The sequence below is a fragment of the Aplidium turbinatum genome, chromosome 3 (assembly GCF_918807975.1).
Source record: "Aplidium turbinatum chromosome 3, kaAplTurb1.1, whole genome shotgun sequence".
Classification (NCBI taxonomy): domain Eukaryota; kingdom Metazoa; phylum Chordata; class Ascidiacea; order Aplousobranchia; family Polyclinidae; genus Aplidium; species Aplidium turbinatum.
In genome coordinates this window covers 42,654,775-42,726,863 of record NC_137474.1, presented here as the reverse complement: position 1 = coordinate 42,726,863, position 72,089 = coordinate 42,654,775, and the positions used below count along the sequence as shown (strand labels likewise).

The following is a 72,089-nucleotide window of genomic DNA, read 5'->3' as shown; positions in this document are numbered from 1 at the left end:
CATTTGATCTGTGAAAGTAATGCCTTTCAGCGAAAATGGAAACACATAATGTCATCCAGGCACTGTTTATTTTTATTGAAAATGAAGACATGCAGTCGTCATTGCATTGAAAAAAATTGACTTATCAAAATTCTTCGAAGACAAGAAATTCCAGTCACAAAAAAAATGTAACTTGTGCGAAATATTGTACAAAACAGACCGTATTGCAAGTGTAGTAAATTAGCATCGTCAAGTATAATGGTAATGAAATTGAACCGCACAGCTTTATAAGTAATATTTCGATCAATTTATAGATAGAAAAATACCCCGCTTTTGAATAAAACGGTGATGACCAAATACTGTGATTAAAATATCTAATCCCATAATCAACGATCACATGATAAGAACAAATCTTATGATAGCCCGCTATTTCATTATGAAAACCACTGGTAATAGCAAAATTGAGTTTGCTGTTAATCTATGGTTTCGTCCCAAAAATGTTGACATTGTATGGCGGAGTGACCCACGTAGAATAGGTACATCATCCAATTATCTAGACATGTGTGGTTTGACTAATAACATGGCTAGCTGCCACCCCTCCACAAAACTTTCGTCTCCCTTGGCTTGTGAAAAGGACAACTCGCGGTTCAAGTAACTAATGGTCATCGCATTGACCCGCGCAACGTCTAAAATGTAAGAAAATGCAGACACAGTCCATTTTGCTGACTTCGACTTGACGCTATAATATGCCATCTTCTGGTCGACGACATCAGTCCTACCCTTGGTAAAATCGTAGAGCTTGATTATTGCAGATTTTTCCTTTCCGTCATCTTTGGTTACTCCAAGGATTGGCTGCATAGTTGATAAGACCAGAACATTGCGTTTACCGGTAGATTTTGGTTTGACTGCGTACGACGTAACGGTAATGTGGTTTCTCGACTCCTCCCAGTAATTTTGGTACTGAAGGCTTCCCAATCAGTGAGAGATTTTAACTCGCTAACCCCTTTTCTATTGCTTTGCCATTTTCCAACTAAAGTTATGTTTTTGTTCCAAAGCCATTCTGCTTAATCAAGTGAAGTGTAAAAGAGATCAAGGGATATGTTTCGTCCTTGAAGCGAAGAAACTCTGTCCAAAATGTGTACCAACGTTTCCACATATTCCATAGTGGAAGTCAGATAGTGTGGTCCTGGTACACCTACTGGCTTACCCGCATAAGCTATGGCGGTATAGGTGAATGACATACGCGCACTATTTATGCTTCTTAGCAACAAATCATATTTAGCAGGCTTATATTTTGCCTGAAGCTTATTGCCTGAAGGACACACCAACGCGGGATGGAAACAAAGTCTCATCCAGTGAAAGGAAGTCTTCTGCATCATAATACGCATTCGAAACCATAATTTTGAACTGTGGTATAAGGTACACACGGGCCACTTGCGCTGAAACAAAATGACTTCATTTTGCAAGAAAAATAAATCCAATATAGGGTGTGAGAAGATTTTTTTCTTCAACTGTTCGTGTTTTGAGCAATTAAGAAGTTAAATTTAATAATACAATAATTGGAGGAAAGAGCAGACATTCGTTACAATTATTATTCAGACGCTACGGCTATACTATTCCTTGCTGGCAGAGTCAGCCATTTGCAATGATTCAACGTTAGCAGATGTTGAATCGTTGTTGAGTGACTGATTTTGATAGCCGAGGTGACTCAACTACTGTATCGCATTTTTCGCTCGATTTTGCCATTGTAAAAACATAGCTTCATTCTTACTTTTGACTGACGATGAAAACAGAAGTTTTCGAAACGTTTGAATAAAATGTTCGCTAATGTGTTAGCTTTGATATTCATAGTCCGAATTTCCTCTAAATCCTACGGTTATGCTCCGAAGTTTATTACTTTACTTCTGGCCTTTTCAATATCAAATTAATTGGGCCATAAAACATATTTTTTTCATATAGCCTAATGATGTAACCTGACTTGTAATATCGCCATGGTATTATGTGCATTTCTACATTACTCTTGTACGCAACGTTGGTCTTTAGCATACTAACATATCGTAGATGTCGTTTTATTTGGACAGTTGCTCATAGTACTCCCAGAGCTAAATATACTGCAAACGTGTTGCAGATAATCTATATCGCACCTTTAGAGGAATTCATCATTACGATTCTACATAATTCAAGAGTTTGCCGCAATAATCAGGAATGCTTTGTGTCTTATTCAAAGTATTCTTCATCTCATAAATAACAAAGTGCCATGAGACATCAAAATGACGTAGAATCGCGGTAAAGTTTATAAGTTTTGCGCAAAGAAATTAAAATGAGCCAGGATACTTTGTTTTCTGTCCGATATAAACTCATCTATATTTGTCTAAATAGGTTGAATGACAGTAAATTGGCATAATTTGACGGTTACAACCGATTACACAAATATGTGAAACGTAGGCTATAATGATTTTTAGCAATGATGGGACCGCTTGAAGTACCTCTCATTCTTCATTGTAAGGACGCTATGAACTCATAACGAAAATCAATGACCTAGAATTCATTACACCGTGGTGCTGACAAAACACGTTATGTATGTAGCATGACAGGTGTTATATTATATTGTATCGACGCTCTACGAAATGAATATAAGTGAATATACTTGCAAGAATCTAAGGTACGATAAGGCGTTGTGAAATCAATAATCGAGCAGTTTTGTTATGATTATGGGAATACAACATGCATCAAAAAGAATCAAATCAAAAATAATTGAATTTGGGCTTCAGCATCTTCTAAGAAACAAGCGTATTTATTACTTCGGCAATGTTGTCGAACAAGGGTAGAGCACATAAAAAGAAAAAATCGTGATGTTTGATTTGTAGTTTGTGCGATAGGCTACAATCAAAGTAAGCAACATATTGTTACAATAATGATCAAGCATTTTACGTTGATTCAACGTAGAAATGCATCGACGAAATATCAGGGACAGACTTTCTGTAACGGAAGAAAACTTGTTTATTCTATATGGAAAGCAGCGAAATGTGGAAAGCAGTCGCAATTCTAAGGGCATTGTTCGAACACACACAAGATTGTAATTAAAACCCCACAATCCTATTTTACGCTTTTGCGGCGAAGCAACGCCTCGGGGTAGGATTAGAACGAATGTCCTAAAACGATATATGGGATAATTGGATCACACAGCGGGAGAAAAACTTCCCACGACAATTAACTGCTGTAATGTAGGCAGTTTCATGAAAATGTCTAGCCACCTGGGACAAAATGCTTATTGTGAAGGGCAGGAAGGTAGAAAAAAGACCACAGTAGGTTTAAAAAATTCGCAAAGAATAAAAACTAAAAGTCAAGAAATTCCACATTTCTAGCATATTTCCTTCTGTGAAATATTTCACTACTAGAGTGGGGCGTCCTCATTTGACCCCGTGTCGTATTAAGATAGAGTTAATGAGAACTATTTCGCATTTTAATTCAATTTGACTGGTCGATGTCCACAACCCATGGCATCTTGTTTGAAACTTCGTTAATCGACAGTAATTCATATTTCGTGAACAAGCCGTTTATCAGCAAAGCTGTGCAATTTGCACTTCAAGAAGCTTTCTGCATTTCAAAGTTTTCAATTGGTTCAAAAGATTCATGTTTGTTTCCAATGCATATCGAAACCAAAATGCTACAATTTTGAAATAAAAGAAGACAAATGAAATAAACTTTTATTTCAAAACCTTTTGACATGAAATCAACTCAGATCGGACCTCATTGCGGCCAAGCCAAATTAGTTATGTTAAAATCCAGTGAATTGGGCCCAAAAACCGTGAAAACTGTAATCTAATAGGCTACTAGAAATTAGATAAAACACCTGTAAAAAACCGACCGGTCATTCACGGGTGGTAGACCTTGGTGGAGGGTAACCTGGCTTTGTTTTAAACAGCCTAACCAGGCCTATAAACAATAAAACTATAGCTTAAGACTGGCAAAAAAATTTGAAATTTAAAGCAGTTTATTTTGTGCTGTTGTGTTCAAGCACACACAATGCTAGTCTGTAATTGCTATATTACAACAAAATTACCTCATCTCTAATTGAAAAATATTGCTCCGGTGACAAAAAATAGGCGATAGTTTGTGTAAGAATGCCCAATAAGCATTAAAAGTACAAAAATGTAAATTTAAAGTTTAATTGGAAGGTTCTTACTTCAACGGTCACCTGTTCCTGCATTACGAAATCCACCAAAAGTTAAAGGTGTTGCGACCATCTCTTATTTTAAACTGATTGTTCTGTTTTGGCATCAAGCACGTTATAACGTCAGCGTTTTGTCGCTTCTACTTCTACCTTTTCCTAGACTTTTGCTATGTTTGACACATATCGATTTCGTTTTGATGGTTGGATATAAAAACAAACTGAACTGAACAAAAATCCACTGATTGGAGACGTCAGCACCCCTCTTTTTTAACTCACATTAGTATCACTATCAACCCCTTGATTTATGACACGTCCCTTCCTCTGGATACTTTTAACCCCAATTCCATCTCTTACACCCATGTTAATTCTTCTTCGACCTCTAAATTTACACAGACGGCTCGACTTACGAAGGCACCTCTAGCGGTTGCGCCGATCTTGTAGTCCCACAAAATGATGAAGTAATTTACGAGTGGCACGCCCCAACGTGCATCCACATCAACTTCCTCCAGCTGAAAAAAGCTGCCATCTCTTAACCCTATCTGTCATCATCTTTAACATCTTTTACGCCTTTAACTAGCAATCGTATGACAACTGATCGCCCGCACATACTATCTGCGACTCCAAATTACTGGTCAAAGCAGTAAATAACTCACACCCGGATGATGCATCTATCATTGTCATTCAACAAACGGTAGCCACGCTCTCCACCTACAAAAAAACTATAATCACTATCTCCCTTCTTGGCCACTGCAACCTGTTAGGAAATGAGCGGGCAGAATCGGGCAGATACAGAGCGGTGCAAAATGTTCAGTTGCCTGCGATGATTCAACCACAGCAACAACCGCAGCGGTTTAGCTAAAAAGCAGCTTTAATGAGAGGATTTACGAAATACTACATAAAAAAAAAAAATACTTTGCTTTGCGTGGACAGTCCGAGCACTTACATAACAAAGTAAGTCATACATCATACTGAAAAAGCATTGTTGTATGCAAAACGCAAATGATTTATGGAGGATGGAGTGTAATTACAACAAAGTTATGTACATAAAAAGAAACACATTGCGCCTGAAATTATACGTTTTAAGCAGAATTTGAGCGCTCAGAAAGGTTCTGGCTTGATTTATTTTCAACACAATAAAGGTTTGTCTGCTCATGTTGCGTCATCGTTGGGTGTCGTGTTGGTATCAACTCTCAGATATACAAAATGTCCAAAATTATATTTTCTATTGCTGCAAGGTAGAAATCCCTTTTGAAACTTGGACAACTAGTTGTTTTGGGATTTCTGAAGATGTTGCATAAAGAAGCAACTATCAGTTTCGGAGAAGAAATGCAAAAAATGATTACTCAAATCAGAAAAGGAAAATCTACCGTTAGAAGAGTCACTCATGCCGCGTCTAATGGTCATTAAAATACAAGCGAGAGTGGATTTCTTCAGATGCATTTTGTGCATTATCCCTGTTAAAATGCCAGCCTTTTAACCCTTAATTTCCGTCTTCATCCATTTGGACGCATATCCACATTCTTATTCAATTTGCAAATTTCATGATGTTTCTCCACGACGGAGGTAAAGAAGAAATCATGGCTGATCTTGCACCTTCATCATGCTGTGCTCAATGTTGGAGGAAATTGTTAGTTGCATCTACTACATGTTGCAATGCAGTAGTAGAAGCATTACATCTCCATTGAAATGAAAAGTTGTACAGAATGTTTGTAATTAAAAATAACAATATTAATAACCAACTTCTACTGAGAATGCTATTTTATTTGCTTTTTAGCACGAGACAGAAGTGAGTACAAATGCGTAAATAGACATTGACATCCTGCATATATTCCAGAAGAGATTGGCAGCAGCAAATAATCTTGCTGGTTTCAAGTCTCGGTGCTACCCGACATCAATTTAAAGCAATAATAATTTTATGTCAAATTGACGTACATTTTAATTAATGCAGACAAAAGTAAACAAATTGGTAATGCCAATGCTTTAGCTTTTACGCAACCAGATCATCAATTACGCAAACATCATCATATCGTTAAAATTGTATGTTATCTGTAAAAGTTAACAGAAAGCAATGATGTGTGCTCTAAAGAACATAAACAGCCTATCAACTTGTCAAGTGAATAAAGAAATAACAGTAACCTCTCAAGTACATGTAGCTCCACACAAAGGGAAATTTACATGACTTTAGACTCTTTTTTTTATTTGTTTAAAAATAATGTCTAAAAAGACATTTTGACTCTTTTATGTTTGTTTAAAAATAATGTGTAAAAAGACATTATTAAAAGTAACTACGGACAGTGGCCAGTGTTTCGATCTTCCGATCTCTTCAGCGTAGTAATTTATTTAATTTTAATGATGTAATTTATTGTCGCTCTATAACAGCTGAGGTCTTTTAGCGACAGGACTCATTTTTAATTTTGTATTGGGTTTACGATTTTACCACATTATCACCTGACTTACTCTCCCTGCCTTATGCAAGAAAGAACACAATCGGTACCGTTTTTAAAGTTTTCGGTTTGACCCGACCTGGAATCGATCTTAGATCTACCAGCACCAAAGCCGAAGGCGAAACCACTCTGCCACTGAGCTGGTTTGCGTTTTGTTACGTCGCTTTCAGTGTTTGCTGTTGTCGAAGTGTTTGAAATGCAATCGAGTAATCGGTCACACTTTTGCCGCCAGAGCATCGGTGTTTGCGTTGCCCTTCTGTTGTATGCCGCATTGCACCAATCAGTATTTGTTGTGCCTGAAAGTTCTAAGCAATGCCCTTGTAATCGAGATTGTGGCTGCCTTCCAGCGTTCTCTACCGGCGCACCCATCGTGTAGTATTACATTTGTAACTAATATCGTCATTGTATGACATTTTCTTTACACTGCCTAAGTTCTTTGAAGTTCACGTGTTTACGAATGGCGATATATTGATAAATGTCCTTTTTGGCGGCATAGCAGCTTTCTCCTGACGATTCATCAACTGCAATTGATTAACTGGAAAGTTTTTTGGTTCGAAACAATATAGAAAAAACACTTTGTTTTGGAAAATATTTTGGTAATTTCATACGCCCTTGCAAAACATGGCGGTTTCAAGCTTTTGTGACCTAACAATTTACTGAAATCATAGCCCCTTGGGATTTAGTTTATTGCGTGCAGAAACAACACTCCATAATTTTATCGAAAATATTGTTTTTGATTTATTTCTTTTTTATTGTAACTTGGAAACTTCAAAACAAGTAAAAATTTATCTTAATAAGCGCACTTGGGCCTGAAATATTATCAGAAAGTTTGTAGCCATATGTGGGGCAAGAGTTATGTTCATTTGTGAACTTGGTTTGTGACAAGCGTTTTGTCAGCCAGTTCAGACTTATTTACTATGTAGTAAGTCGAAATTTGTAGAATTCGGATAAGCAGCTTTAAAGAGATTGCTTCATGTGAGTACAAATTGATTGCTAGTTTGTAAATTTAGCTTTTGCTTTGTGTTAAACGTCCGACATATTTATCAGCTGTGTGCGCGCTGTGTCCACTTGGAAAAGGCTTACTTGATGACACAGTTTTATTGCGAATGATCTACCTATTTTCGACGTATCTTAACGCGTTATTTTCATTTGTTATAGCTGAATTGCAGAGATGTACGTATACGCCACAGACTTGCGGCGTATACTTTTTGTTTACGCTAACGCTTGCGGCCACATTTTTTTGGATAGTTTGCGCTTAAGGCTACGCCGTAAAGTTTTCGCGGTTTTTTAGCGCATAGCGTCAACGCATACTTTTCAATGTCTTTTTTTCGCTACAACACGCCAATACCTTCCAGCGCTGCAGTTGAAAGAATGTTTTCAATGGGCAAAGACATATTGGAACCAAAACACAGCAAAATGTCAGATGAACACTTTCAGATGCTTGTGTTTCTTCGTGAAAATTCAAAATAAAACTTGTTTGTTTCAAGTGGTTTATACCGTGTAAATGTTTGGCACCTAGCAAACAAAATTACTTTACGCTAGTGTATGTGCTGACGCTGACGCCGCCAACTTTTTTTACAAGTTGCGTTGACGCATACGGCGTATGGTTTTTCGAACGTTTGCGTTAACGCTGACGGCGTCAATATTTTTTGTATGCGCGTACATCACTGCTGAATTGTAACCGCATGGGAATCTTGTGTAAAGAATTTCACACTGTAGCTGTTGTCGAAATTCCACCGACTTACTTGGCAAAATTTGGTATGGACATTTTAATTATGTGAATTTTATTGCTGATTTAATGTTGTTCACGCAATCTGCTTCGTAAAGCGCTAAGATCGACGCATATTCACGATGGATGTAGCAATGTAAAAACTCACATTAATCATTATTGCCTTGTAGCAGGGGTCACCAAACTTTTTTCTCTGAGGGCCGGATTGCTGCGAGATCAACAGCTGCCGGCCGAATGCAAATTGCGAAAAGATATACAACTATTTAGAATCTCCATTGACTTCAATTGAGCACATATTAATAACAGTCAGCAGTGGAATAGCAAAGTTGTGATGAAAATCGAAAGGTTGCTGGAAAATTTATCCCCTGCTGTGATACACTACAGGGCATCGTGTTCTTGAAAAAACATTACATCTTTCCAAATTTGGCCTTGGCTGTCCCCATTTGTGGTGGCTTAATGATAAACAGCAATGTCAGTCCTTTACAAAAACTTTGGTAACTTTTTTCCTTAACAGTTGTAGTGCGGCTGTTATTTCCGCAGCACGTGGCGGCCGGATGAAATCAGTTTTCGGGCCGGTTCCGGCCCGCGGGCCGTAGTTTGGTGACCCCGCCTTGTAGTTTTAGGCAAAAACGTGATGTTGACAAAAACGTCAAGTGTCATTGCAATTTTGCTCCAATTCAATGAATCATTTACATCTATTTTTGACAACAGTCGGATTGCTCTTGCGGTCGAGCCTCGTGATATGGGATAATATCACAGTCATTTTGCAGCCTTGCTCTGCATTCAGTTGGAAACAGTATAAAAAGTTTAATGTTTGTGTAGGTATGTAGGCTACCGGTGGACCTTTGCTTTTTATCTGATGATATCTTTACTTTGACAATAATTTTGTGGTTTTGTTATTTTTGGATTAAGCTGTGCTGCATCTCACGTGACTGCTTGGACTTGCAATAAACTCATATATGAAGGATTACAGGCTCTGAACTCAGATCATCCCCACCACCACTGTGCAAGGGATGTCTCAGTCATATTAACGGGCAGCATAATTTTACAACACTAACAGGCGGCATAGGTACAATTGTACCTTCATGTATGTTGTATGTACATCAGCGTAGATATAATTTCTTTATGGTTTTTATTTGTTTGAACGTTTCAATATACTATTCACTATTCAGACATATTCTATTATGATTGTTGAAAGTTGCTATGTCTGCCGAGACCAGAAAAGGAAACAACGTAAAACTAGGAAAAGCTATGTGGTTTGCGTCCAACCTGTTTGCGAAGAACATTCACATGCAAAGACAATAAGTGACATTTGTGAAAATGTATAAAAAAGATTCCTAAAGCATCGTTGAAATTGTAAAAGTGTTTTGTATTTTTTTGTTTAACAAAAAAATTGTCCTTCAAATGTAAAAGTTAAGTATTTTTTTGCATGAAAATTCCACACAAAATATGGGAAGTACAATTGTATCTAAGCCACCTGCTAAGGGTGTAGAAACAACTTTACCTCCTATCTCGAGAACGTGCAGAGATTTTTTTTGTGAAATTCTGCCTAAGCATTCTAACTCAAAAATGTAGACATGCCAGATAATTTCAGGTGAATACACGGCTTGCAGTAAAAAAAAGTTGTCACAATTTAAAAACACAAAGTTACAATTGTACCTTTGCTGCCGGACAGAGGTTAAAGAAAATGCTCAATGTTAATGTAACGTTTTCATGGTTTGATCAATTTCAGTCCCAACTTTGGTTTTGTGCAAAACCTTTGACGTTTTTGAGAAAAAATAAAATAAACATCACAGATTGCAGCTTTGCTCGGTCTTTATTGAATCGATGTCTGTGAATGTTAAATCAACAAATTATATTGATTTAACAAATTTAACATACAAAGATATAATTTTTTGGATGCAAAACGAGTATTTTTTGTTCGTTTTTCTTTGATGAGGTCTGGGAGACTGACATAAAAAAAAACGAAGTGCTTTCGCAGTTATTATAGAAAAGTATGTAGCGATCAATTCATAGTCATTTAATTTTGAAAAGTGCATCAATTTAATCTTTTTACTTCTTACATTTAGCAACGTTAGGAAAGCGCACTGTAGTAGAGTCGTATGGTGTGCAACACCCTAAGATCAAAACAGTTGGTCTCTGTGCCTCTGTTTGCAGTTAGTGGGCTATTTAGTAAGCTAATCCTATTCGGCATTTTCTTTATAATCATAACAGAGATAGGCCTACGCTGCTGAAATCATGTAATTTTTACTCTGTGTGAACCTAGATGTTCTTGGGGGGTTGCTAATCTTTATGTTTTAACACTAGGACTGTCTAGGATTACCTGGTTTTTCCACAACCGATTTTTACTGGGTGTCCAATAGAATACCTTCAACTTTTCCCGATTTTTGATTTAGGCTACATTACTACTAGAACTAGATAATAATTTTAATTACTCAGCCTTTTCAAAAAACCTGCACAAATGTTATTTTTCATTTAACGTGGATTTATTCAACATTTACGTCAACAATAAACGCAGTAATGCATTTGACATAGGTTAAATTACTGTACTTTTGAATTATCTTCAGAGCAATTTTTACAACATACACAAATAAAGGTAGTAGCATTGTTGTAATGATACGTAAGGCATTGTTTGCATTTTCATGTTTTCTTTGCACATACATGCACCACGACTACATTATCGTAAATACAAGTTTGCACTTGATCAAGTAGGCATTCAATCAACCGCAAAAATAAATATGTGTCTTCCTGTTTTCCTCCCAGTTGTGTTCACAAACAATATGTGAGCGTTGATTGCAGCTAGACCGATCAAGATCTTTGAGAAAATTGATAAATTTCATAACTTGTTGTAAAAGTGAGGAGTGCTTGTGTTTCTAAAACTTGTTAAAGCTGTGAACTACTTCTCATTAAAATTCTGTTAAAATTCCAAAACATTTGTGTGCAGTAACGTTGACAGGGGGGTCTCTTTTGTTCCCGGCCCAGGAATAATTTTAGGGGCCCGTAACCTTTCTAGGAGGCCTGGAAACTTAAAGAAACCACCGTGTATTTTTTGGACATAGTGTGTTTTTCTTAGATGTATCTTGACTTGGGACCCAAAGATCTCATTGGTAACTGGCCCAAATCATCTTAAATGTGTCTTCATTTGGGACCCAAAGATCTCATTGGTCAAGGCCTAAATTATCTTTTCAATGACTCTGTTTGTGTGAATTGGATTTTAACCTCAAATGTTTTTTGCCTCAGGTGGAGGAGCTATTCTAACTTTCGATGCCACGGAAAAGGCGAACAACCATGGCTATTTGCGTACTCCAATGTTGATAGGCAATAGCAACTGCACGTGCGTCATGCAATTTCTATATCTTCTTCGTGGGCGATTCGTAAGTCACAATTGTAATTGAAATGAATAAAATCAGGCAGGTTCGAACAGTTGTATGATCATTTATTGATGAAGTTTTCAAATGGAAAAGATGAAAATTAACTGGTAAAATCGACCAAGCGCGGTACCGAAGTGATTACAAATAGGAAATTTCTACAGTAGCAAGGGCTGCTTATATTGATAGCAGAAAATATTGTAAAACTGCTTAGAAATCATACCTCGTCAAATATTGTGGGAAAATGGGTTGTAAAATTAGTAACAAAAGTTAGCTCAATAAATCTGAGTGAAAAAAACAATCTAAAGTGTAGAAGCTTAATCATTTCTTAGCAGTCGTTCCACAAACCGTACTGTCTCCATCTTTGGTATGGCAAATTGTATGATGGAGTAATTTGATTGTTTGAATGGGTAAATAGGAGAGTGCAGACTGTTAATGTTCTTCGTAAAAAACACACGCGGTCAGTTTATTCGTAATCGTTGCGTTTGATTTTCAAATTAAACTTTTTATTGTGTCATTGACTACGAGAGTTTCTTTCTAGGCCCCTAGATTGCAAGTTAATCTTGTCTATGAAGTGAAGCAATCGGATCCCCCTGCGTTTCGAGTGGAGCCACAATGGTCGTTGTTCGGTCGCCAAAGCGATGAATGGATGATCTCCTCCGTTCCTTTGAATCTTCAGTCTGTAGAACCCTTTCAAGTTGAAGTTCGTGCAAAAGAAGTCAGGGACGGGATTGGAGATGTTCACATTGACGACATTTTCTTTCACGAATGCGGTTGGTGTGATTGTTCAGCTTAATCTTGCTATAGCTCCCTGCTGAAACACCAAAACAAAAACACTTTGCATAATGAATTTTATTTGGTCGTCTTCAGGCTTGCAGGTACGCCTGTCCAGTTTTATGCACGGTAGTTGAAGATTTAAATTAAGTGGACGAAAAGGCAAGGAAGCCAATCTTTGTTTTCGTTTTCAGACGTGCCTAGTGTCCTACCAAAGACACAGACACATGCTCTTTAGCAGTGCCAAACCAGCGCTCTTTCTAACGCCAAACAAGGCTCTCACAGCTCTGCTCTAAACAAACTGGCTTTAATTTTTAATATAGCATATATCGATACAATGTAATATCGAAACAAAATTTTAACTTCTAGGATGGACAAACGTATAATTTACTTGCCAGTGTCATAAACATAAAAGAAATCCTGAAAAATTTGGAAGTTCATCATTGATGAGATGTGTCCGCGCCGATACATTTCATGTGTTCGCTGCGATAGCTCAGTTGATTAGCGCGTGACTTCGTGAACGAAGAAGCTTCAAGATCAAGCGGCGCTGGTTCGACTCTCGGGGTGTGCGCTTGAGCAACGCGTTTCAGGACTGCTCTCCATTCAGTGGCACCTAATGGATGGAATAACTCCCGGACAACAAGACTTAAACAATCGGAAAACTTCACTTTGTCAATCTCAATAACCGGCCCTGCGTCGCTAAACTACCAAGAATAACCTACCAAGGCTTTGTCAGTCCGAGGATAAAGATTCAATACCAACCATGTGGTGTCATTTACTAACTAAAATACATTGCTTAATCACAAGGATTCGTCACTATTTGGTCACGTCATCCTTAGTGGCAAAATCAACCTTTGTTTTTGACTACCAATTTTTAAAAAATCAACTTTTACTCCAGCCTTATTTCTATTCTACTGTATGCGACCAAAGTCAATACCTGCTCAGTTACTGATCACGCGATCCATCGTCTAGTACAGTGGTTCCCAACCTTTTTGTCTTGGTGACCCCCTTTAAAAATTTTCTTGGACAACGCGACCCCCACTTATATTCTTTCGTAAATGCAAGCAGTGCCGGTCTTACGGTTTTGCGGGCCCTGTGCGGAATATGTTTTGCGGGCCCCAAGCACAATGATCCAATTCAGTAACGTATTTAGAAACGGGAGGGGGGTGTTGACGGCGTGCTCGCCGAAGGAGACACCCAGCGGCGGGGGGTCTGGGGGGCCTCCCCCAGAAAATTTTGAAAAATTACTTTGAATTTGGTGCATTCTGAGAGCATGTTCAACAAAAATTTGGGTATGAATATTACTGTAAAATGGTGCTGTCCGGTGGCATAGCAAAAGGATAAGATCATGTTTTTTTGGGCATTTTTCAGAAATAAAGCTAAGTCTCTATGTTTTCTTGTTGCTAATTCCTGGCTGAGATATTTGAATGTTTGGTAACTAGCTCTTTTAATGTAGTTTCATTTAAAATTAGGCAAACTTTGTTTTAGAGACATAGGTTGATCGCTTTTTTGCCAGATTATTGCAGTTTTATTATTGATTAATTTCGTCCTTGGTTGATCAAAAAACGATCTTATTCCGGTAAGCCACTAACTTTTATGCTTTAAAGTTAACCCAAAGTTTAGAAAATGTAAACAGACGTCATACATCTCGATGAGTATCAGACAAAAAGCTTTAAGACAGTGAACTTACTTCATTTCTGATATATTCAAGTTTTGTATAACGAACCACTGTAATCAGCCATATATAAAAGATCAGTGCAATTTTTCACAGCTGTGGATATTGCAATGTTTCCATGGACTGTACGAGTTAGCTGCAGACTCCTATGGATACTAAACAGCTGCAGAGCATTATAGATCCTATACCATACTAATTTAGTGTTGATTAGAAAGCACAAAACACTGAAAGCACAATTTTCAATATCGTGACATCACACGCGCTCCATGGGGGGGGGGGGGGGGGGGGTGTAACTCCCAAACTCTCACTTGGCTACGCTACTGATCCAATTTGATTTAAGAAAATCGGTTTACTTTTACTTGGTTGCATAAATATGCATACAAAGCATGAATGAAAATACATCAAAAACACAATGCTCAACTTTCATAAAATGTGTGCATATTGTTTTATGGGAATATTTAAGCATGAAATATAACAGTGGTTCTCAACCTTGTTGTCTTGGTGGACCCCTTTTGGTGCCTTCGAAGCGGTCGCGGACCCCTAAAAATTCTACTTGAAATTTTGGTATATTGCGTCTCCTTATGGAATCATAATATTATGTTACATAAGTTTTGCAGCAAAATAGCCTACTTAGAAGAATTTGCTGAATTCGCAACGCACTTGACGATTGATGAGATGGGCTTATGTTATGAGCTATATGTTGACACATAGGATCAAACATCAATCAGTAATCTATATGCTGATTTAATGTTTTTTCTATAAATTTTATCAAAAGTTAATAGAATACTTGCGACCGTTACAAAGAATTTTTCCCTTTTTTTATTTGTAATCAATATTAATTCGTTATAATCGCAGTCATTGCAAAACTGTGAGTGGTTATTGACTGCTGACTAACTGTGAGTGGTGGTAGAAATGCAAACGTTAGTCAGTAGTCTAAATTAATCATATCAACAACCTGCTGTCTCAAAACAATTAAGTTGAACATAGCCTTATTAAAAGGTTTAAGTCATTTATATGATATTTTTAGTTCTAACCAAACCTTTGTGCCATGTCCTTTGTAATTTCAAACGACGCACCAGTGCGTTGCGACTTACAATTTGAGAACCACTGTAGGCTAGCACATAAACAAACCACAAACAATTTTTAAATTTCATAATTTATCAATCATGCTGAAAACTCGGAAACTTTCGCGGACCCCCTGAAATCGCTTCACGGACCCCTTGGGGTCCGCGGACCCCCGGTTGAGAACCACTGAAATATAACAATGCAAAAGAAACAACAGTTTGTACAGTTTGTGCAGTAGGCTACATTGTACACTTATTCATTGCTTGGATTTTTTTCACTGAATAGTAATATAATCCTGTGATTGATTGATGATATTTGAAGACACTGCTCTGGTTGCAACAATTGGGAGATATTACCCGAATTGCTGCCTCATAAGCAAGAAGAAGAAGATTGATGATATACCAATGTAATTTTTGTACCAGCAAAGGTTGTTGAACTCAATAATAGAGTACCATTAGTGATTTATCCATTAGCTATACCTAATCATTGTAAAAGTGAAGCAAAGAAAAAAAGGATTTAAAAAAAGAGTTGTTGAGCAATTATACAAAGCATTCTTCAATTTCTAAGTTTTTAAAATATACTAGTTGCAGTAAATGCAGTAATGACACCAGTGAATCTACTTCTTTGACAACATCTTAAATGATGTCACTACTGGTGGTAACAGATTAATTCCACTAAATGCTGAGGTCAGCTTTGTCTTATTCAAACTTCAGCTGCTTGCAATGATGTTAGATCAATAGCAGAAATGCTCGATTTCCTCTAAATGTGATGTGCTGGCTAATTTTTACCCAAATGACCTAAACGCCAAGTCTTTGCTCGAAGAGCTAGTGTGCGTACAAAATGTCTATTCAGTTAAATTTGGTGTTGATGATAAGAAATCCCAGATAAATATTTTCTCAAACGGCCCTGGCCATAGCATTTTTGCATGTATTTTACATCATTCACTATATAGCCCTAATGAACTACATGGCATGCTTAGTGTGCGCTATACCATAACCTTAAAATTGTTTTACAACATGTCTTTACTCTAAGCTACTAGATGTGGCATGCAAATAGCAAGTGCAGTGGTTTTCATTTTTTTATTATGTTATATAGGCCTATGATACTTCATATGTAACTTATTGAGATATACATCTCAATGTGCTTTTTTCCTTGGATTGAGTAGCTGTATTTATTTTTCAATATGTTTGTATAACATGAGGTATTTCACCGCAAAGTATTAAGATGCATGATTGCATGGTTTACGTACTTGATGCATGATGTCTTCAATAATAACACTAGGACCTACAATAACTAGGACCTACAATCACGCTTATTACATCACAGTGGACGCATACTGATGCAATAATGCTGTGCTACAAGCAATCCAAATGAAATGACTAGCGGACCGGTACCTCGTCCTACTTACATTCACTTTTGTTGTTGCATGAGCAACAGCTTCGCGACGCCCTATAAAATGCTCTGCGACCCCCAGGTTGGGAACCACTGGTCTCAGTGGCGTAGCCAAGGGGTTACAACCCCCCCCTTTGGCACGAGTGTGACGTCACGATATTGAGAATGATGCTTTCAGTCTAAAAAAAAATTGCCTAATTTTCAACAAAATTGCATTAAAAGAGCGAGTTTTGCCAATACCAAACATCTCAGCCAGGAATTAGCAACAAGAAAACATAGAGACTTAGCTTTATTTCCGAAAAATGCCGAAGAAAACATGATATTATCCTTTTGCTATGCCGCTGGACAGGACCATTTTACAGGAATATTCGTACCCACATTTTTGTTGAAAATGCTCTTAGAATGCACCAAATTCAAAGTAATTTTTCAAAATTTTCTGGGGGAGGCCCTCCAGACCCCCCGCCGCTGAATGGTCAAAACCCCCCCCTTTCGAAATTCCTGGCTACGCTACTGAATTATCTGTCTACCGTGTAGGACACGCTCCAATAACACAATTCTGAAAACGAGGCATTATCTCAGTTAACAAAATTTCTCCTCTTTAACGTCTAAACACGTTGCATCAATGTACCAAAGACGGGGTTTCTGAAGACACCAATCTAACAGTATTGATGTTTATTTAAGATTTTCGGCTCTACTCAACTTGAAGTTTGGTCGCCCTCAAAACAAACTGTTTTTGATGTGCGTTGCTCAAGGGCACATACTCCGAGAGTTGAACCAGAGCCTCTTGATCTTGCTATTTCTTTTCTTACAGTTGTTTGGAAATACAGTTGAAAAGTTACCAGTAAGCTGTTTTTCTTAACAAAATCTTTACAGTAGGCTAAATGTAAAGCAACTATACGGGTCGTTGACTTTAAAAGTATAACCATGAGCATGCGATCCAGGCCTGAAGCTAATAGCGCAATTCAGGTTATCATGACAAGATTCATTAAACTACTAAGGGTGCCTGTTGTTATTTGACGATAAGCAGAGATTATTTACGATAAACAAAAGCCCTTCTATTGTCAGAAGTAATAAAAGCCTTCGTATCCCCTTCTTTAGATATCCCTGTACTGAGTGCAACAAAATGTTTGTTTTACTGTATTGAACTAAGAACTGTATTGCAACAGTGCCAACCAAATATTACAGAACTGATTTTTGTGATTTATATCCATCGGTTTGCAAAATTGCCCAAAAACGTGTAGGCTACTGTGTGCAATGAAATGTTTGTTTTACAGGATAGACTGATCTAAGTAGGCCTACAGTATTCAGTGTCAGTTCACGACAAATAATGGTAAGTAGCGTTAGCGTGGCTACTATCGATCTTTCCTGAGAAGAAATACAAAAATTATTAATGGAGAAACTTTTGGGCAAATATTTATTTTTTAGTTTGTAGATATCTGCTTTTTATTTGAAAGAATGAGCTTTACTATTTTTACCTCTTTTAAACCTTTCAAGTATTTAAATAGCCACATGAATGTGTTGGCTTCTATGGTTCCTTATTGTACAGGACGTATTTTCATTTCACTTTTCTTCAACGAATAATATGGATGCTTCCATGACCCCCATATCATTCCTGTGTTGTCAATGGTTCCATCCCTCAAGTACTGTCCATTCAAATGTGAGACGTGGCAATTTCTATACCACCAACCGCCGAAGTATTCGATGGAACAATAGCGTAAGGGATTGTAATCGTTTTTCCGGTCTTTTGTGAAAAATCGGAAACCATTGTGATAATCCAATGCATCACCTGAGAATAAAGCGATGCAATGTTAATTAATCAATTTAATTCATATTCGATTACACTGGGCAACATCAAATTTATTCCTCAAATGAAAACAGGTTATATCACCTAGACTAACTTTGGGATGCTGATTCCAAATCTGCAATCAGAATTGGTCTATGGCGTCAGGATTTCAAGTTACAAAAATTCACGAAATTTGGATTTTGCATTGAGTGGCACTGTAGGCTATTAGGTAGGCTACTACAGTTCTAGGTATTGTGCAATTTTCTTTCCCAGCGAATTGTTGGTCAACAATGCATATGATGTAGGTCTACGGTTAATATTGACATTATTTTGTAAATGTAATGTTGTACCTTTTGACAATTAATGCATACTTAAGTGTTCTTAGACATGGCTATATAAGGAAGGGTTATTTAGGCTACTTGCGGAGTGGATTGTAGGCTGTAGGTCGATAAACCAACAAAGCATAATATGGGCTTTCACCAAGCATATGTGTTTTCTTTGTTTGTGGGACAGTCGAGACGATGCAATCACTATGACACAACCGAATGGACAATGAAGACTGACTACATTGTTGGAAGATATAATGTTAAGTGCCTGGATGGCTCCATTCGCGATTTGTGAGTGTGGCAAGGAGGAACAAATCGTAGACCACACCATCTGTAACTGCGCCATCTACCATGCGCCAAATAGTGCGCGTGGTCTGCGTGAACTGGATGACAAATCAATTCAATGGCTGCTCGACACCTGCCCAAACATCTAGACCGCGCCGCCGCCACTGCCCAAGGGTGGTAAAAGGCAGAGCCCCTCGACCCCTGGAGTGGCGAAGGTTCAAACGAAGAAGAAGATGTTAAGTGCCGACCCCTAATTGATCCCAGCAAAGTGTATTTGCCACCACTTCATATTAAACTCGGCCTGATCAAACAATTTGTGAAGGCAATGGATTTCAATGAAGATGGATTCCGACACATAAAAGAAAAGTTTGGTGCTATACTAAGTGACGCTAAACTGAGAGCTGGGATATTTGTTGGCCCCCAAATACGCGATTTGATCTGTGACCCAGTATTTCCATCCAAGCTTAATTCAGTTGAATTGGAAGCCTGGAATGCATTTGTACAGATTGTACAAAATTTTCTTGGGAACTACAGGGCAGAAAATTCTTCAGAACTAGTGGACAATTTTCTGGATTCATACCGCAAAATGGGCTGCAAAATTTCGCTTAAACTGCATTTTTTTCATTCACGCTGAAACTTTTCCCACCAAACCTGGGTGATGTGAGCGACCAGCACGGTGAAAGATTTCAGCAAGAAATCTCTGTGATAGAATCGCGGTCTAGCGGTCGATTTCACCCAAACATGATGGGGTATTACTGCTGCTGGCTTCTCCAGCGTCAAACTGACACTGAACATGCGCGAAAGAGCAAGTGCATAAAGGACTTTTGAGGGGATACAGTAATGTTATTTTTGTCTGGTTTTATCATCCTGAGCTGTGTTAAATTGTGTAGCCTAGTATGATAATGCTGTTATTTTCATTACCAATTACTGTGTTAATTACCCTTACCTGTAATGTTTTGTTCTGCAGAGCCAAAATGACAATTACGGGTTGTCGTGTGCATATACCATATCTCAAAAACGTGATGTGCCAGACAAAATCTAAGACCAGATTTGGATTCAGCATGGCCGCATTAGTCTAGATAAACTTGAAACAAGCAAGGAATAAAAAATAAGTTGTAAAATGTTGCCCAGTGTTATCACTCCAACAAATATAACACAGTTTGAGCTGTTATCAATACTTGTTGCTTTTTTTTTAGAAAAGTGTCAATTTATCAAAGCGCAAACGTATAAGATTAATTCAGTTGAGGTGCTTGCAAACTATGTCGTAGAAGATAAAGATTGCAATGCAATGTAGCTATAGAATTCGATTGAGTCTTTTGAAGATTTTCAAGCGAACCTTGAACAACCTGATCGATAGAATTCTGGCATTTACTGAAGTCCATCAGAGATCATAAAGAGGATTGGGTAAGGTGAGGACAGATGAGGTTGCAGCACCCAGACCCAAGAAAAACATAGGCTCAAAAACTTAAGAGAAACTGACGTGGTCTTAATAGAAAAACTATAGGGCTGGGACTTGGAAGCCCGGGAAATGTTGCCATTTTAACCTTATTCTTAAACTTTTTCGAGATTCGTTTTATTTAGATCTTTGGATTTCAAGCGTTCATTTATAAATGTCGAGAAGAAACGATTATTGTTAGTTGAGGTTTCATTTTTATTATGAAAAGATAATCGGCAAGTCACGTGATACAATTTTATATGGTAAACAAAGTCCTGTGGTAAAGCATAGAACAGGGTGAAAAACCGGAACTGAACCCAAACCATCGATGACAAAATAAAAAAGCAAACTAAAGTAACACCGTTCTAGGTACATGGCCTTCAACCACAGTTATTTACTAATGATGAGTAAGGTGACAAATAGCATTTTATATGGAACAAAACATGTAAACATGCAAGGTGTAGTGATATCCACCTTAAACTCTGAGCGTTGCGCGAAAAAAAAGTAAACAAAAAATATCTTTCAAAACAAAACTTCGTTACTAAACTTTCCATCAAACTTTCTTATGATTCTACTGATGATCAAATAGGATGCGCAGTGTGACAAAACATTTAAAATAAAGTAAACAATATCACACCAAATCAGAAAAATTAATTATTAATATATATATAAATCGATTTTTATGATTTGGTGTGATATTGTTTACTTTATTAAAAAATATTTGTATGTAAATTTAGATCGACGTTTCAAACACAAAAGTCCCAAACCTAACTGCACTCTTCAAATAAACTCACACACATACATACACAAACACACACACACACACACACACAAATCATCTAAAATTAAAAATTTTCCAAGTCTTGATAGTTCTCGAGCTTGACCCGCCACTTCCTAGTCCGCTTCAACATCAGCAAATGAAAGTTGAGACAGGTAGATAAACTTGAGGCAGTCAATAATCTTTATTTTATATACTCACAGATTACCATCTATGGCAGTGGGCCCTTCGGTCAGAATAAGTCTCTTGCCTCCCTGGTATAGGTATTTTCCATATAGCCTAAGTATGGTGTGCCTCCTGAGTTTTTGGGTGTGTGGACGGCTCCCGGAGCGGACGCACTAATGATAAGCCAGGTAACAATTCCTTTTTATATGGCCACCTTGAACCCTGAGCGTTTCGCAAAGAAAAGAAAAAAAAGCCCAGCCTCATGCGAGAAACACGGTGTCTATCGCTGTCAATTGTTGCTACCGAGAAACATATACTGTAGTTAAAGAGTTATTTCAAATCTTACAAAGTAAACTTATAGGCTAAATTTTTAGATGAGCATATTCATATTATAAGTTATACGTTTAAAGCACTACTTTCAATATTGGAGCACATCTGATTAAGATATGCTTTTTAAAAATATTGTAAACATTTGGATAATTTCTGCACAAATTTATCCCAACTCTCAGCAAACTCTCATTACACAATTGTTTCTTAAAGGCATACTAAATGAAATTTTCAAACGGGAATTAAGCATTAAAATGCGTAAACTGAACATTCAGGAATACATTTCAAAAAAAAATTACCTAAAAAAAATTTGTTTTCAATGGCGCTGGCAAGGCCCAAAGTTCAATGTTTCATTTATTTTCATTTTTTTCAAAATGACCAAAAAGTGCAAACACAGCTCGAGAATACGTCACAAAAGACAGCAATAACAAAAGCCACGTTACAACACCTGATGTTTTAACATCAGATGTTGTAACGTGGCTTACAGTTATAGTGGCTTAGTTATAGATTACAGTTATAGATGTTGTAACGTGGCTTACATCGATAGCTTACAGTCTGTAAGCTATCGATGTTTTAACATCAGATCTGAGGTTTTGAGCAAACTGTCTGATGTTTTGACGTTGAAATCTGATGTTTTTATGTACATACATACATAACCTACAGTTAAATCGCCGGCAGTAACAACTGTTGCGTGATCAGCTGATTGCTCGTCTTTTGTGACGTAGACTGTACAGTCGCACGCTTCGCTGCTCAGGCCCATTCTGGTTTTGAAAGCTCTGACAAAAGCACGCCCGCAATGGTGGTCAGACCGCAATGGGGCAAAATTTTATTGAAAATCGTTTTATGGTAGCAAGTTAAACACAAAGAACGTGGAAAATCGCCAAATCAGGTTTTTCCTTTAGTGTCTCTTTAACTGTTACAGTTTAAATAATGTCCGATTTCAGTGTGTTTTCCTAATTTATTATAGCCTACATCAAATTCAATATTAAAAGATAACTTTGATTACACTGGTTAACACAAGTTTTGGTGTAACAAAACTAAGAAGAGTTTTGAAGATTTTCGAGGGTGGGGAATCCAAAAATGAAGTCCGTTTTTGGTTATCAAGTTTTTTTCACTACAGCCATCCCTCGTTAAAAAGTGTGATAGCTCCAGTGAAAAAAAAAACAGATTTGATACGCAAAAACGCACTTCATTTTCAAACTCAGCGACCCAAGTTTACCCAAAATAGGCTACAATCTTTTTGTTCATGCACCAGGGAGTTGGTTTCAAATTGTTGACCAGTATTATTTGAGCAAGAAATCAAAAACAGATTCGATCTTTCTGAAATTTGTAAAACATGCTGAAAGTTCTTGCCAATATTTTTATCAAATCTCTAACATATTGAAAAGTTTAGAGGTGCGGTTGCGTTCCCTCCATCCCTGGCTCCTACGCCTATGCATCTTAATAATGCGCAGTGGCTTCTTCAAGCTCATGGGTCCAAAAGTACACATTGTTAACGCTACTGCCTTATCTATACAGACCTGCACCTCCTTTTCCTGTAAAACGTCGACTCCTTAAGATATAATTTGTGGATTCATTTCCGATGAAAAACATTCTGCGTTCATATATTAGTTTTACTTATAGAAGGTTATGGAACATTTCTATATATATCACATTCAATTCAAAGCAAGGATTGGCAATTTCAGCGGTCTGCTAGTGCGGTGCAAAATGAGATGAAGATTGTTCGGCCGACAGATTTCCAACTTTTTTTACTTTATTTGCTATAATATTATTTATTGTCAATGCACAGTCCATTCAAGACTGCTCAGCTGTTTGGAAATTCAAAAATTGGAATTGTCTTTCCACTTGTACATGCCAGTATATATAACAGTATCGTTAGGCCTATACACTTGAGAAATTTAATAAATTCGTTAGCTTTAGCAAATTTTTGTTCGCTCCCAAATATTGCTTAATCCCGTACTGCTATGCTTCACTGGTTTTCGGGAGGAGATTATGTTGCATGTGTGATTCACAATGTAGCCTACTGTGTGTTGTAGATTTACAGTTTTGGAAATAATTTCTCCTTCATTTGGCCATTTTGAGTTGGACACTTGGAGTTAAACGCTAAAAAGAATTAAACTGCTACATAATTGAACTTGGTAATTTATGCTTACATACCCATACTCAGCGTATGCTGTGTTTCCTTCCCAGTCCTCGATGTCAACTCTCAACATGTGATGTCCTGTGCTTAAAATCGAATGTAAATCTTTCAGCCCTGAAAAGTACAAAGAATTAACAGTCTGTAAGCTACCGCAAATATCTTCTGGGGGGTGGTTGTGCCAGCATCTGGACCATGCTTGACCAGATTAAACTAACGATGTTTGTACCATTGCCAACGTTGTCACTGAGAGTAATAAACACAAACTCTGCGAAGGGCTGCAAACTAAGAGTTTTTTAAAGCATCAAGTAGTTACCAAAATTTGTTCAAACTTTTCTTAATGTAAGAATAGACTTTCCAAATATCAACAAGTTATACCTTCTACTATTTTGGCCAGTGTAGGTTTTATCAAAGCGTCGAAAGCTGACGAAGATTGTCGCTTATTTTTCTATGTCGGTTTGTATTTTTAACAAAGAAAAATGTAGTAATGCCAAACTTGTGTAATTTAAGACTAAGAGGGTTCATTCAGCGCAAATCGATCAGCATTCGTTTGAGAACTATATGCTACAAGTATCATACATTATTGCATTATGGTTATATAAACGACAGCATGCATAGTTATACCAAGCCAAAACTCTCCTTTTTTTTGGCCAAACCCTTTGACATAGTCATTCCAATTTCGATCGAAATCAACTTCACCGGAAAATCGTTTTTGAAAAATCTAAACAATTAAAGAAAATTTACCGACAGTTATTTGGATATCTTTATTGTTTGGTGGAGTGGGCTGCAAGTGCACGTTGGACGAATACCAAATAAGGCGATGTACTTTTTCACAAATTGCTCACGGTGCCTGCTTGCACTTCTAGCGTGTTAATTTTCTATGATATGACGCAAAACATGTTTTTATAATGAACTTGCTTTTAAAAGAAATTTTTACATAATTATTTTAGCATTCCTAAAGGTCAATTCTAATACGTCTGACTCGTGAGCGACCTGATGGTATAAAATAAGATTAAGCGTCCATAACATTAGTAAAAGTCGTGACATCTAAACCTTTTAAGATCGCTTAATCAAGCCTGTTGAGTGCCTATCACGACAATTGTCGTTCGAGCCAATCGCTATCACTGTTGGCAACTCGCCAATATAAATCGATTTGTAAGCGGAGCCTTTCATGACGCATTAATGCTCCGTGCTTTTCACCTTTGTCTGGAAGTAGAGTTAGAATATCCAGATGAAGATTAGGAAGAAATTTTACTGTCTTATATCTGGATATAATTTTGTTGGTTAACCGGTAAACATAAAAGTAGCGCAACTAACGTGTTTTTACTTAGCTTACATTTTTGAATTGACTAAAGTTTAGAGATATTGAAATAGAATTAAAACATAATAAAATGAAAACCAACATCTTTTTAATCAAAAATAAAGAGCCTGAAATGTAGATACTAAACGCATGTTCAGCAAACAAACGTTTCGAAAACCAAACTAACTTCATCTTCAGTGCTATAAATGTCTGGAAATAAATGTCTATAAAGGCTAATGAATGCTATAAATGTCTGAAATAAAATGTCATTTATAGCACTGCAGATGAAGACAGTAGCATGTAGTCCAGGGTTACTCAACTATTGTTAACAAAGGTCCAGTTTGACAAGTTGAATATTTTCAGCGATCCGGTGAATACAAGTTATTTCCCACGCAACCACGAAAGTTAAATTATCTGTACCAAACCATTTTTTTAGGTAAAATGTAACTCGAATTGGATTTCTGAGAAAGCGTTGGGGAATCTGGATGTCGAAGCCCCCAGCAACTAGGATAATCACCGTAAAAATGGCTTCCTCCCAGTAGAAATCTGTTTACAGAAGCCCTGAAACGTGGCAATGAGGTTATTCTTCCAAAAGCTCAAGGTCCACCATCAACACCCAGAAGGTCCGGATTCGGACCGCGGTCCTCCAGTTAAGTAGCCCTGCTATAGTCTTTGAAACTTTGTTTGCTGAACATGAGTTTAGTTTCTACATTTTAGGCTCTTTATGTTTTGATTAAAATCTCTTTAGTTGCATAACACGTGGAATTGATGAACACTATTTAAATTATAATAACAAACCATCCAATTGCTGCCATTCCTTTGAAATTCACAGTAAACCTCCATTACTTGCCCATTTACAGAAATGTTGTAAGCACCGTCGGTTGTGAAGCCATCTTGGTAAAGATCATCGCAGTTATGGTTTCTCCTCGCTATTTCTGTAATGATTTTATGATGAAAAAGATGTTTATTTGAAAAATATAATGTTTTTTTTTTTAGTAAGTAACGTAATAGTAGTTGTATAGTTTTGTTATTTCTTAGCTAGATATGACGTTCGTTTTTCGACGTTTGCATTTTCAATCCGAGTGGATCTGCACCTATTCAACAATAGCCTATCCGGTAAAGTTTAATTCAGGATTTTCACAACCGGTTTAATTCTTTGGTTCTACTGTTTCATGGAGTCTGAAACAACCAGATCTGTGGAATCGGAGGGATTTTGTCGTGTTTAGAGTCGGAGTCGTTAAGAAAATGGCCAACTCCGACTCAGTTTGATACAAATGCTGAATAAAAATTTTCTGTGCAACCTTTTTTTCAAAATATTGTTTCTTGTTTTCCGCATTGTAAATAGTTCAGAAAACTTGTTACTTTTTTAATATCTTTTCAATTTTATTTTTCATTGCTGGCACAAATTTGTAGTGAACTTTAAAGTAACGGAAGGGAAAGTGGAAAAATAACTTAAACGTGATTTACCGATGCTTGAAAATTGTCACATTAAGAACAGGGAAGCAACTGACTCGATGACTGATTGATTGAATCTTTCGATTGATATAGTCTTTCGCTGCTTCCTGTATGTTGTGGTTTCTAGATTGCTATGGTGCTATTTTATTCATATTGTGTATAGTTGTAAGGTACCATTCTCGCAACAGACGAAATAAAAGTTTTCTTTCTCTCTCTCCAATGAAACCACTTGAAAGAAGAATCAGCAAAGTCTCATGTGAATCATCGCTAATGTTTCAATAATCAACTACTCACCTGTTTGGATTGCTTGATCTATCTTCTCAGATAAACGATTAAGTCTGGTACTGAAATTTCCGGTGTATTCTGGAACAGTGTCTAAGTTTATATTTGTATGTGACCTAATTCCTATCAGATAACCAAAAGTTTGGTTATCTAAAGTCAAGTAGGCCTACATGGGCCTAACTAAACACGAAATTCATCAAAAACATCTAAATAATTCATTTAGGCCTACAAATTATTAAAAAAACAAACATTGAAAAAAAAACTTCTTTCATATTTCAATGATTTATGAATAGCCTATTGCTGTTTGTGATGTTTAAAACTTTCGTTTTTCGCGTGATTGGTTATTTATAGGAATAGTTTTCATTTAATTGAGAAAAATAGACAAATTCGGCCACCACAACCTTTGAGTATGCAGTCTAGATAAACGTTTGCTTTCTCTGACCAAAATGATGAGTATTGAGCAGGAGCTTCACAATTTTTTTTCATAATTGTGACTGTCGAAGTTTTAATCTTTTATTCATTGATGCATTTTGTGGGTAAGCAGATATGGCAGTCTACAAGATTTCTACCTAAGAAAATTTGTGAATACCAATCGAAATGTTGATACAATTGTTCTGTAGTGACAAGTTTTTAGTGGTGTACGGCGTTGCATCACATTTTCGACAGCCAGGTGGCTAATTTTACAGAAATACAATTTTGAATAGACGTTTCAAAGGAGTGTTTCTTTTCGGTCATTACATACAGACGAACGGATCTGGGAATCTTATGTTACAATTTTCCCACGAAGAGATTATGGTTTACCGCTGTGACCAACAATATCAACTGAATGACGCAATAATTTTTAAATAACTAACAAGTCTGGTCATCAGGAATCATTATTATTTAGGCTACATGTAAAAACTTTCATTGCAAAACAATAAAAAAGCAAATTACCATCAACAAGTTGTTGAGCGATTTTCTTGATCTGTTCTTCTTTGGATTTATCGAGAGACTCAATACCACCATGTCGGCTGCCTGTATTAACTATTGTCACCGTGTCACCCTCGCATTTTGGTGGTCCAGATTCTTTATCAGGATTGTACGTTCTGCAAACAGTCACCCGATCTTCAGAACTTCCATAAATAGACATGCCAAGGGTAATAGCCAAAGCTACAGCAACGTTTTCAATAAAGCTGTTCATTGTCAAACGTTGAAACGTTTTGCAAAGTACTTTGCTTCGAAAGACAACAAGTCATGAAAATGATCAATTTTGTTGATTCTTGGCAAAATATATATCGGCAGAAGATCGGAAGCTGTTGTGGATCGGAAGCTGTGGAATTACGTCATCCAAGTGCATCTGTGAAAAACAAATGATGCGCTTCAGTTGCTGTAATGACGACATTCATGATTAAGATAAGTATTTACCGATGGCGAAGCGTTTTTAGAATGTAACCGGTTGCAACATTGGTGTGAACAAAAAGCATCTTTTTCAGTTGAAACGTATTGTCTGTTTTCTTACTTGTATGATTACCAGTCTAAGATGTGATCTATGTCTTCTTGTTCTTTTAGTCTTAGACTTGACATGGTTGCAAATAGTAGTAGTATAAAGTAGACTTGACTTGCAAGCAGATCCAAATGACACCAATCATTAGTGATTCACAAGTTCATGCAGGGAGGGGGTTCACAGGGCTTCTTCGTCATCGTGTATCACACGGCGTAGCCCGGACACGGGCCGTAGCCCGTATTTAACTGACAGAAGTGAAGTCGTCCATGTTTCATGACACTACAAACAAGTTTTGGTGCGAAGACGTTCCATTGTCTTGCCAACTGGGGCTGATGGTGCAGCTGAACAATCCGCAGAGTTATTTCTGCAATTTTCAAAATTCAGAAAGTTTTTCTCATCTGTAATATTACGTCATATTACGTAATATTACGTACAACGTGCAGCCATTAAGAGTTGAAGCTTTGTTAATGCTTTTGAGACTTGCGACCATCTTAGACTGATGTGACTCAATTCTTCAAAACATTCAAAGGCGAAATAATTCGAAAAATATTTTGCATTATCTCGAAAATCTTGCATTTTCTTAAAAAATATAGTAGGCTACAGGGAATTGATTTTCCGATGAATTACGAAATACACGAATCATCTTTATAAATTACCGTATAGCCTACGTGTTCCCTGAGCCGAGACCTTGCTTTGCTGAAGATGCTATGTTTTTTTGATATAGCCTACTGTAAGTAGCCTACCTGAAGAAAGATAAGGTAAAAAATTAAAAAGAAGCCATGAATTGGAATTTGTGTTTTCTGGTAAACCGATGCCGGATTGTATGCAGAAAAAATCCTTTGGACAGTAGGCTAGTGGCAGGTTAATGAAAAACGTTAAGAAAAAGAAAGTGTTGCATCTTAAAACTTTTAAAATTTTATTCATGTTTGTATTTTTAGTATCTAATTTCTTGTATTTTAAATCCATCTTGGTTGATTGTATTGTCTTATACTGCAGTTTAGAAGCAAGCTCTTGCCTCTTCTATATTGTTTTATTTTCAACATATTTGGATGATCTCTTAGCACAAATATTGTAAAAAGCTGCAACCTTCCTTTTGACGATAAAGTTATCTTTCGCAGGCGTTTAAATTTTTAAATTAAAACTTGTCTCATTTGGTGTTTGATCATTTACGTCACCAAATAGCTATCCACTTAGAAGAAGGAAAAATTAAAGCTGAATAAATCCAAAAATATAAACTAAAGCAATCAAAGTTAAAAACCAACTTTCTTTCACTGCACTGAAGAGATGCCTAAGATCGAAACAGTTGGTTTTTCCACAACCGATTTTTACAGCGGTGTCCAATAGAATACCTTCTACTTTTTGTTCTGATTTTTGATTTACATTACTACTAGATAATAATTTTAATCAATCAGCCTTTTCACAAAACTTGCACAAATGTCATTTTTCACTAAACGTGGATTTATTCAACATTTACGTCAACAATACATGCAGTGCTGCTTCATTTGACATTAGGTTAAATTGCTGCACTTTTGAATTATCTTCAAAGCAATTTTCAAAAGTTGAATTTTATAACATAAACAAATAAAGACAGCAGCATTGTTGCAATGATACGTAAAAAAATTTTTTGCATTTTTGCACATGCGCCACGACAACTGCACAGATGTCTGCAGTTATCATGCCTTCTTAAGGAAAGTAACTTCAGGTGACGACAACAATAATTGTACAATGTTGTGTTTCATAGACATCATGATGCGGGTTCGACCGTCTATTATCTATTACCTTGCCGCTTCTTATTGAAACGTCCGCAGATAACGAGAATAAGAAGAAGATGATCGAAAAGACACTGGAGGAGACCATGGCAGCGGTTACCAAGGCAACGGATGAGGTGAAGATGTTGACAGTGGAGCATGAGACCATAGTGGAGGTTGATGATGGATTCGTTTGTGTCTGAACTTATTGTCACAAACTATTAGCAAACTATCGGTGCCATTGTAGCGTCATCACACGCAGACGTCGCTTTGTTTCTGATTACGTCACTTTCGGAGTTAGTCGCCAATCCCGAGCAACGGATATCCGGAAAATTATACTCAAAGTTATTACAAAATATATATACACTGTATATTCCAGAGATATTTCTGCTATGATTGCAATTAATCTAAAGGTTGAACAAACAAGTTTATGTTCATGAACTTTTAGTAACGATTGCAACGGACATCAAGATTATATTTGAACAGCACAAGACAAAACCCGTGAAAGTTTTGTGAGCAATCATACTGTATATTAGGCATTGATGGTCCACCCCGGGACCGTCGGCCCGGCACAGTGTTTGGGAATAACTTTCATTGTTACCAGACAATCCAAGACTTGGAGAGGAAGTTGTTGGTCAACCCAGGCATGAACAACTCACCACTACTGCTTGCAATCATATGCAGATCAAGAAATAATTTACATTTATTTCTACTAAACTATCTTGTTGGTTTGTATTTTCATACAAACATCCATCGTTTAAACAGAAGGATCGATCATTTGAGCATCATCTCTATGCGCAAGCATTCAGCAGCAAGCAGTTGTTTGTATGCGCATGAAATAGTGAATATAGAAGCCTGTCATTGTACCCTCGTCTGAAACTGTTTTCTTTGTTAACTTTTCTAGGAGGAGCAGATGAACTTGAAAGCAAAGATCAAGGTGATTGATGAGGAGGAGGTTCAGATGCAGAGGAAGTTGAATGAGATCAAGATCACTCAAGGAACAATTAACAAGAGATATACCAACACGGAGCAGAACATCGCTGAACTCCTTTGAGCGAGTGACTTATAAATATTGAATGAAAATGTTTCTTGAATAAACATTTTTGAAACTTGCACCACTCGGGGCATTTTGGTCCAGCTTTCCTACATGGTCTTCTGACGAAGGATGAGGCTGGGTAGTATGATTTAAAATAATACAAAAACAGACCAACATTTCCTGTGCAATATAAACAGATTTATCTTTGGACTCGAATTATTAAGAGTATTAATATATCACAAACATTAGTAACAAAATTTTCAAAACTGAAACATTTTTATAGTTTCTATTGTAAAATAACAGCTATCGAAAAGATGTACATTAAGGAATAAGAGCCTACTATGCTGATTTGGGCGGATCTAGAGATGCCAACTCGAAAAAATTGTTGAAATTGCTGGCAGCAGGGTGATGGATTTCTTATCTCACCGGAAGTGCTCCAAGATGAGTTCAACGATAGGGTCAGAATAAGATGTTTGACGGAAGATCCCTACATGTGGACAGCGACAAAGATCAAAAATCTCAGTTAGCGAGATACTGTGATGGTGGAAAAAACTTTGGAGGCTCTACCACGTTTACGCTATCGGCTAGCTCTGTAAAAGCGACTGGTGAAGAGATCCACACTGGTGAAATTGGCAGTGATGTACGCGCATACAAAAAATATTGTATATTGTATAAACGCAAACGTTCGAAAAAACAAAAGCCGTATGCGTCAACGTAACTTATAAAAAAAGTTGGCGGCGTCAGCGTCAGCGCATACACTAGCGTAAACTCATTTTGTTTGCTAGGTGCCAAACATTCACACGGTATAAACCACTCGAAACAAACAAGTTTTATTTTGAATTTCCACGAAGAAACACAAGCATCTGAAAGTGTTCATCTGACGTTTTGCTGTGTTTTGGTTCCAATATGTCTATGCCCATTGAAAACATTCTTTCAACTGCAGCACTGGAAGGTATTGGCGTGTTGTAGCGAAAAAAATACATTAAAAAGTATACGTTGACGCTATGCGCTAAAAAACCGCGAAAACTTTACGGCGTAGCCTCAAGCAACAACTATCCAAAAGAATGTGGCCGTAAGCGTTAGCGTAAACAAAAGTTTACGCCGCAAGTATACGGTGTAGAATTTGCGGCGTATACGTACATCTCTGGAAATTGGTTTACATTTTGATGTGGCTAGATTAAATCCTTCTGGAAGTCTAGTGACGGAAAATGTAACTGATGAACGTGTGAGACTAAGAAAAGATTTAATGTTTGGAACATGGAACGTAAGAAGCTTAATACAACCTGGAAAATTAAAAGTAGGCCTAGTTAGTGATGAAATGAAACAACAAACATAAAAATACTTGGGCTCAGTGAAACAAGATTGAAATGGAAAGGTACTTTCAGAACAGCTGATAATAATTTGCTTAGGCTACTTACTTTGTTGGAAAGGAATACTTCGAACAGTCTTATGGGATATCTCCCACTAAATGATAAAGTTTTAATGATAAGAATCAAAGCAAAGCCGCCTTGCAACATCACAGTTATACAAATATATGCACCGACTATATCAACGTACAACAGGCGGGCAGACGGAGCCCGTCAGCCTTGGACGGCAGTTCGTTTAGTGGAAGGCAAACCCTGATTCAAAAACCTCCGCTGTCTTGCGGCTACATCCAGTCCTGGAAAAGGCTACGGGAGTCAACCCAGACAGAAAATCCGGAGTGGAGTACGTGAGGCGGTCGACTGTCAAACTCTGACATCCTTCCGGCAACTCCTGCAGCCAAACCGTCGCCGAGTGTCACGCTTTGCGTTCCCTCGGACCACGCCGGAGAGGCAGAGAAGGGGGTTCTGTTGTGTTTTTGGGCAGCGCAAGACCTCCATACAGACGCCCAGGCCAGCACTCTGGAGAGGCCACTCCAGGCGCCCCCATCCCTGGGTGCGAAAAACAAAAGAAGCTGCCGTAGGCTACCCACAGTGCTACCATCATCTGAAAAGATGGAAGGATGCCTACTACTACTATATCAGCACAAAATTCTGTTATCGAAGAATTTTATGATTCATTACAAGATAGGCTACAATGGACAAAATTCCAAACAGAGATATTTTGTAGTTATGGGAGACACAAATTCAAAAATAGGAAAAGTTAATTGTGCATTAAGTACATATGGAATCCATGGACTTGGTCAACAGAATGCACAAGGAAAACAACTAATAGAGTTTTGTGAAAACAACAAGCTTGTAGTAACAAACACAACATTTGCACAGAATCCTCGTCGACTGTATGCTTGGACATCACCCGATGGAAAAACACGAAATCAAATTGATTATACCATGATCTCACAAAAATGGAGAAGCAGCATTAAAAAAGTAAAAACCTATCCTGGAGCTCTCCCGTGATTTTGGTAGATCTAATATCCGCCATTTTGTCAAAAATGACTTTTTTGCATTTTTCTACGTTTAAAGACTTCATGCATCTCCTGACAAAAAATTGTGCTCCAATGTAGTATGGTTTACGAGATAATTGGTGTGTAAAACCTAACACATTCCAATCTGTACAAGAATAATTTTCTAAAACCTAACATATTCGTCTATCCAATCAAGTAACAGGAAATTGTCACGTGACCCGCAAAATTTCAGCAGAGTAGCCCAGGCTACTTCACATCTTACATCTCTTAGAGTTGCGTGAAGCGGATTTAAAAGCATTCGATAAAGTAGATTGGGTTGAAATGTTGTTAAGCACTAGGCTCCACTAGGTAAGCTTAATTATGCAGCTTAAAAATGTTCGTCCGAGCACACTAGCTTTTCATTAAATGCCGTATCATTTAGGTTACGTCTCGCCGAACAGTTTGACTTTTCGTAGCCTACCGGTACTGGTGAACTGATGGCTTAGTTGACTTTGCGGTAGCCTACACTAAATAGCTTAGCTTGCATAAGTTTATTAAAATTTTAAAGCAGAGGCTTGGGAGTACGCTACCCAGTGTGTTTGGTCATTTCTAATCAACCAAACCAGATGCTGTGTAGCCAATGTAGTAGGGCAGGGGTCACCAACTGGCGGCCCGCCACGCTGTATCGCTGCGGCCCGCGGAAAGTATCAGCGTACAAGTATAATCAAAAATACTTTTCTTGAGGAGTTAAAGAGCAGGAAGGCAAAAAATACTTTCCGGGAAGCATATTTTCGCTTTGCATACGATTCCACCGACCGACCAATCAGATTATAGTTCTAGGTGGGGGTTGCTTAAAGCTATTCCAACGCGATGTCCAGCCACACTGTCCCAGTGGTTGATTAAAATGTCTGTGAGCATAGGGTTGCTTATTTTAAGTTTGCAAATGTCATGTAAACACTAGTGTGCGTTTCATCGTTATTGTGTTCCACGAGCAGTGTTCTCTTTATGCAAGTTTTTGTTGGCAAAACAGATCGGTGTGCCAACTCAATTTATAATAAATTGGCAAAATATTATATATAAATTTAAAGACTTTTTCTGATTGTATTATGAAAACATTTAGCTTAGTTCTGCAAAATGTTTTTTTTTTAAGAAATATGGAACGCTTCACGATTTTGCGTGTCATCCTTGCGCAGGGACCATGCTAATCTTCTCTGTATCGTTCCAATTTTAGGATTGCCGAAGCATGTACTGCCGAAGCAAGTAATGCGAAATGTTGTTAATCAACAAATTCTTGCCACGCTGATAAGCATCGCAAGTGACAGTTGTCTATAATAAAAGAAAGACGGTTTTATAGACTCTCAAAAAAAGGATGAAAAACCAACTCATTGCATTTTTAGAGGGAAGACTCTTCATGAATTACGATAGAATTACCAAATTTTCGGTGATTTCCACAAGCGTTTGTTTCATGGTGCCTGGTTTCTTTCTCCTTGTTATTGGAGCCTATTTTTCGCTGATATGTTTGCCGGTCACTATTGTTGCCTATATTGCGATGTGTCAAACATTTCCTTGTTTACTGAAATTGTTAATTGCAAGATATCTTTTGTGAAGCGAAGTGACAACACCACTCTTGCTTGGCGATGAATATTCTAATGAAACCGCTCGCCTCGCTATAAGCGCGCAAAACAAGTGGCCTCGTGTATTAGGAATTGTTAAAAAAGTCAAAAGTGTTGTAAAAGGAGCTTGGCCTGGCAGGTAGCGTTGTTCGAATAATTTTGTTGCTGCGGTATTCTAACATAAATATGAACAACATGTAACGCTGGATACTGGGTACGAAATGCGTTCTTTTCTAGCATAGGCTAAGAGTCAACCTACCTAACATTTTATTAGTGCGGCCCGCCACAGCTCTCCTTAGTGGAATGACATGGTAACATGATCGTGCCTTCATTGCAGCCAAGAGTTCTTTTCTGGTACGACTTATTGTTATCAAACATATCATTTTTCTTAAAAATTTCCGTATTCTGAATAAAAGCGTAAAATCACTTGGAGACAGTGTACACATACAGTTGCAAAACTGCAATAATTTTTACCTAATGTTTATTTATGTACGACTAATGCAAGCAACACGACAGTAAAGCGGCAACAGAATTTGCAGTAATCGACAACATAGCACAAGGAGCGGCAAAAGGAAAACTTCACAAAACGTGCAGAAACTATCCATGGAATAACTAAAACGGTAACGACGCCTTGCGGTTCCACCTGCAGGCCTAACTAGAAGTTGGGTTATTTTAATAACACCATTATCCGGTCGACAAATAAATTTGATTATCTTCCTGAAATGTTATGACTGTGATTTAAAACCAACATATCACAGCAAGTAGCAAAAATTTCCTTGAAAAATCAAGGAGGCATCAACATAACGACTTGGTTCAATTATACTGTATGTTAATGCTTCTATTATATCTACTACGAGCAAAGTAATCCACAATTTATTTATTTCAGGGTACTGTACTCACACTAAACGTCAAAGTAAAAAATCTGCCAAGGCAGTTTAGTAGCCAATAATCTTATATTAGGCTTTACTATTCAAAATCATAAAATTATAGTGTGGTCAAAGCCAACATTTAGTTTATATCAAGCTTTTCCATACAAAAGCATAACATTAAATAAACCAATAAGGTGGTTAAAGCCAACACCCAGCTTATATTAGGTTTTACCATACAAAAGCATAACATTAAATAAACCAATAAGGTAATTAAAGCCAACACCGAGCTTATATTAGGTTTTACCATACAAAAGCATAACATTAAATAAGCCAATAAGGCGGATAAAGCCAACATCAAGATTATATTAGGTTTTACCATACAAACCTAATACATTTTTTATAGCCTAACTAGTTATCTGGCAAAACCAAATATACGCCATATTTTAATAAACAAACAAACACCTGGCTTAAATTTTATTTATAAAAATTTTGTTTGCTTGTCTGCTCCAGCCTTCCAAAAGTCAACTTCGAGTGTTTTACCTTGTTAATTTTACAGCTATAAACACAAAAAGTCGCTTATCTTGAAAACTTGAAAATGGCTGATATTAGGTTGTGACAAATCACGGGAGAGCTAGGGCTGAACGTTTTGCATTTCTACTGTGCAAAAGCGCACGTTTAATGTAAGTGGCGGAGTGTTGGCCATTTCTTGAAAATGCTCTGATCTGACTAATCAAGTCTGTTTCTACATTCATATGACTAGGCTTACACATCGCTTTCATTGTCCTGTGCAACTATCGACATTATCCATTGCTTAATGATTTCTCTTTAACAAAGATCCCATGAACTGATCAGTCTTCTGATGTGACTTGCCGTAACAGCAAAATGTGTTGTGCTGTAGAACTCTTTCCACAATGGATTGTTTACATAAAACACCGTAAAGTTTAGCTTCTTAAACACCTTAAAACATTTTCAACGCTTGAAGTTGACAAACGCACTGTAAGCAACCACTTGAAACGTTCATAAAAATACAAATAAACAATATGTATGGAAAATGATATTTTGTCATGATTTTCTGCACAACTAATTGCTCAGCCTTGTATTGATAGTCAGGTAAAATTTGCAAGAGTTTACTTTTACAACTTATAGCAATGTCGCTATATAACAACATCGTTGCACTGTATGCTGACAGTGGTAAAACAATTAGTTGCATCTGTTGTATTGGACGCTGTAAAGCCAGTGAGTCAAAGCGTTTGTATGCTCAATGTTCAGTGTATTTTGGACTAACCATTGAATAATAGGCTGCCTATTATTATGACAGCTTGATAAATCACGACGTGGACGCATCAATGACGCGTTTAGTGATTCAAGGTATAAATGACGTTAAATTTATGATTTAAATGTTACAATAGAAAAAATAACACAACTAGTCATTACCTGGAAAAATTATGGTCACTAAGTTTCAGTGGAGCATATTAATGTCCAACAGAGGTACATGACATTGAATATCGCAACATAGATATCGTGACATAATATGTGACGCGTACGTTGTTCTATGGCGTCACAATTTCAATATTGTAGAACCGAGAGTCGAACCGCCCCGTTAGCTCAGTTGGTTAGCGTATCACTTCTGGAACGAAGAAGCTTTAAGATCAAGCGGCGCTGGTTCGACTCTCGGGATGTGCGCTTGAGCAACGCACGTTAAGGACTGCTCTCCATTCAGCGGCATCTAATGGATGGAATAGTTCCCCGGCAACAAGACTTCATCAATCGGAAACTTCACTCTGTCAATCTCGGTGACCGGGCCTGCGTCAGTGATGCAAATCCTTTACAAGTATGCGAAACTGCCAGGATTAAGCTCTGCAAGAAGCTTTCCCAGTCCGAGGATAAAGATTCAATCAATCAATATTCTTTGATGGCATAACAAAAAAATGCATTCAATTAACTTACCCTTTATCCCTGGCTCACCCTTTGGACCTCTTTTGCCAGAAGAGCCAGCCAAACCCCTCTCAGTGACGTCATTGGAAGGGCAGGTCAGGGTAACTTGTTGTGAGCTTCTAGCGACTTTTGAAAATAAAATCGCGACCAACGCACAGAGAAAGAAAAAATTCATCTTGATTCTTAAAGTAATTGTCTTCGAAAATCTTATTATTTCTTTTGAAAAATAATAATAAAATAATAATAACTCCCCTTCCTCAAACGACAACCCAGTGCAAGGATATCAGTTTGAGTTTTTGTCGTATTGGAATCCATGATTAATCAAAAGTAATGCACAAAGTTTTAATGTGCCATGAAAATGCAACAAGAATAAGGTTTTGTCTGTAAAGTGGTCTATCGACTAGTGCTATCCAATAATTTAACAGGAGTGCGATTAAAAAGTGTTTGGAAAAAAAAACCTGATTTAGGTTAAACTTTTAACGCAAAAAAGTTCTTTACTCAAAAACTCAAAATTACTTTAAAAAAGCGAAATAATTTTATCAAATAAAGCAAAGCATTGATGTTTAACAGCCTTTGAATTAAAAGGTTAGCTACTTTCAACTTTACGGTCTTTTCTGAATCAATCGATTTTCCTACCTTCCACATTTGTTTCAAGGGCAAGTCAAAACGAATGTCGTTAGATTGCGAAACAAAAACTGTTGTTACTGCATTTGCGTTAAAACTGAATCTCTTCTTCGCTTTAAAACACATTTGTTTTATTTCGAGCAACCTTCCTAAATAGTGAAAGACAAAATTTTAATTCTTTTTTAGTTATGAAAAAGTGTATGCAAAAGCTTTCAAGCTTGATATTATATTGCTTTTAATAAAACAACTTCAAAACTGACATTATCACTTTTTTCTAAATTTTGAGAGACTAAGCAAGCTATTGCGAGCTTATTGAGAACTATCTAGCATTTTAATTCAATTTGACTGATCGATGTTCACAACCCATTGCATCTTGTTTGAAACTTCGTTAATCGACACTAATTCATGTTTCGTGACCAAGTCGTTTATCAGCAAAACCGTGCATTTGCACTTCAAGAAGCTTTCTGCATGTCAAAGTTCTCAGTTGGTTCAAAACATTTATGTTTGTTTTCAATACATGACAAAATCAAAGTGCTACGATTTTGAAATAAAAGAAGACAAATGAAATAAAATTTTATTTCAAAACCTTTTGATATGAAATCAACTCAGATCGGACTTCATTGCAGCTAAGCCAAGTTAGTAATGTTAAAATTCAGTAAAATGAGCCCAAAATCTGTGAAAACTGTGGGCTAATGCAAGAAATTAGATGAGGCACTTTTAAAAAACTGACCGGTCATTCACCGGTGGTAGACCTGGGTGGACAGTATACTCTGCTTTAACCTTTAACATACCAAGCCTAGCTCACCAACGTGGTTTACCAAGGTGGGGTCCTCCAAGGACTCCATCGTTTCTATTGCTTAAAGCATACAGATAGGCTATACACTGCAGGGGTTCTTAACCGGGGGTAAATTTACTCCCTAAGGGTAAATTTCACCTACCGAGGGGGTAAATTTACTGAATCATAAATTAAAGTGGAAGTCAAATGTAAAATGAAAGTCTTTTGCAAATGAATTATTTTGAAGTGAGTAAATAAGTTAAATAACCTGCAGTTATTATGTCGAAGAAGCGAACTTATTTAGAATCATATGTTGACTTTGGGTTCGACGTCATTACGACAGATGATGTTCAAAAACTTCAGTGTATCATTTGCTCGAATGTGCTTGGTAATGGTTCCATGAAGCTGTCAATTTTAAAAGCTCATTTTACTTCATGCCATTCCACACATGTGCATGATGACCTAGGGACTTTATATTACGGGACGCGAAACTCCGCTTATCCGCCAACACTAGAAGGGTCACTGCACAATTTAAGTATATACGCAGTCACATCGAACAGCACCATCACTTTTGAACATATGAATGTATTGTCACAAAAGAGTGGCAACAACGTTCTAATAAAGTGATAAGTGTATCAAAACGCTTATATGACATTTTTTTAATAAAATGACATAGGCCTATGCAATATGCATATGCCACAGGCTATATAAAGCTATGTTGCATACATTTCACATACCATAGCATTATAAACAGTATTCATATATCGAAACATGTCATGTACAAAAGTAAACAATTACACAATGTAAATATGGTTCTTCTATAACCAAGCAACCTCTTCTCAATATATAATGGTTGCTGACAGTTAGTTTTTTGAAGATAGTTTTTGAATTTTCCGTGATGAACTGGCAACCAAATCCTTTTTAATGTCTTCAAAACGTTTAAGTTCATTCTTTGCGAAACAGTTGAAAGCAGTTTCTACAATCATCTTAAAGTTTGCATGACCAGAATCACACTTTAAAGATACGATGCCAAGAAGGTGATCAAATTGAGACACTGACTCCGTGAGAGCGGAAACAAAAATATTACGTTGATTTCCAATAGTGAACAGTCTCCTTTTAATTTCCCACCCTAATAACACAGCATAATAATGGTGCATTGCAAGAGAAGTTACAATGAAACATAGTTCTGTTGGCTTGGATAAACCATCACGATCAGCTAAAGCAAGAAGCTTGCAATACTTATTGCTTTCTTCTACTAAAGTGTCGTCTTGATCGGCAATAAGAAGTTCCTTGCAAGTATTACATTTCCTACAACGAGAAATGCTTCTGCCAATATACCGGCCAGCAACATAGTATGCCACATTCATGTCAGATGTGGATAGGTCATCTAATGTCACAATCCTAAAAAAATCAACCAGCCAAGTTACTGACAATGCAACTTTTGTTGCTGTAATTGCTGGGAAGTTTGAGGATGACAATTTGGCTCCAGCTAGCAAAGCTTCTTGTTGAAGACATCATCATCTCGTATTTTATTACCTGAAACATTCAGTAAATGTAATATCTATACAAGAAGCTTAAACTAATTTCGGCATAAGCATAATCTTTGGGTAATGACAGTGCTTTATGAAGATAATGTGTTTTATTGGTAACATGCCAGAAAGGTAACATGGTAACATGCCAGAAAGCTTCAGTCTCTACATATAATTAAGAATAAACAAATATACTTCTTCATGTGTGCCTTTGCAGCAAAATGTTAGTATTTATGTGAAGTTGCTCTAACCTTTAAACAGATGTTTCACAGGTCATATCACAGTTATGTGTGTACACAAATTATTAAACATTTATAACGATTTAAATTGCTTTGAATCACTGACGCAGGCCGGTCACCGAGATCAACAGAGTGAAGTTTCCGATTAATGAAGTCTCATTGCCGGGGAATTATTCCATCCATTACATGCCGAATGGAGAGCAGTCGTTAATGTGCATTGCTCAAGCGCACACCCCGAGAGTCGAACCAGCGCAGCTTGATCTTGAAGCTTCTTCGTTCCAGAAGTCATGCGCTAACCAACTGAGCTAACGGGGCAGACGCTATTGGAGCTATTACTTTCAAAAGAGTCGTTGTGATGACATCAGGAATTTATTGACAAGTTTGTGCAATTGACTGTCACTTTATTAGCTCGAATCGCTTTCAGTTGACACTTGTAAGTACGTAATAATGCAACTTTAACTCTTCTGCGATGGAACACTGACATTGTTATTAGAGAAACTTTTAGGCTCATTTTTAGTTCGTAAATATTTCTTTTTCAAAAGTTTTGGCGTGTGGTTATATTTACAACCCCTTATAACCTTTCAAATACTGCGATAGTCTCATGACTGTGTTCGTCGCGAGTTCATTGTTGTACTGGACGTATTTTCATTTCGCTTTTCTTCAACGAATAAAATGAGTGTTTCCACCAATACCACGTCATTCCTGTGTAGCTTATGGTTCCATCCCTCAAGTACTTTCCATTCAAGTTTGCGTCGGCGCAACTTCCATACCACCAACCACCGAAGTATCTTCTAGAACAATGACGATAGGAAGCTCTATCGTTGTCGCAATCTTTTGTGGAAAACTGTCGATTAGTGTGAATGGACAAAGCATCACCTAAAAATAAAATGATATAATACGTACGATGGGCTAAATCAATTTAATTAGTTTTCGATATCACTGCAACACGCATACACAAAACGCAGTGCGACTGAAATATAGTAGCCTATACTTTTCGAGTTGGTATTCAATACTAAGGGTGCTGAGTCGTCAAGCGCAATAGTATAACGCTTTTCAATCACGATTCTTTCAATCTACATTGTAAAAGATGCAGATTGCATTGCAATGTAACTGTTGGAATTTTATTGAAGCTTTTGAACTTTTCCGTGAAATTAAACCAACGCAATCGACACAACTCTAGTTTTCACTGAAGTTTACCAGATGTGGTATATCGTCGAGTACCTCGTTTATAATTGTATACCAAATAATTTTTGTGTAGTAAACTTGCACCAACTTGCATTTCCACTGTAGCCTTCAATCCTTGAGATATAATTTGTGGATTCATTTCCAATTGAAAACATTCTGCGTTAACATACTGTATAAGCTTTATGTTAGAAACGCTGTAAAGAGTGTAGGCTGCAATTTATTTTGTATCATCAGCAACAACTACTGTAATTATATATTGTCAGCTAAACTTTCATTCTTCAAAGCATTTTTTTTCAAATTATGTTTGTGTAATAAAAACTTTTTGATCTTTTGCAGTTGAATAAAAAAATTGATATTTTTCAAAATAATACTTCTTTAGCTCATGAGTGCAGTAAAGATAAATTGTTATGTTTCACTTAAATGTGTTTAGTGCCTAGTTATCACCAGGTCCAGATATAAAGGGGAAAAGAGGGTGCAGGTGCTCCGGGCCGCGAAAAATTTTTTTCCACCAGATTTCTGTCTCATTTACATATTTTGGTAAAAGTTTGTATTAAAACCGTGTGAATGCAACACTTTCTCGTTGGCACGGTTGGTTCAGTGGTTGCATCCTCTGCCTACTGATCGGGTGAACGGGGGTTCGACGCCCGTCGTAGTCAAACTTTTTTTTCTTTAAATTAATTTTTGCGGTGCACAAGAGCTTTTCAAAAAAGTAGGGTTAGGGAAAGCTTATATTTTATTATCATTGCACAATTTCATTGGCAAATAGTTATTTCGCAATCTGAATCAACCAATCTCTCAAAACACTTTCGGAAAATCTTACTTTTAGAGTGACTAGAATCAATGAGACAAAAATCTCGTGGGGAAAAAAAATTTCGCCTCCGGGCCCCCCTATGTGGAAAAAATGTGATTTTGTGTTAGGCTATTATTATATTTTCTTTCAGCCTTTGAAGTTTCTGCAAAATGCTGTGCAGTGTAGTGCTGGATTAGCCTAATGCTATTGTAGACGCAGAGGTGGTTTTTCGCGACGTAGAAGCGAAAATTTTTTTTGCACGGGGGCCCCCATCAAAAAGTTCCCCGGGCCAGTGCTGTGTCAAGGGGGGGCAAGGAGGGCCCGGCCCCCGGGCCCACCATCTCAGGGGGCCCACAAGTAATAGACTTTTGCGCGTCAGTGTCGTGTTTTTTAGCTGCTAAAGTTTACTGCGTGTACTTCCATTGAGAAGATAATTTAGGTCCGATACCAATGAGATGCCGGGCCTGGGCCCTTGTACCAAAATATCTCAAAAATCCCCATATTATCTTGAATCAAAGTTAAAATAGGCTGCGACAACATTAGTAAAATCATTTGTATTTGAAACAAAACAGGTTGGTTGCAATTGAATACTTGAAATCAAGAAGGGCCCAATTCCCACAAAGGTGTGTTTAAAATAAATGTGTTGTAGTTATTTTGTGATGGAATTTCAGGGGGCCCACAGGTAATAGACTTTTGCGTTTCAGTAACAATGTGTTTTTTAGTTGTTAAAGTTTACTGCGTGTAGCCTACTTGTCCATTAAGAAGATAATTTAGGCCCGGTACCAATGAGATGCTGGGCCCTTATACCAAAACATCTCTAAAAACACCACATTATTTTAAAGAAAAGTTAAAATATGACAACATTAGTAAAATTACCTGTATTTGAAATAAAACAGGTTGGTTGCAATTGAATACTTGAAGTCAAGACGGGCCCAATTCCCACAAAGGTGTGTTTAAGATAAATGTGTTTTAATTATTTTGGTTGTTTATTTTTTCGTATTTTGTGGTAGAACTTTGGAATTGGCAACTGTTGAAATCACCATACTTTGTAAGCTACTGTTAAACCACGAAGTAGACAGCTCATTTTAAATTGATTTTCATAAATGGGAAAATTATGTAAGACATTTGCATAACTTTATTGCAATGCCTTGTCTAAATTTTGCAAAAGCATAGATTGAAACCTTTCTTTAGCATACCGGGTAAGGTGAAAGCGTTCATGTTTTGTAGGTTAGCTTCTCTTTAGCATAAACTTTAAGAGTGAGGTACGATTGATTTTGAAGTCTGCCAATAACTAAACAAGACACATAAAATACTTTTTGTAATACTGGACTAGCTGAAAGTTTGGTTGGTCTATTGATATCCCTTTTAACAATAAAGTATTTTTCTACATCTACTGGTATAACTTGCAAAGTAAAAGTCTTTTTTGAAGTGTCATAAGCTGTATTAAGGCTGTTGCACTTTTGGCTTAACGTTTTGGTTTTACAGGGTGTTTTGTTTTCTTAAGCTTAACTTCAAAGTGAATGTTACTGGTTTACAACTGGTACTCTGGTAGTCTAGTTCTAGAATGGTGTAACATTGCTATGTACCAAGATTTCATTCAGCATTTCATAAAGAAGATGTCTTGTTTGAACTAGCGACATTCTTGCTTTGAACATTTCAGATTTATAAACAAAACTCTCAAAGAGGAATTCTTTGAAATGGCTTGCCATGGAGGTTTGTCAAAACCAATCAAACTTTGCTTTGCCGTTATTGCCATTGAAGTACATTCGTTTACTATGATTAATTGATTACCAATGGTGCAGACGTGCTGCAAAAGTTTTGCAGATGTTCCAAACAAGGGAATGTTTTTCACAAAGCTCTTCGCATAGTTTTTTTTTTTTCAAAAGTTATGTTGAGCCAAATGTTAAACCTTGAATGTACCAGAAACCATGAAGCATTTAATGCTATCTTTACCCATGTCTTTAATTGCTGTGGTAAGAACCAGATAAAGTGATCAGCAGGCCACAAGCTGAAGAACAACCACCAAAAGTAAGGCAAACAATTCAAAAACTGACCTCAAAGGTCAGCAAGTAATAAGCGGACAGCAGACATTGAGTAGTGTAATAATCAATTCACCTGCCTTTAGATGTAGGCCATAAAAACGTTTGTCTTATTTGTAGCCTCTTCCATTTGTGCAGTCATATTTTGTTTACTGCTAAAAAATTGTGAACAGGAAACAAAATAGCATTTCTCATAGATTAATTAGCATTTCATTTTTAGCATTTACAATCCCGTAATTATAAATATCCCTGACTTTACAGAGGTAGCTATCGGCAAGTGTAACCAGCATACATTTAGATACCAATAAGTATTTTATGACAGTTGCCAGGATTTTGTTTGTGATTTCAAATCGTTGCTGCTTTATATTTCATTTCTTTCATTCAAAGCAAAGATGAAGGTATAACTTGATAGACCTGTGTTTACTATAAATTATATTTCTGCTGTGTTCTGTACACTGCTGGGTTGATGGTTGTTTATGAAGTTATAAAAGTTTAACTAGGTAGTAGTTATTGTGCAGTAAGCATTACAACATTTCATTAAGCACCAGTAACCTATGAAGGCTTTCTGAGTACTGCAAAGTTGTCAGTGAGTAATGAAGCTGTTAGACCTTACCTAGAAACCTCTTAACTAGTGTTGCACTGTAAGTATTGCTCCGTTTTGTTAAAGTTCATAGTAATTTTCTTATGTATGCTGTGATTCCTGTGAAGTAGTTGCAACATGTGATAAAGTTATTAAACTTCATCTACATAAGTCAGCATTCGTGCCCATGCACCATTCCAACAACAGCTGTTTTTAACATGACCAATGGTGTTTGCATATGAAAAAAATAGTTACATGTAGTAAAGTTAATTCAACAGTTAGATTACAGCAACTGCTGCTCATAATAATTGTGCTTCTTAAATTCAACAACCACAATGTTCCAAAAATAAAGCAATTAATAAAAAAAATTTTTTAGTGAAATATAGCATGATTAACAACAGGTTTCTAATAATAGTGTATCTTGTGTGAGTAGGCCTAGTTAATAAACCATGTACGCCATTCTGTGCTGTTACAAATTACCACTGTTCTGTTGTGAATTGAAAGTATATCACTAGATTGGTAACTACTGTTTTTATCATACTAAAGTTCCTGATTATGCACATTTGAGTTTTGAGTACACTTGAGTTTTCATGTTAGCATTTTGAATGGGTACTTGGGTAGCTTTTTGAAAGTATTGTAATGGTGAGTGGTTTAATCAATCAATCACTGGTTTATGTTTTTTCACAAAATATTACACCAAATGCACTGGTACAATAGTACATTACATAAAAGTGAGAGAGGAAGGAAGCGAAAGACCTTATGAGGTCACCAAGTCAGCCTCCACCCCAGTGATCCTACAAGACAAAACATAATTACCACTTGGTGAAAGTGTTAAAATGTTGTTTGTTAAAGTATTTGTGAATTCACTTTATTTTTTGCACTTCTAAACTGTTTTGTTATGTTATGGCTATACATTTAAAAATAATAGGTTAGTGAAATTTCAGATGCCAATTGTAATTTTTGGAAAAAATTGCTTTCAAATGTAACTAACCAATTTAAAATTCTCATAATTTTGTCAATTTTTAACCGATACAAAAAATTGTATGAACTCAATGTGATAAGCATGTCAAATTTTTATGCTTACTTCTACTGTGTGATATATACTGATATAAGATCTGGGTTGAATGACCCCTACGCTTCATGACCGTTGCCAGTATGTTTAGAAATCGTTTACACTTTTGGCTTTCATTGCAAGCAAAGGTGTAGCTATGACTTGATGGACCTGTGTTTGCTCTTATATACATTTGTATTGTTTTCTCAACTGGTGAGAAAGTCTAGTGAAGTGAACCACCTTTCCATATCAGTGCAGTGAACATACACACTATATTATCATAAGTCTGCTTGCCGATAAGGGGCCCAAAATTATTTTGGCCCCAGGGCCCACCAAGGGCTTAACACAGCACTGCCCCGGGCCCACCATCAGCTAAATCCGGCCCTGGTTATCACTGCACTGATGAGATCGTGATAATTGAAGCAAAGACTCTCTTTTCTATTTACAGGACACTTTGTTTTCGATTTTTTTTTACTACTTTAAAAAGATCAAGTTTCTGAATTAATCTTTCTGAACATTCATCCATTTTTGAGATTGCAATTAGACATTCAACAAAATCCCAATCCAAAAAAGTGAATGTTTAATTTTGCTTTTGTGGGGGTGTGCTTCAATAAGGAAGCTATGAAAACTTTGCTTTATTTAGTTGCAAATTGTAATTTTCACAATCCGTTGAAATGTACTTGACTAAATGCCTCTCTATATAAGATATTTAAGTTTTAAAGTCAACTCGAAGTAAATAAACAGTTTTAAGGTTATCTATAATAAAATGATGACTAAGAAAGTGCTAAAAGTTAATTCCTCGTTTAATAATGAAACGTTGCATTTTGAAAGAAAATACAAGGATTACAGAAATCTACCTGATTGTTATAATACGAAAATGAGTCGAAAGTGCGTTGTTTTCTTTTCTAAGTTTTTGTGTGGGTTCATGCATTGCAACAAAAAAAGCACCTTGGATGGAAATAATTTAATTGTGTTTCGCACAAGCCAGCATTAGGCTAATGATGTGATGACACGACATACAAGCTTCAAACACGTTTTTTGCAATTTTATAATTTTTAAAATCATTTAAGACTAGGTCATTGTCCTAACTAGCTACGTAATTTGCATGAACGAGAGCATAAAAATTTTCATTCATTTTCATTCAAATATGTTTTCTCTTTCTTCATTTCTATTGCAACTGATATGAAGACACAACTTCGACGTTTTGGAAACATTTTTCCTTTACATTCCTCCTTTTCAGCGCCTTGGGCAGTAACCATATGCAAGCTGTACCTCACCGCTATAATTTCCACTATCAAACAAAAATATTAGACCTTTGATTTAAGACTCTGTTTCATGTTTACTTGCCTGTACTCAGCGTATGCTGTGTTTCCTTCCCAGTCCTCCATGTCAACTCTCAACATGTGATGTCCTGTACTTAAAATCGAATGTAAATCTTTCAGACCTTGAATAAACAAACAATTAATTATCTTCATTGCAGGATGGATGAATGATCATTTATTTTTATTTGGATGCATGAGCACCTCAGCGCACGATGGCAGTTTCTCGCGCAGTGGCACCAAATGATGGCAGTATGTGAGCGATCTGTCTATTGTCACCCCAAGATACTTTGGTTCGCGGCAGAAGGACAGAGACTTTCTATTGTTCTGAACATTTAGCTCACGATCAGCTTCCCGATTATGTAAATAGAAAGCTGCTACCACAGTTTTGGTTTCGCTGAGTTTCTATCGCCAGTTCTGGAGATTAGCTGAGATGGTTTGCATGTCCTGGCTCAAGGTGGCTTCTAGGTTTTCCCACAACTTTGTGGAGCGGAAAATTGCCAGGTCGTCCGGCAATGTGAATTTTGTGATATTTCCGTGCTATGAATCTACGAATCATTGATATTTCCGTGCTACTTTCTTAAATTTGAAAAACAAAGTTTTCCCTCTGGTGGTCATTTTGAATTTAGCTGAATAAATTTTAGTAGAATGAATTTATTTTAATCAAACTCTAACAATGTAAGCTTTCATAACCAGGTAAGCTAGTTTATGTTTAACAATCTCGGATGTACAGTAATATGACAACAAACTTACCAATAGATGGCCTTAAGATATTATTAGAAACAAGAACATTTTTTCAATAACAGTAGAAGACTAAAAGAAGAAGTTTATTGACGTTTTTCAAACAATGCAACGAGGGCCACAGAAATAAGTGCGGCCTGCAGTCCGTAGTTTGCACGTCTCTGTGCTATTAAATCCTGGTTACATTTGAACAAGATAAATCACACCATAGCTACCTGGAGGTGTGGTCTGATTTGTTACATTTTGCAGATTTTGAATACCACTACTGATACTGTTTGATTGAAATTTTACAATATTTTTTCACTATTTATTATCTTGCAAAGATATAAAAGTCCTTTGTTGTCTTAGTGAAGCAGAAAAAAAAATGAGTAAAAGTAAGTTGAAACCGTTAAAACACACTGTTAGCAAGTGGCTAACAGTCTGAATTTTTCTGAATCAAATAGTCTTTGTTTTTCAAAGCCTGATGATGCATGTTGAGACTCAATTGAAATACTAATTTAAAAAAAAGTTCTTTCAGACAGATAGCAACAGTTGGAAAATCTGGAAAAGTTTGCCGAATCCTCTAAATTAGACCGTATCTCCAGGTGGCCGTGACCATACCAAGCCAGAATTCTCCATATTTTTCACCAAACCCTTCGCCATAGTCAGTCCAATTCCTGTAGAAATCAACTTCACCGGAAAATCGTTTTTGAAAAATCTAAACGATGAAATTGAACACAGTTTAATGACAAGTATTTGAATATCTCACCTATACAATGAAAAATACAGTTGCACTTTCGTGCGGTTGCCACAACAGTTTGAGATTAAAGGACTAAATAAAGTGAAGTTTTGCATGACTAATTTTACATTAAACAAATGTAACTTACCATAATGCGACGTATCACACTTTTTGATAATTTTTTTTTTAGGAATTGTCATTAATCATTACAAATATTTCAGCATTTTGGAACAGGTGTAGCCTCCTCTTATTACGCAAACTTGTGGGCAATCTGGTTGTATAAAATGAAGTATCCACAACATAAGTTAAGAAAATCCTAAAAGTTTGGATGCCTACCAAGATGATAGATGTTAGAAAGGATTAGGTCGTGATATTTAAAACGTCAAAGATTACTCCATCTGGAAGTCAATTGGTAGCCTAACCAAAAGCCTTGCCTTTATAATGGCATAGCCTACTACCTTTTATCACATTTAATTTATAACAACAAACCATCCAATTGCTGCCATGCTTCTGAAATTCACAATAAACCTCTATCACTTGTCCATTTACAGAAATGTTGTAAGCACCATCGGTAGTGAAGCCATCTTGGTAAAGATCATCGCAATTGTGGCTTCTCCTTGCTGTTTCCATAATAATGAGTTTATTGTAAAAAATATATTTATTTGAAAAATAAAATGTTTTTTTTCAGTAACGTAGCGTAATAATTTTGCAAATTTTTGTCTAAATTTGATTTTTGCTTTTTCAGTCTTTTTGGCGGATAGTTCTACAACTTATCGAAACTACTTTAACAGTTTAAATTATTGTTTCTACAACTTTTTTCATTCTTTGTTTTTACAGACCTTTGGTATCTGTGACAGCTGCACAAGTAATAATCATATTTGCACAAATGCATAAACATTACTGGAACATGTAATTCTACAGTCCATTATGCAATGTCATAAATACTTCTTTTAGGGCAAGGGTCCCGAACACCCAGTCCGCAGGCCGCATGCTGCCCGCCAGGGCGTTTTGGTGGGACCAGCGATGCATGTTTAAACTTTGAAGTGATTAACAATTAAATTTCACTTATTTATTAATATTCACTTAACAAGCTAAATTCACTTCAAAATTACTGAAAATCTGAAAATGAAAAATCTGAAAATGCCTATCAATCTATACCCGGCTTTATCAGCGCTGGCCTAATGTCGCGCCATTTATTGCTTGTGAGAAACCCGCATTGTTGCATCACAATCACATTGCCTATTCACTTTTTGTGTCGTTATCACAATAGAAACCTTGGTAGCCTATTTGCGACATTTAGTTCATCGTTTTTCCGCGCATTTTGAAAGTCGGTTGCAAGATTTTTTGCTCTCCAGATCCAAGCTATTCCGTTTACATTTTTTTGTTTTCACAGTATTTTTCCATCTCTTTGTTCTTACTACTATTTCTTTTTTGCGGTGATGCCTTCTTGGTGTGTTTTTACTATCTTTTTTATTGCGTACTTACTATGTTATTTTGTTCATTGAACGATGATGAACTGGTTTATCAGCATCAACAACGCACAGGTACAAATACTAATTGACACTGCAAGAAGAACTCAGCCACAATAAACACAGCCAGGTTAGAGATTTTAAAGAACCGGCCTGCCACACCCGTGGTGGCGGGGAGTGACGTGTTTTTGGAGTGGCGATGCACCCAGAGAAGAGGTACACCAGCTTAACACGCGGGAGCCAGGTTAAATTCGAGGTACCTGTGGAAGGAAAGTGCGGATTGAAAACTCTGCAGTGCCAGTCCGCTAAATTTAGAAAACCGAAACGGGCCAGGGAAACAGGCTTAACGTTTCGCAATGTAAAAAGGTATTACGGCCTTCGGGTTCATTAACAAGTATTCATTTTGCTCTCAAAACAATTTCAGTTTGAGACCCTTGCTTTAGGGATTTGTAATTGCAATAGTTTTGGAGCCAGAAATGTTATTGCTTTCTTTTTACTTGAGTTTCAAGCGACTTGTTGCTGAACAAACGGTTTTGTAATACATCATTGAAACTTTAAGAAGCTCCAGGACTTGTCTGATGAATGGCGTCAAGCTCTAGCGCATTTATTTGTTTGACTCTTTTGAAAACTTACTGAAGTTTCAAGCAACAATAAAACAACTTTTACAAGCGAATGCAGCAAAACTACTCAAAAATTTAGATTTACCGACAAAACAGAATTCACGTGTACATTTCCTAACCCAAACCAAATGCTATTTTAAATGAATCTTTGAATGAGTTTTTGATCATGTATCATTATGTAGTAGGCCATGTCATGTAATAAGGCTTAAAGTGCCTCTGACAGGAAAATAAATTTGCTAAATTTACCTAAGATACCAAAGAGATGACACTAACAAACTTCCCTGACCAGCAAATAGTAAAAAATATCAACAGGCTAATAAGTTACACGCTTGCAAACTTTCGTTCACTTTCGGCGAATCTGGCACTCATTCAATTGCGAAAATAAAAACGGCAACCTCGCTGTGACGTGACCGTGGGTGGGAAGGATACATTCTTTCTCTGTGGTGAGTTGGTAAGGTGTGGTACGACTGCTCCAAAACGTCAATGTGTGGGGCTCTATTGGTCTAAAGCATGTGCAAAATGAGAATTACCGAAAGGAAAAAGTCAACTTATTATTACTATCAGGTTTAGATCAAATAGATTGAGTTTATTTTTATCAAACAGCATCTCAATTCAATTGAAATTGCAGTTTTTCTAAACTCTTGTAGGGCTACAATTTGGATAATTTTTTATTTGTCCTAATCTGGCTATAGCCATTTGCAGTGTAACAGCAGTATCTCCCAGACAGTACACTTAATTTATGGTTGAGGTAGGCCTAATGCCTGGAAATTGCTGTTTATGTGACAGAGTCAGTGACAAAGACGTGTGCTATATTTTCATGCTTTCAAACAAAACAAGGTGCTGAGAAGAAAATAGTCAAAGTTTTCTTAAAGTGTTCGAAAGTGAGATGGACCATACAAAACTAGTCGTATGTGTTCTCTTCACTTCACTGGAGATAATTTTGTAAACACCACCAACCCGATTTGGATCTTCTCAGCAATGAGTGGCGTGCTGGGAACTGTAGGCGGTGCGTTTGCCACAAGTGCGAGTCTATGTCCCAGCCCAATGAATGTGTATGTTGCCATGAAGTGCCATAGACGAAAGAACTTTTGAAGAAAGACGCATCTAGCTGTGTTACCAATTTGACCGATTTTGAGGCACACTTACATCCCGCAGTTCTGAGGACTTTTTTTTATGGGGAGCCGGAAGAACTCGAGAAAAAAACAATAAACCGAAAGGAGAAAACGGAGACCTAGCAAAAGAGTAAGGATGCTACATTAGGCTAAAAATACCCTAAACGCTAAAGAATGCACACTAAACGAAGTGATTTTATTTCCTTGCAAGCAGTAGCCTATCGGTAATTAGTCGCTTACAGGCATGTATTGGAGTGGATACTACAAGGTGGTGCTCTCGGAAGCAACAATCGGATTGTGCTGCCGTCATGCATTGTTTGGCGAATCCGAAACAATTTTCAAGTCCAGATGGCTGTTACACCGGATTTCAATGGCCTACTGAAGGCACATTATGAGGGAGAGAGAGATAACGTTTCTTTATTTATGAATAGTGATGAATTAAATATGAATGATGATTCGTACGATTTCTTCATTTTTCACTTCAAGTATATTTTAGGTTTTGTAGGAACGTATCCAGTACAGTTTTATTAAACTGCAAAAAACAATAAATCTTTGAAAAAAGCAACCGCTTGTACCAACTCCGACCAAACTGTGATCCACCAATTACATCTACAAAACATTTGTTTCATCCGTCGCTAACAACGCCCACCCACGATGACGTAATACCACCAAAGTCGTCCCAGAGCAGTGCAATATGGAGTTTCGCCTGTGGTGGCGCTGCGGAACTGTCGTTTTGTATAAATTTCGCCCTGACCAGTCGAGCTTCGAGGTTAAGATTAAAAAGTTCGCTAAGCATAATTTTGCGCTAGAAAATGCTTAGAAAATTTACTATACTTGGGTCCAACCTGTCAGGGGCACTTTAACTTTTCACAAGTACCTTGGTGAATACACACTAAATGAAAACTGCTAAAAAACTTTTATCAAAAACATAAATTCTCACCTAATTTTTGGTTAAAATCCGTTTCCAACTCTGTAAGTTTTTGCTCAAGTCTTTCAATCGTTTCTCTGCAGTCATCACGTTGTCCATGGTCCCCTTTGGCTCCTTGCCCTCCTGGAATGTTTTGTTCTTAATTGTGATGATTGCACCTAAGCCATTGTTACGTCACAAGCGTTTAAACTTTAGGTTTAGAGTCATCCGTATAACTTTCTATTTTATCCTCTAACAAGGAAAATTAAATTTTAGCAAATCAGAAAGCAGATTTTGTTTATATGCAAAACATCAAAAAGTGCCATGCTACTGTCCTCAATGTCATGAAGCAGTTTTCTCTGATTATAGTATAACCCTGGTCACTTGTTTTAAATATTGGAGGTAATGGGGAATAATAAACCAGTGGATGTATTTGTGGTGTTTGGTAGTTTTTTGCAGTTATTAATAGAACGACTGTGTGCGTCTATTGACACAAGTTAGGTATCTAATATCTTCAGTCAGACAATCGTTTCAGCTGAAACATCACGGCAATGCAATTGTTTAGGTGATAATCAGTTGGTGTTATTTTTGTGGATTTTAACATTAAACCAACGAATTTATTGTCAATCAGATATATCTATAATGACCAAGCACGTCATTTGACAAACTCATTGGGATTTGTAGCAAGCTGTCAGGTGTTTTCTTGCTTGCATCGCTTTATGGTGAGAAAAAGATCAAAAAAAAAACAACACGACACGCTTCGTTTAATCTGTTTTTGCTTCCGACCATTCCACACATACAATGAACAGTCAGCAATGTCTGAGCATCAAACTTGTGGAAAGTTAGGCTCTAGCGATACAGTCCAGATTGCAACAGAAAGTAATAGCCTACCTAGTTTGCTTCTGTCGCAATAAAAATTTAAAAGCTAGTAGCCCATCCGACTTCACCGAGGTGAACAACTGGTTTAATGTTTTACAGTTTGTAGTTAGCATAACATAATCATATTAAATACAAGTACGTCACCACAAACATTTCGAACAAGTGTTGTGGAAGAAGCACCATTTTGGTAGACAATCACTGTGGAAAGGTGTGTACAGATATGTGACTTATCTAAACGAAAAAACGTTTGTTCAAGCAAAAAATAGATTGTTTTTGTATAACAGAGAATAATTATCAAAACTGAGTGATTTAACACTTTTGTATCTGTGTTTGGTGATAAGTATTGCATAGAGATAATTTTTTTTTTCTTGCTTTTAGGTTCAAACACAATTTTATGATATTTTGTACATATCTTAAAAAAATTGTTTTAAAGTTATTTTGAAAATGTAACACAAAATTAAAGCTTTACCTTTAGATTAATATCTGTGAAAAAACACCAGAGTGGTGATAAAATACTATGGACATGTAAAAACAGAAAGACTAGTTGGTGAACTTATTAAGTTTTGATTCAATAAAATCAGAAAAAGACTAAAGAAGAGGTGTTTGGAAGAAATGAAAGCAGTTGTACTGTAAGATTAAGTGGAGATAAAAAGGATAAGTCTACTGTATGGAAGTAAAAACTAGTACAAAAACCATATGTCAGTATTACGTAGACTAACCACAAACCAATGTATTCTAAGTGAGATAGAGTAATAAAGATAAAGCATCAGGAACATGTGACCAAAAGACAGTTTCAAGAGGAACCAAACAATAAGTTTAAATGTAGGAGCAAGAATAGAGAGTTAAATAAAACGTGGAATTCTTCACTAAAATATGGAAACTAATAAAGTATAGTCTTCAAAAGCAATCTCTTGAAATGAGGATAAGTATAAATACGGAAAATTGTTCAAATAACATATTTATAAGAATTAAACATTACATAACATACGACAAAAGAAAGTCTAAGAAACTGGCTCAATGGTGAAAAGACAGTGGGAAATAGTTGCGAATAATGATAAACAAATCTTCACTTAATGGTTCTGTTGAATGAATTAGCGTCATTGGTTTGTAATGGTTACAAGAAACCATCACACGTAAATGCTACAGCGCTATGTAACCAAGTAGAGTGTTCAAGCAATTTTCTTATGTTTAAACTTAAGTTGATGGTAAAAAAACCGGTAAAGTCGATTACAGACCAAACAATTATTAAAATCTACGAACACAAAGTTTTTTGATGTTGTTAAACAAAATTATTGCAACTGGTTTGGCTCGTGGTTGATACACGTGAGTCATTTAATAAAGCATCATCATGTGTTTTCAAGTATATTTTCATCAAAACCGGTTCAGACCTGTTCAAAAGCTACGATGAAATGTATCAGATTGCTTGATTTTTGTTTTGATCTTACAAAACACTTAAAGTTACACAAAAGACTGAGATATTTGCAAAAAATTACCAAATAATAACACAGTGAAATGAAAAAAATGCACCTTTTCATGATGTAAATAAATGAACATTTACCAAAAACTAAAAAAAAACTTAACTGCCACCAATTTGAAACGATGTTGTGATCGATTTAAACAGGAGTCACCAAACTTTTTTCTCTGAGGGCCGGATTGCTGCGAGATTAACAGCTTCGGGCCGGATGCAAATTGCGAAAAGATATACAACTATTTAGAATCTCCATTGACTTGAATTGAGCACAATAAATAACAATGTTTTCCGTGGAATAGCAAAGTTGTGATGAAAATCGAAAATTTGCTGAGAAAGTTATCCCCTGCTGTGGTACACTACAGGGCATCGTGCTCTTGAAAAAACATGGAAAAATCATTACCAGGTTGTGTGTAGCTCAACAGCAACGTCAGTCCTTTACAAAAAGTTTGATTACTTTTTTCCTTAACAGTTGTAGTGCAGCTGTTATTTCAGCACCACGTGGTGGGCCGGATGAAATCAGTTCGCGGGCCAGTTTCGGCCCGCGGGCCGTAGTTTGGTGACCCCTGAATTTTAAAATATACCGCTAATTTCATATAAATCGTGTTCGGACTTGTTTAACAAATGGGCTATATCGATTCTAAACAAATGGATGGTGTTATATGGTTGGAAATAATTTATACTTTTGGTATTGCTATATACAAACAAGTAAAATGTTATTGTTATATGTTTTTAACTTTGGTTCAGTTTCAAAATTGACATTTTGTAGGCACAAGCTTATCGCAAATTACGAAGGTTACACCATTCCAAGTTGAGTTTCTTTACTTTTAACCGCCATTTTTATTATAAATAAACTCGTGATGAGTAGATTGTAGCTAGAACCAGTGCAGGATTAAGGTGGATGCTATTGATGCTGCAGCATTAGGCCCATTCCTGAAATAGGCCCAGACGAAAACAGACGTGAATTTTCCGGACGCTGAACAGTTTTCCTTTGCTTAATTAACCCACAAATAATTCTTATTATGAAATTTGTAGTCCGACTTTCGCACGCCTAGGCACAGTGTTACGCCTAGGCACGTAAGATAAAGCAAGATTTTGGCATAGACTACTTATTTAAGATGAAAAATTATAACACTTTTCGAGCTGTTTCAGGGCCCTTCATTACTTCAGCCGCAGATAAGATGCACGGCTTTATTAACTCTTCCCCAATCGTGTATGCTTTTTTTGGTTTTAACTATTCGTAGAGAAACTAGATAGGATTCATGAAGAAAGGATTTTTCGGTAGTCGTCATCTTTTCATTTGCTTTTTTTAATCGTTCATATCAGAGAATATTCGTCCAAAATACGGGACAGATTTGACGGGACAGATTTGACGTGTATGAGCAGATGGCGATCGAAAAGGTTCCTCACGGCGAATACAAGGCTAAAGAACGTCGAGGCCGTAAGCGAAAGCGAATGCCTGATGAAGGAGCTGCAAACGAAGAAAACCTCACCCCTAGGGAAACATTCAAAACCCATATATATCTGGTCATGATCGACAGACTGTTAGCTGAACTGGAAAAGCGAATGAAGGCGTATGAGGATATATCTACAACATTCGGATTTCTTTCGGAGCTAACGTCATTGAGCATAAAGCAGATCGAGAATAAAGCTCAAAATCTCGTTTCCTCGTATCCAGATGACTTGGAAGACACGCTGGTGGCTGAGCTCATACAGTTTGCTGCATTTATGCGCACCCAGAAATCGGCGAGTGTGAACGAGTCAGCAGAGCTTACCATGTAGCCTACAAGCTTTTGTCGTCGTTGAACCTTTCTCAAACATTTCCAAACGTCGAGATTGCTTTGCGCATCTATCTGTGCTTGATGGTGTCTAATGCCTCCGGCGAGCGGAGCTTCTCAAAACTGGGAATAGTCAAAGGAGAGCTGCGGTCCTCGATGAGGGAGGAAAGGCTAAACATGCTGGCGCTTATGAGCATTGAACATGAGGTGCTGAGCAGCCTTGACTGCACTGACATGATCGAAGATTTCGCGCTTGCTAAGGCTCGAAAAACAGTAGTATAAGTAAGCAGCACTAGCGCAGCATTGACAATATGCCAACGTTAAGTTGATCTGGATTAGCCTTTTCTTCATTAACTCCGCTTTTCAGGCAATATTGGTATTGAATTGTGTTGGTGTTACATAGCCTGATGTTACTCTCGAGTTTTTACGATAACACGTCGTTATTATTGTTCATGTTCATTAAAATTTGGCTGACTGCGTCGAAAGCAATAAAGGCTCTTTGGTCGGTCTGATTACGCGTGTACGGTGGAGTCAGAGTGTCGAATGCATATGTACCAATGCCTAGAAAAAATAGGCCTGTTTTTGCGCTGCAGCATCAGGCCCAGTTTCGCCTTAATCCGGCCCTGGCTAGAACACACGTAAAAACCGAATAAGTTGTTGCATACGTATTTCCAAAAACCTGATTGTTTGTCAGAAAATAGTAAAATAGATCAATGGTAAAAAGAGTTTTCATCTATTTTTGTTGGAATCTGAGCAAACAAAAGGTGACTTATTGGAAATTTTTAATTTTCTATGCTTTTATGTGTAAAAGGAATCTTGTTATGATTGAGAAAAAAGAAATCGCAACCGTGTGTACAAGCAACTGAAGTGATGTTAAGAAACAAAATAAATCTAATTATGCGTTAAAAAAAAATAAATAAAAATACCAGATGTGGGATTCGAACCCACGCGGACGTTAGTCCATTGGTACTTAAGACCAACATCTTACCCAATCGGTCAATCTAGTTTGGTATAAACAAGTGCTCAGTAAGCATGACCAACCTCAAAATTCTTACATTAGGTCTGTTTTAATATTTGTTTGCCCCGTTAGCTCTGTCGTTACGCGCCCTACTCAAGATCAAGCGGCGCTGCGGTTCGACTCTCGGGGTGTGCGCTTGAGCAACGCATTTCAGGACTGCTCTCCATTCAGCAGCAACTAGTAAATAGAATAATTCCCCGGCAATAACACTTCAACAACCGGAAAACTTTATTTTGCCAATCTCGGTAACCGGCCCCGCATCAGGAGCCTCTACAAGTATGTGAAACTACCCAGAATAACCTATCAAGGCTTTGTCAGTCCGAGGATAAAGATTCAAAACCAAACCATATGTTGCAACAATTTGTTTTATAGCTGTTCATTTGGGTGTTCATTGCATAAAGGGAATGTTGATGGTTTAGCTGGTATTAGCATCATCTAAGATAAAAATGTAAAACTTATTCGTACAAACAAACAATAACAAGCTTAGAGTCACGTTGTTTTCAAAAAGTTGTTGAGTAAAGTAACGTTGTTTATTCTTACAAGCTTAAAGGGAAACTAAAGGAAAAACCTGACTTGGCGATTTTCCACGTTCTTTGTGTTTAACTTGCTACCATAAAACGATTTTCAATAAAATTTTGCCCCATTGCGGTCTGATCAGCATTCCGCGCGTACTTTTGTCAGAGCTTTCAAAACCAGAATGGGCCTGAGCTGCAAAGCGTGCGACTGTACAGTCTACGTCACAAAAGACGAGCAATCAGCTGATCACGCAACAGTTGTTACAGCCGGCGATTTAACTGTAGGCTATGTATGTATGTACATCAAAACATCAGATTTCAACATCAAAACATCAAACAGTTTGCTCAAAACCTCAGATCTGATGTTAAAACATCAGATGTGGTAACGTGGCTTTTGTTATTGCTGTCTTTTGTGACGTATTCTCGAGCAGACGTGTTTGCACTTTTTGGTCATTTTGAAATAAAATGAAAATAAATAAAACATTGGACTTTGGGCCTTGCCAGCGCCATAGAAAACAAAATTTTTTCGGTAATTTTTTTTGAAATGTATTCTTAAATGTTCAGTTTACGCATTTTAATGCTTAATTCCCGTTTGAAAGTTTCATTTAGTATGCCTTTAAAGTGACATCATACCAACAAATTTAATTTCCAGGTAAGTTATATCTATCAAAATTACTATCAATGATTAGCAAACACCACTGTTTCAATGATCTTTATCAAACAAATGCTTAGCTAAATTATGAACCTGACAAGCTATACAGATCCAAACTGAACAATACCAAAGCAGAAGGTTCTTTGTCTTAATTTAGTGGTTGTGTATTGAGTTGCATCGTCATGTTATTATTATTGAGTGATTTAGTTGTAATAAACATCATAAAACCAAGTCGTAAATGTTACAACACTACATTAGTTAATATTTTGTGAGATTGATATTTTTATGTTGGTTGAGCAATAAACATTATAAAAATAACGTTAATAAGTCTATATGATCTTTAACTAGGCCTATATGCTTTAGGTGTGTTTAGGACTTGTATTGTAATAATAATTATGGCAGTAGCCTACTTCGAAGCGAAGATAAAACATAGTTAAAATCACGTCATTTACCAGCTCTCATATGTATTGTATCCTAGGTAATGCAATTGTAATGAAAGAAATTAAGGCAAGACAATTATGAACGTCTACGAGATTAAAACAATTACGCGATTAAAACATTCAGTGCGCTGCATCATGAAACAGAAGCGATGACACAAAGGTATCCTGTAACATTAAATAACCGCAAGCACCGTTAAATAACCTGCTAAAGCGTTTAAAAAAAATGTAATGAAGCTTTGTAAAAAAAAAAAATGGTTACAATCAGACTGACAAAAATTAAGGGTTGTCCTCGGAAGTTCGCGAAATGTAACAAATCTAGGTCTACGGTTTAAAATCAGCAACACTACATTAATTAATATGTTTTGAGATTGATATTTTTATGTTGGTTGAGTAAGAAACATTATAAAAATAACGTCAAAAAGCCTTTATGATCTTCAAGTATATGCTTTAGGTATATTTAGGACTTTCATTGTAATGAAAACTAGATTGTTTTATAACCACCACGCACGATACTTCACATCTACAAAGTTCTACCATGCGGAGATTTATGTTGCTGCCGAAATTGTGAACAAAAAATAGCTACATGTCCTTGCTGCAGAAAACGTATTTCGAAAACTACAATCGTTTATCGCATTTAATGAAATAACATCAATTTGATTCAAATTCAGGAAACAGCCAGAACGATTTCAACAGAGTGCAGACTTCAGAAAATTTTGATTTCATTTTAAATAGTTAATAAAATAGTATCAATTTGATTCAGATTCAGGAAACTATGACTTCGCTCGCTCGCTGAACGACTTCGCTCTGCAAAGTCGTGACGTCACACCGCTTACACTTTTTGTCTTCCTGCGTGGTATTTTATGGTTCAGTAATAAGCTCGTGTTGTATCAGCGAAATTTAGCTAGACGAGAATTTTTCCAATTCTCAAGTTTGCATCAACTTGATACCAGTGACAGAAGCATATCTGATGTTGATGTAGAGAGGCGCCCTTTTGTAAGGCATGCTGCAAAACTCCAGCTCGCTGATTTCAGCACGTCAGATGCCTGGTCCGAGGAATTGAGCACTGTGCCAAAAATAAAGTCTCGCCTCGTTCTATTCGATGTCTCTCCTGCCTCTTCACTCCCACTTGGTTTTGAGCTTCAGAGAAGGGAGTGGGTGACACTGAACCGAATCAGAACGGAAGTTGGCCGCTTCAATGCTTGCTTGACACGCTGGGGCATAAGGGACTCTGCTGCTTGTCAGTGCGGAGCAAACAGCTAACCACATCATCTTTGGGTGTCTCATCTATTCCCCTTCCAATGGAATAACAGGCCTCCGTACACTAGATGACCTGACGAAAAGTTGGCTTCAAGTCCTTCCATTCGGCTGACCACAAACTTTCTGCTTCATACGAACGACGACGATGTAGAGATGTACAGCAATCATCTTCAAGAAGTACACAAAGACATAGGAGTTCGATTCCAGGATGTATTCCAATTAGAAATCCCTGACTGGATAATCAACCCATTCTGTGATATTTCCAAACATGGAATTCTTGAGGAGGAACTGATAACATTGCAAAGCGATTTTGCACTCAAACCGAAGTTCAATATCTCGGATCAATCGTTCTGGCTACAGAACCAAATCAAAGAGAAATACCCTCACGTGTGAAATCGGCTCAAAATTTTTATCATTGCCTTTCCTACTTCATACTTGGTAGAGCGTACTTTCAGTGCCGTGATCATACTTCTTGATAACGAAAGAAACCGTCTTAACCTAGTTAGACGGAGAGACTTAAGATTGTTCCTGTCCAAACTGAAACCCGATATCAAGAGGCTGATGACATTGCACCAACCTCATCTGTCTCATTAGAGTTGGACTTTAAGTTGCAATGAATGGAAAATAACTTTGGTTTTACTTTTTTTGTCGAAGGGGGCTTTTGATACTTTGTTCGTTGTCCAGGAGGGCGCTATTAAAAAAAAGTTTGAGAAACACTGACTTAAACAATACTACAAAAATTTCTCAATGCCAACCGAAAAGCTAAGCAGACCAAATTACATTAAATATATATTTATAACTTATACAGTATGTGTAACATGTAGGCTATATATTTCTGAACCAAATAAATAAAAGTTGATCTATACTTGAACAACGTGATAAGTTATTCAGACACAAAAGATGAAAAAAAGAAAACTAAGCTTTGTTGTTTTTTTGCAAATTGCTGTCGCTTTACAATTGTATCTGACTTTACAAGAATATTGAACTTCTGCCTTCAAGAGCACAGATCAACATTAAAGCTTGGAAAGAAACCATCAAAGTGACACTGCAGCCAAGTCATGTTTTAAAAGTGGCTGCATAACCATTGTCAATATTCACGTTGGTAGATTTGCGAAAAAATTACTACTTTCATTTTCCTACATGCGAAAAGCTATTGCAGAGATATTTCGGTTCCTCATTTACGGTTCTAATGCAGCTCTCCCGTGATTTTAGTAGACCTAATATCCGCCATTTTGTCAAAAATGACTTTTTTGCATTTTTCTGCGTTTAAAGACTTCATGCATCTTCTGACAAAAAATTGTGCTCCAATGTAGTATGGTTTACGAGATAATTGGTGTGTAAAACCTAACATATTCCAATCTATGCAAGAATAATTTTCTAAAACCTAACATATTCGTCTATCCAATCAAGTAACAGGAAATTGTCACGTGACCGGAAAAATTTCAGCAGAGTAGCCCAGGCTACTTCACATCTTACATCTCTTAGAGTTGCGTGAAGCGGATTTAAAAGCATTCGATAAAGTAGATTGGGTTGAAATGCTGTTAAGCACTAGGCTCCACTAGGTAAGCTTAATTATGCAGCTTAAAAATGTTCGTCCGAGCACACTAGCTTTTCATTAAACGAACAGTTTGACTTTTCGTAGGCTCTTGCGCCTAGTGATCTTGAGCCGGCCGCGTGATCTTGAGGCGGACCCTGTTAGCTCAGTGTTTAAGTTCTTTGATAACGTCCTTCGCAATACGTGTTACTTCCGCACAAATATGATAATCTGTTACAGTAAAAATGCAACCAAGCACTGAATAAACATACCTGTGTGATTTTTAAGAATTTTTTTTAAGTCTTGCCTTTTATAATTGTCCTTCAATTCATATCGAGATTGTGTGGTTGTTTCATAATGATAAGTTAAAGAAGTATGAATGACATGGTAACATGATCGTGCCTTCATTGCAGCCAAGAGTTCTTTTCTGGTACGACTTCTTGTTATCAAACATATCAATTTTCTTAAAAAGTTCTGTATTCTGAATAAAAGCGTAAAATCACTTGGAGACAGTGTACACATACAGTTGCAAAACTGCAATAATTTTTACCTAATGTTTATTTATGTACGACTAATGCAAGCAACACGACAGTAAAGCGGCAACAGAATTTACAGTAATCAACAACATAGCACAAGAAGCGGCAAAAGGAAAACTTCACAAAACGTGCAGAAACTATCCATGGAATAACTAAAACGGTAACAACGCCTTGCGGTTCTACCTGCAGGCCTAACTAGAAGTTTGGTTATTTTAATAACACCATTATCCGGTCGACAAATAAATTTGATTATCTTCCTGAAATGATATGACTGTGATTTAAAACCAACACATCACAGCAAGTAGCAAAAATTTCCTTGAAAAATCAAAGAGGCATCAACATAACGATTTGGTTCAATTATACTGTATGTTAATGCTTCTATTATATCTACTAAGCTTACGAGCAAAGTAATCCACAATTTAGTTATTTCAGGGTACTGTACTCACACTAAACGTCAAAGTAAAAAATCTGCCAAGGCAGTTTAGTAGACAATAATCTTATATTAGGCTTTACTATTCAAACTCATAAAATTATAGTGTGGTCAAAGCCAACATTTAGTTTATATTAAGCTTTTCCATACAAAAGCATAACATTAAATAAACCAATAAGGTGGTTAAAGCCAACACCGAGCTTATATTAGGTTTTACCATACAAAAGCATAACATTAAATAAGCCAATAAGGCGGATAAAGCCAACATCGAGATTATATTAGGTTTTACCATACAAACCTAAAACATTTTTTATAACTAGTTATCTGGCAAAAACAAATATACGCCATATTTTAATAAACAAAAAAAAAACCTGGCTTAAATTTTATTTAAAAAAATTTTGTTTGCTTGTCCGCTCCAGCCTCCAAAAGTCAACTTCGAGTGTTTTACCTTGTTAATTTTACAGCTATAAACACAAAAAGTCGTTTATCTCGAAAACTTGAAAGTGGCTGATATTAGGTTGTGACAAATCACGGGAGAGCTAGGGCTGAACGTTTTGCATTTTTACTTTGCAAAAGCGCACGTTTAATGTAAGTGGCGGAGAATTGGCCATTTCTTGAAAATGCTTTGATCTGACTAATCAAGTCTGTTTCTACATTCATATGACTAGGCCTACACATCGCTTTCATTGTCCTGTGCAACTATCGACATTATCCATTGCTTAATGGTTTCTCTTTAACAAAGATCCCATGAACTGATCAGTCTTCTGATGTGGCTTGCCGTAACAGCAAAATGTGTTGTGCTGTAGAACTCTTTCCACAATGGATTGTTTACATAAAATACCGTAAAGTTTAGCTTCTTAAACACCTTAAAACATTTTCAACGCTTGAAGTTGACAAACGCACTGTAAGCAACCACTTGAAACGTTCATAAAATTTTTTTTTTTTTTCTTTTCGCGCAACATAATCATAAAATTACAAATAAACAATATGTATGGAAAATAATATTTTTGTCATGATTTTCTGCACAACTAATTGCTCAGCCTTGCATTGATAGTCAGGTAAAATTTGCAAGAGTTTACTTTTACAACTTATAGCAATGTCGCTATATAACAACATCGTTGTACTGCATGCTAACAGTGGTAAAACAATTAGTTGCATCTGTTGTATTGGACGCTGTAAAGCCAGTGAGTCAAAGCGTTTGTATGCTCAATGTTCAGTGTATTTTGGACTAACCATTGAATAATAGGCTACCTATTATTATGACAGCTTGATAAATCACGACGTGGACGCATCAATGACGCGTTTAGTGATTCAAGGTATAAATGACGTTAAATTTATGATTTAAATGTTACAATAGAAAAAATAACACAACTAGTCATTACCTGGAAAAATTATGGTCACTAAGTTTCAGTGGAGCATATTAATGTCCAACAGAGGTACATGACATTGAATATCGCAACATAGATATCGTGACATAATATGTGACGCGTACGTTGTTTTATGGCGTCACAATTTCAATATTGTAGAACCGAGAGTCGAACCGCCCCGATAGCTCAGTTGGTTAGCGTATCACTTCTGGAACGAAGAAGCTTTAAGATCAAGCGGCGCTGGTTCGACTCTCGGGATGTGCGCTTGAGCAACGCACGTTAAGGACTACTCTCCATTCAGCGGCATCTAATGGATGGAATAGTTCCCCGGCAACAAGACTTCATCAATCGGAAACTTCACTCTGTCAATCTCGGTGACCGGGCCTGCGTCAGTGATGCAAATCTTCTACAAGTGTGCGAAACTGCCAGGATTAAGCTCTGCAAGAAGCTTTCCCAGTCCGAGGATAAAGATTCAATCAATCAATATTCTTTGACGGCATAACAAAAAAATGCATTCAATCAACTTACCCTTTATCCCTGGCTCACCCTTTATCCCTGGCTCACCCTTTGGACCTCTTTTGCCAGAAGGGCCAGCCAAACCCCTCTCAGTGACGTCATTGGAAGGGCAGGTCAGGGTAAATTGTTGTGAGCTTCTAGCGACTTTTGAAAATAAAATCGCGACCAACGCACAGAGAAAGAAAAAATTCATCTTGATTCTTAAAGTAATTGTCTTCGAAAATCTTATTATTTCTTTTGAAAAATAATAATAAAATAATAATAACTCCTCTTCCTCAAACGACAACCCAGTGCAAGGATATCAGTTTGAGTTTTTGTCGTATTGGATTCCATGATTAATCAAAGGTAATGCACAAAGTTTTAATGTGCCATGAAAATGCAACAAGAATAAGGTTTTGTCTGTAAAGTGGTCTATCGACTAGTGCTATCCAATAATTTAACAGGAGTGCGATTAAAAAGTGTTTGGAAAAAAAAACCTGATTTAGGTTAAACTTTTAACGCAAAAAAGTTCTTTACTCAAAAACTCAAAATTACTTTAAAAAAGCGAAATAATTTTATCAAATGAAGCAAAGCATTGATGTTTATCAGCCTTTGAATTAAAAGGTTAGCTACTTTCAACTTTACGGTCTTTTCTGAATCAATCGATTTTCCTACCTTGCACATTTGTTTCAAGGGCAAGTCAAAACGAATGTCGTTAGATTGCGAAACAAAAACTGTTGTTACTATTTTTGCGTTAAAACTGAATCTCTTCTTCGCTTTGAAACACAATTGTTTTGTTTCGAGCAACCTTCCTAAATAGTGAAAAACAAAATTTGACATTAAAACTTGACATTACAGTATATTGCTTTTAATAAAACAACTTCAAAACTGACATTATCACTTTTTTCTAAATTTTGAGAGACTAAGCAGGCTATTGCGAGCTTATTGAGAACTATCTCGCATTTTAATTCAATTTGACTGATCAATGTCCACAACCCATTGCATCTTGTTTGAAACTTCGTTAATCGACTTTTGACATGAACCTTTTGAAAATGAAATCTTTTGTTTAAAACCTTAAAACCTTTTTTAAAACCTTTTGACATGAAATCAACTCAGATCGGATCTCATTGCAGCTAAGCCAAGTTAGTTATGCTAAAATTTATTGAAATGTTCCAAACTCTGTGGAAACTGTGCTGAGCTAATACTAGAAATTTTAGATGAGGCACCTGTACAAAACCGACCGGTAATTCACAAGTGGTAGACCTGGGTGGACAGTAGACTCTGCTTTAACCTTTAACATACCAAGCCTAGCTCACCAACGTGGTTTACCAAGGTGGGGTCCTCCAAGGACCCCATCGTTTCTATTGCTTAAAGTATACAGATAGGCTATAGGCTACAAGGTCATCAATAATTAACGTTACAATTTCAAAGAACTGTATTTAACAAATGTTAGATAATAATTGAGTAATAAACATATAATATTATTGTCAAATAAATAAATATTTTGGAAAAACAAGTTTTACTCAATGTGTCCACCAGTTGCGTCGATAACAAGTCGGGGACGCTTCGAAAAGGACCTGCAAGGGTAATGAATAACTCTTTGAGGTATTTTAGCTAACTTTTTTTTCAGATTAGCCTTCACCGCTTCCAAACTTTGGTGCTGTTTAGTCGAAACTTTGCTCTCCAGGTAAGACCAGATGCCAAAGTGTAGGGGGTTCACCGGTTCAGGTTTTAATTCATTGAACCATTGCTATGTCTAAATTCAAATAGAATATTAATTGAACTATCATAAACATAATTATTACAGAATTAAACGCTATAACTTAGCATGAAAATCTTTAACAAAACTGCTCTGCAAAATAACTGCCACTGCTCACTACTCTACGACTTCAGAAGAACAATTGGAATGAAACCAGCAGTGCGACAGAACAACAAAAGGCACACACGCACATACAATTATGACGTAAGCAATTAAGCAGAGCTTCGACAAGACAGCAGTTCAAATACATCACAGGGATGAAGGAGGCCATTCTTCCTTGGAAATGAAAAATGGCAAATTGGATGAGCCAGTTTTGCGTTCTCTCACAATACACACAATCAGTATACCGGCACACCAAAGCACAAGCCAACTTGTAGTATACTTTCTTCATCCTTACTTAGATAACAGTTTATAGGCCTACAGCTAATGTAGCAAAGGAAGATTGCTGAAATTGTAAGTAAAGCAGATGCCATTTTTATGACACTGTAACAAACCCTTGTTTTTACCCCAAGTGTTACAAAAACTAGAATTTCAGTCTTAGCATCACATACAGTATAATACAATCATGTGTTTTTATTTCTACCATTTCTACTAATTACTTAGACAAAGGATCATATTCATAAACACACAGATCATTCACTGTCATCTTCACATTCTTTTGCACTTGTCACAGTTGTGTTGGTGACTCGGTGCTGTTCGCAAACGAAACGTTTGCATTTGAAGCATATATTGTTAACTTTTCTATCGTTGTTTCAAGGATATTGAAAGCATCTTCTTCCCTTCCGTCTCACTAGCTGCTCTGATGTTGAGGGTATATTTGAAGCTGCAGTGTTTCGAGCTACAGAAACTCCCATACCTTCAATAGCTCTAATGATGTGAAGCTGAAAACCACATGGATTACATGCTCTGCGCAAGACATTGGGTTTCGTCAATTCTTTGTCTAACTCCATCAAGAAATATTATCTTCGATTAGATTTTCTACTGTTTCAGTCTCTGTATTTGAACACCCAAGTGATATAGGAATTCAGGGCTCCAATGTCAAGCACGTTCATAAAAAGTCGGAAAGGCCATCTTGACATTCGTCTGGCACAAGAATATTCACTCACCAACTTGTCTGCATCATCCCCTCCGCCTTTTGTGCGGTTATATTCAAGTATCATGTTGGGTTTCTTGTGGTCTTCATTAGACAGTGAATCATCAAGATACTGAGAAGATAGTAAACGAACCGTCTTGTTTTTTAGGCACATAGCTTACAACTGACAGTTTATCTGAAAAGATAAAGTTTGACGATAAAACATATGGTCCCTTCGCAACTTCTATAACTGTACGAATATCTGACACTTTTGCTCAGTGTTCCTTTCTTGGTGATGTTTTTCTGGAGCAAAAATTCTGCAGTTGGTACTGATGTAAAAAAAATTATTATCTGTTGTAACACTTCTTCCAGTTCCAAACAGTGGTTTCATCATGTCACACAGTACACACAACCCGACGTCCTTGATTTTTCTCTGGTGCACTCCCAAGAAGTTTTCCAGCATAGACTTGGAGATTATACAGGTAAGTGGTTTTCACGTCTGCAGCTGCCCACACTTTAATTCCACATTTTGTTGGTTTTGATTTCATGTACTGTCTCATTGGACATTTCCCTCGGAAAGACACTAATTGTTCATCTACCGTTACTTCTTCAAATGGCTTATAGAGCTTTTTGCAGTTTTCTACAAATCCATTCCAAATTTCGCGAAAAGCTGCAAGTTTATCATTTTCTTTTCTTTGACCACGTGTTGACTTGTCATCAAATTCTCAAATTTTGGCAAAATGTAAGGACATTTTTCGCATGAAGTTAACTGGATAACATTCAGCATTTGTAACTTAATACATCAAGGGGGATCCCATCAGGACCCCAGGTAAAGTTATGCTGTTTTTTGCACATGTTCCAAATAATTTTTTAATTTTTGTTGAACTATACTGAACTTGCTTAAATTTATGACACATACAAAGATAAAGAGAAAAATGTTGGTATAGGTATGGCGGGAGATAAAAAATTCACCTCTGGGGTCCCTTCGAGACCCCGCTTGGCTTTAATTTTAAATATAACATTACATCGATACAATGTAGGCTAATATCGAAACAAAATTTTAACTTCTGGGATAGACAAACGTATAATTTACTTGTTATAAACATAAAGAAATTATTAAAAGATTGGATGTTCATCATTGATGAGATGATGACATTTCATGTGTCCGCCCCGATAGCTCAGTTGGTTAGCGCGTGACTTCGTGAACGAAGATGCTTTAAGATTAAGTGGCCCTGATTCGACTCTCAAGGTGTGCGCTTGAGTAACGCATTTTAAGCAACGCTTTCCATTCAGCGGCACCTAATGGTTGGGAATAATTCTCCTGCAACAAGACTTCAACAATCGGAAACTTCACTCTGAAACCTTCTCGCAACAATCTCGGTAACCGACACTGCGTCAAAAGCCTCTACAAATATGCGAAACCACCAGGAATAACCGATCAAGGCTTTATCAGTCCGAGGATAAAGATTCAAAACCAACCATTTGGTGTCATTTACTAACAAAATACATTGTTTAATCACAAGGATTTATCACTATTTGGTCACGTCATCCTTTGTGGCAAAATCAACATTAATTATTGTTGTCCACCAATTTAAAAAAATCCACTTTTACTCCGATGGTATCTCTATTCTATGCCACCAAAATCAATACCTGCTCATGCGATCCATCGTCTAGTAAACAATTATCTGTCTACCGTGTAGGACACGCTACGGTAATACAATTCTAAAAAACGAGGCATATCTCAGTTGGCAAAATTCCTCATGTTTAACGTCTAAAGACGTTGCATCAATGTAACAAAGACTGGTTTTTGTGAAGACAACAATCTAACAGTACTGATGTTCATTTCAGATTTTCGACTCTACTCAACTTGAAGTTTGGTCGTCCTCAAAACAAGTTTTGTTTTCTGACGACATAATTGCAGCAAGGCAATACTTCTCGAATCTCTCTCCAGTCCTCATCTAGGAATGACTAACATATCCTCATTACATCATTTGTATCATAAAAGAATGATTTAACGAAGTGGCATTGTCAGGGGTGCCGAAAAGGTTTTTGACTGGGGAGGGGGGGCAGGATTTAAAAAAGGGCACTTTTGTTGCTGAAATGGCAATTTTTTTAAAAGTTTTAAGCGATATAGCGATATCTATCAGCTCATCATCGAGTAATGATACAAGTGTCCGGTGTACAAAGAGCAATGGCACAGAAGGGCATCTTGCCATGTTATAATGATGTAGGCTAACCCACCGTGATGCAGAATTTTGTGTCGTGAATATAATTTTGAGGCAGAAAAGAAAGATTATAATTAGGCTAAAAGCGAATAGCTGAAATTGTTATATCGTATTGCAAAATGTGCAGTAGCTTACATGACCTTAAAAGGGCATCATTGCTCCCACTATTCCTCCCCATAAATTGAGGGCAAGAGGGGCATCCACCCCCCCTATTCCGGCGCCCCTGGGCATTGTTGTTGTTATTGCGTTTAAACAGTAATGTTTTTCATTTCTAATGATTGAGAGAATTATTTTTCTTGGACTGAGAAAGCCTTTACTGAAGCTGGTCTTGAACGCTTCGCATATTGATAGAGGCTTTCAACCACTGACCCAGTCATGGGGATTGACAAAGTAAACTTGCCTTTGTTTTTAAAATATTGTTGTCTTTGAATTATTCCATCCCCTAAACGCCGCTAACAGGGAAGCTGTCTTTGATGTGCGTTGCTCAAGGGCACACCCCGAGAGTTGAACCAGAACCTCTTGATCTTTCTAATTCTTTGCTTACAAAGTCAAGCGCTCAACCCACTGTTCTATAGGGGAAAACGATAAGCAAAATTGTTGAACAACAACACATACAGAACGAATTTGTTTTATTTTTGTAACTTAAAATATTCAATGCAATAAACGTTTGAACAACCTTTTTGGTCAATTGTGGGGTATTTTGTACGAAATATAGAAACTAGGTAATAAAGTTGTACTTTAGTAACACAGATTTCTAGACTAGATATCTCTGTTTAGTTATATATTTGAAAACTAGTCGTCGTGTGAGCCTTTTGGGGCCGAGTGTCTATCCCTTTACCACCTCAGATTTACGATATTCCCGGACCACACTGGAAGGCTACTAGAGAGCAGCCAGTCTTTGGTTTCATCATCCATGACGCGCAGACCTTCTGAAAACTATAGTAGTACAGGCCTACCTGTAGGTAAACTGCCTCAGCACAATTATTTACTTTAAGCAGGCAATAAAACTAGTAAGTGCTGTAAGTTTTAAGAACTGTATTGGAA

General features: G+C 36.9%; 3 protein-coding genes, 1 long non-coding RNA gene and 1 other non-coding gene across 5 annotated transcripts in view; 1 reads left to right on the top strand and 4 right to left on the bottom strand.

Annotated features, from left to right (window-relative positions):
* Positions 1 to 17,728: 17,728 nt before the first annotated feature.
* LOC145766827 (microfibril-associated glycoprotein 4-like) lies at positions 17,729 to 28,002 on the bottom strand. Its single transcript, XM_082578531.1, has 7 exons — positions 27,807 to 28,002; positions 26,886 to 26,996; positions 25,935 to 26,071; positions 24,461 to 24,557; positions 23,857 to 23,953; positions 23,220 to 23,293; positions 17,729 to 18,386 (listed from the first exon to the last, which is right to left on the bottom strand). Exons 1-7 carry the CDS (start codon positions 28,000 to 28,002, stop codon positions 18,136 to 18,138), a joined length of 963 nt encoding a protein of 320 aa, XP_082434657.1. The 3' UTR covers positions 17,729 to 18,135.
* A 2,180-nt stretch (positions 28,003 to 30,182) lies between these two features.
* Positions 30,183 to 31,158, top strand: LOC145766826 (uncharacterized). Its single transcript, XR_014288724.1, has 2 exons — positions 30,183 to 30,280; positions 31,009 to 31,158. It is a non-coding gene; the product is annotated as an uncharacterized LOC145766826 (long non-coding RNA).
* A 3,495-nt stretch (positions 31,159 to 34,653) lies between these two features.
* On the bottom strand, positions 34,654 to 34,756 carry LOC145767738 (U6 spliceosomal RNA). Its single transcript, XR_014288887.1, has one exon. It is a non-coding gene; the product is annotated as a U6 spliceosomal RNA (small nuclear RNA).
* Positions 34,757 to 39,928: 5,172 nt separating this feature from the next.
* On the bottom strand, positions 39,929 to 54,292 carry LOC145766825 (angiopoietin-related protein 7-like). Its single transcript, XM_082578530.1, has 8 exons — positions 54,289 to 54,292; positions 53,654 to 53,764; positions 50,002 to 50,132; positions 49,395 to 49,491; positions 48,082 to 48,178; positions 42,363 to 42,430; positions 41,782 to 41,965; positions 39,929 to 40,857 (listed from the first exon to the last, which is right to left on the bottom strand). Exons 1-8 carry the CDS (start codon positions 54,290 to 54,292, stop codon positions 40,854 to 40,856), a joined length of 696 nt encoding a protein of 231 aa, XP_082434656.1. The 3' UTR covers positions 39,929 to 40,853.
* A 14,088-nt stretch (positions 54,293 to 68,380) lies between these two features.
* LOC145766824 (microfibril-associated glycoprotein 4-like) overlaps positions 68,381 to 72,089 on the bottom strand; it is a 12,487-nt gene continuing 8,778 nt past the window's right edge. Inside the window, exons 8-9 of the mRNA XM_082578529.1 lie at positions 68,855 to 68,953; positions 68,381 to 68,440 (exon numbers count right to left, since the gene is read on the bottom strand). Coding sequence (XP_082434655.1) covers positions 68,381 to 68,440; positions 68,855 to 68,953 — 159 coding nt within the window. The remainder of the gene's footprint in view (positions 68,441 to 68,854; positions 68,954 to 72,089) is intronic.

What these genes read in the sequence shown, in the direction of transcription:
- LOC145766827 (XM_082578531.1), bottom strand. Translation starts at nt 28,002, where the DNA reads ATGTCTATTTATGGAAGTTCTGAAGATCGGGTGACTGTTTGCAGAACG. An exon ending in GGAATGGCAGCAATTGGATG is followed by an intron (nt 24,558 to 25,934) that starts GTTTGTTATTAT and finishes TTAATTGTTTAG; the next exon opens with ATTTTTCAAAAACGATTTTC. An exon ending in AAAAGGAGAGTTTTGGCTTG is followed by an intron (nt 23,954 to 24,460) that starts GTATAACTATGC and finishes TGTACTTTTCAG; the next exon opens with GGCTGAAAGATTTACATTCG.
- LOC145766825 (XM_082578530.1), bottom strand. An exon ending in GGATTTTAACCAAAAATTAG is followed by an intron (nt 50,133 to 53,653) that starts GTGAGAATTTAT and finishes TTATGGAAACAG; the next exon opens with CAAGGAGAAGCCACAATTGC. An exon ending in AGGCTACAGTGGAAATGCAA is followed by an intron (nt 41,966 to 42,362) that starts GTTGGTGCAAGT and finishes TTTTATTTTTAG; the next exon opens with GTGATGCTTTGTCCATTCAC.